We start from the raw sequence: 72,089 nt of genomic DNA on the forward strand, positions 1-72,089 counted from the left end.
TCAATTCCGATAGGGGAAAGGGCTAAGGACTGCGGAGAGAATGTAGGAGAATAGGAGGAAGACAAATCAGCCATGATTCAATTGGTCAAATGGCCGAATTCAGCTCCAATATCTTATGCTCTTAAATTTTGGCCCATTGGCTCTGTTTCAAACCCAATACTCCTATCAAACTTATTTTCTCAGACAGTGTTGTTACTTAGTGATATGAAATCTACATCCTGTTTTCCCTCAGCATGCTTTATTCCTGCCTTGAACCCGCTCTTTCTCCGCTCACTTGCAACCACTATATCTATGATACTCTCCACCAGTTTGAGAGTTTGCATTCTCCTAGTCCATCGATGTACCATAGACAGCAAGCTATCAGGCTGCATTGTGGCTTGAATCTCAAGATCGTATATGGTAACATAAACGTACAAAGATAAATAATTTACTTTGAGCTTTGGTATGGCATCTGCTCAGCCTGTCACTAGAAGAAACTGCAAAGAGTGCTGGATACAGCTCGATAATCATGGAAACCACCCTTCTCTCCACAGATTCTGTGTACACCTCCAAAGAAGCCAGCCTTATCAAATGTCACACTTTGAACATTCTTTCTTCTCTCCCCTTCCATTGGGCAGAAGATTAAAAAAAACCCTAAAGTGTTCACCATCAGTACATGCCTCTGTCCTGCCATTATAAGATTATTGAACAGTTCCTTGGTACAATAAGGTGGACTCTTAGCATCACGATCTACCTTATTATGATCTTGCACCTTATTGCGTGCATTTTCTCTGTAGCTGCTACCCTTTAGTCTGTATTCAATGCACTGTTGCAGTGAATTGATCTGTATGGATGATATGCAAGACAAGTTCTTCACTGTAACCATCAGGTGTATTTATGGAAATAATTTGATAATAATAAACCATTTTATCAATTTTAGCTATCTTATCTTCACCACAGACACCCAATCCCTGTGAATTTCAGTCCTATCTAAGATAGCTCGGATAGCTCCAGAGCCCTTTATTTCTTCCTTGAACTGAAGCCCAAACTATCTGCTCCACCACCAGACTCTTCATCTGGTTGAACTGTCTTCACGTAGAACAACTTTTCCTTTGACTCCACCCACTGCCTTCTAATCAAAGGGTTTAGAAATGAAAACGTACATGGGCCCTACCGCTGTCAGTCTCTTTACGGATCACATAGAACACATGCTAATGGAAGGTGATTACGGTGAACTGTTAATAAAGTATCCTTTGTCTAAGTATCAGATTAGTCACCTAATTCTAGGTAACAAAGCATTATTAATGGTGTCTGGAGAACATAAAGTTATATTCAGAGTATTACAGCACAGAGGCAGACCTTTTGTCCCATCTCCTCCATTCCAAACTATTATTCCCATCGACCTGCTTTCAGATGATGGCTCTCCATACCTCTCCCATCCATGTACAAACGTACTTAAACAAACTTCTCTTAAGTGTTGAAACCAAACTCACAATCACCATTCCTGCTGGCAGCACATTTCACACTCCCATACCCTTTGAGTGATGAAGTTCCCTTTCATCTACCACTTAAGCATTTCACCTTTCACCCATGACCTCTAGCTCTGGTCTCACCCAGTCTCAGCGGAAAAAGCCTGCTTGCATTTACCCTACCGATATCCGTCATAAAATTTAGAATTAAGAGTTTGCATCAATTGCTATACACCAAACAATTGCCAATATTGAAATTAATTTTCACACATAACTATTGTCTCTAATTTTCCACCAAATGATAGTCAATCGTTCATTTTATTATGCCCAGCTAATGAATGCTTCTTTGATTTCAGCTTTCTCAATGCCGACCCAGATCAGAGGCGAGAGCCGGTTTCGCTCACTCTTCACGAAGTTCACTCGTCTCTTCAGGGCACCGGAGTCTTTTGCTGTTCTGTTGTTTGGTCAATTTAAATGCCGGCCCAGATAGACTGAAAAGTCAGGGTTTCAAGATCCAGGGCGAGAGCCCATTTGGCTCATTCTCCATGATGGTCACTCCTCTCTCTTTGGCGCTGAGGCTATGTAGACTACCCCTACAGCTGTGCTCTGTAGCCACTAATATGATGAACTGATAAATGAAGCTTATGGCTGCTCCAGGGTTCAAATCTGAGGACTCAATTTTGGTTCAGAATGTTATTGTTCGCTTCAATTGTTTGCAAGACTTGTGGGGTTTTTTTCTGTTGCATATTAGATGTGGTCTTTTATTTTTTTAATTGGGTTCTTTCAGGTTTCTTGCTTTGTGGCTACCTATAAGCAAACAAATCTCAAGGTTGTATAATTTATACACTCCCTGATAATAAATGTGCTTTGAAACTTTCCTTTCACTTTAACAACCTTTTGTGTTCTGCCACACCTCTGTTGTTCATTATTCTGTGTTCTCTGCTCAGATGTCTCGGAGCAGTAGTCCTTTAATGCATCAAATCCAGAGAACACTATCATACTACAATGAAACAGACTCTTTAATCTGTCCCATTTCGATGTGAAAATTCAATTCCCAGCTTTTGAGCATAGTAGAATGTCCACTTGAAGCTCAAATATTTTCCCTTGCAAGTGTTCACTACTCTTTAATCAAGTTTCATTCATGTTGAGAGACGCCTAAGCTTCTGCTAAGTTAGATTTTAAGTGACTTACGGTATGAAGGCAAGGCACATGAGAGCTTAGACAGCTGAACACATGCCCTGAAGGAAGCATTGGAGGAATTACAGAGCAGTAGAGACTAGAATTAGAGCAAAAGGCACATAAGGGGCAACTGTTTCACATAGGCCTTGACGCATACATGGAATAGGTTACCAGAGGAAGTAGTAGAGGGAGCTACAATTATGACATTTAAAGGATATTTGGACAGGTGCACAGGTAGGTAAGATTTAAAGGGATATGCGTCATATGCAGGTAAATAAGACCAGCACTGCTCAGCAACTTGATTGACATGAACAAGTTGGCTCAAGGAGTTGTTTCCGTTCTTCATAGTTCTACAACTCTATGATTCTGATACAAGTTTCTCAGAGGGCTGAAGTGCAAGGGATGATAGAGAATCAGGGAGGGACAAGGCAGAGGACTGCTTTTAAATAAGGATAATTTTCAGTATGATTCATTGCAAGACTAAGAACCAATGAAGGGAATATTTCAAATCACAATATGAATTTCACTTAATGTGAAATAAATTTCACTTCTAAGCAAGAATTTCACATAAAATGGGAAGTGAGTTTAGAGCAAATTAATTGACTGTTTATTGGGATCCAAGCATTGCTCACAAGACGACCATTTCCACTCTTGAGACCCTGATGATGAGCTGCTTTCTTTGAAGCACGGCAGTTCTGGTGTAGCTACTGTTTCCTGGTCGCAGTGCAATGGTTATAGTACAGCTCAGCAGCTGGCTTAGCCTTCTCCAAATTGATCATATTACTGTGTCTGGAGACGATGTGTAGGCCAGACCAACTGCAAACATTATTAAACCGGACAGGATTTTAAAACAATCCAGTAAATTTAGAGCCACTTTTAACAAGTCTATTTATTGTCTATTTTTCCCAAATTCCAGTTCATTAACTGGATTTAATTCCACAGTAGTGGGTTGTGAGCTCCAGTCTCAATATTGCGAGACCAGGTCTCAGGATCACAAGATTAGCAAACTGCCTATTGCCATACTATCCAAAACGTTACACCCAACTTACAACCATTGAGTTGAATGCATCAGGTTAAACATCATTGTACAATAAATGTCTGGCTATCTCTAATGCTAAGATTACTTCCGAAAACTGATTGTTTAAGTTCCTCAATTTAAAGTTTTAATCTGCTTTGGCCAACCGAGAATGTTTCTGGTTGAGAGTGTAGTGTGTAACAGAATCTTTCTGTTCCTTGATTGTTGATCTGCTGGCTGTCCCTCCCCGCTTTGATTACCAAGTTCAAAGGGTTTGCTGCAGTGAAAGCAGCTCCGGTTCAACACACAGAAAACATTAGCACTAGCTGTGTGGGAAGCAAGTTTGACAATACGTGCAGTTAGCTGGTTTGCAGAGGTTGTGCTCAGCCCACAGCTGAGTGAAGAAGTGTACATTGAGGGATTTCTGTGCCAAAGGTGCCACAGAAGAGCCAACGGCTAAAGTCAATGCATCCACAGCCAATGGCCTGGGGGCCCAGAAACAGGCAAAGGGCAACAGAAAGCTGGAGAACCAAGTGACTAGGCTGTCTGCTAACTCTCACCAGACTGAAGAAGCGGAGTGTGCAATTAAGCTTGAGCTTCATCCAAATATATTACGAAAGTTCATCAATCAAACCATTAAGGACACCCCTTTTATGATGGCTTCCTTACTGTTTGATGATATGTGAATCATTAAAACATAGTGTGCATAGAAAATACTTGCAAATGCTCAAGTTTTCCACCTATAATTGGCTTAAATAACTGTTGAGAAGGAAAAGAAACATTAATCACAAGCCATCAACTCATACACCCCCATTTAATTCTCTGATGTATTTTCTGAATCTACCCGCCAACAAACAGCACTGGTAGAAATCGTCCAAAAACATTGTTCACATGTTGAGCATTTTATTTCAGCTGCTGTGCTGTTTCCTCAGACAGCTCATTAATATGACTTAAGATATTATCTGAAAATAACAAATATCCAAGCGTTTATGTTATCAGCCATGCATTTCTTATGCTTATCTTTAAAGTGCTCTTGTAAAACTGCAATACAAGGTGCGAGAGCTAGAACAAAGTCCAAAACTACAAAACTGAGTGGGAAGTAACTGTGAAAACAATTCAATCGGTTACCATCATAGTGACATTGATCCATCAGATTAGAAAGTCTAGTAACATCTGTCGCCAAAAGAAACGTTACATTTTGCAACCAGCAGATCCACACAACAAACACAAATTCAGTATCAATCCAAAGTGATGAGCCAGAAAGGAGGAACTTCCATTATTTGGAAACTCATTCATATGGTGAGAAGCTGAGATTGCACGGTGTCTATTTCACTACCAGTATTGCAGCAAATGGCATGATATTCTAAAAAAGCTAACCATCAGGAACCATTGATTAGACATACAAATTGGTACTGATAACCTTGATGAAAAATGCCATTAAACTAAACACCTATTTTCATGATTTTGTACATAGACTCTCAGACAAGTGAAGTGAACAGTTCAACTCCCGAAGCTAGTTGATCAAGAGATATTTCACTGAAAATGGTGATGAACCAGATCTGCATTGTGATGAAGATATGTCTGTCTTAAGAGTCAGCGCAGATTTCAGTAAGTGAGACAGAAAACCCAAGCAAGCATGACAAAGAAACTAAACCTTCGAGTTCAAATCCAGAACCAAACATTCCAAAAATGCATTTAAATCCACAACATCACAAAATAAAGATTTTGAAAAACACTTACTAGATTGGATTTATGAGTATTGTTCATTTAATGAAAATGCCCACCATAACTAAGTAACTCTGAAGTATTGTATATAGACAAAAATGGTTCACATCTAAAAAATATAGTGGGTACTCTAATGTCTTTACATTAATTTACATATTAAAGTCTGTTTTTGTCTGTATAGCCTATGATTCTGTTGGACAGGAGAATCATGTGACATACATGCTATTTACATTAACATTAGAAGGAGATGAGCATATTATATTAAGAAATGGCAGACAAACTGAATAAGTATTTTGCATTGGTCTCCACTGTGGAAGTCACCAGCAGTGTGACAGAAATTCATATGTGTCAGAGGGAAGAAGTGAGTGTTGTTGCTATTACCAAGAAGAAGGTGCTTGGGAAGCTGGAAGATTTGTTGGAATCTTTTGAGAAAATAACAGACAGGAGAGTCAGTGGATGTTGTTTACTTGGATTTTCAGAAAGCCTTTGACAATATGTCATACATGGGGGTTGAAAGAGGAGTCCATGATATTACAAGAAAAACACAAGCATGAACAAAATTGGCTAGTTTTCAGAAGGCAGATACTGTAATGGGAATAAAGGGAGCCTTTCCAGTTTATTCTAGTTGATGCTGCTTACTGATGTCTTTCACAGGGTTTGGTGTTGGGTGTTGGGTCTACTGCTTTTCATGCTAATTATCTGAATTGATGGTGACAGCAGGGAGTCTGAAGAAGGAATTGGACAGGTTAGGAGAATGGGCAGAGGTGGAATGTAAAGGGAAGTCTGTGGTCATAGGCTTCGGTAGAAGGAATAAAGGCTTAGACCAGTTTCTAAATGGGGGTCAAATTCAGAAATAGGAAGTGCGAAGGGACTTGGGAATCCTTCTGCAGTATTCCCTAAAGGTAAACTTGTAGGTTGAGTCGATAGAAGGAAAGCAAATGCAATATTATCATTCATGGCCTAAGGTAGAAGGAGATGAGTTATACAGCTCTTGTTACATGCACGTGCAGTTCAACTCTTTGAGTGAAAATGCAGAAAGTCTGAAGTTAATAACTCATCTCCTCCTACCTTAGGCCATGACCACTTTCTGGAAGTCCAAGACGCCGAGTTCTACAAAGAAGGGATCCGTATGCTCCACGACCGCTGGACTAAGTGTGTAAATGTAGGAGGGGACTATGTTGAAACATAAATGTGCTAGGTTTTCTAGAATTGACTCTTTCTACCTTAGGCCATGAATTTATCAATCACCCCTCGTATTTGTGCTTTACTGCATGCAAAGACATAACTGGCAAAAATCACACAAGACACCTTGTTAGGCAGTATTCATTTCAAAGTTCAAATTTCAAAATAAGTTTATTATCCAATAACATATATGTCACCATATACAACCCTGAGATTCATTTACTTGCAGGGACACGCAATAAATCCATAACGGAATAAGAACCACAATAGAATAAAGGAAAGACCAACTTGGGCGATCAAACAGTGTGCAAAAACAAATTGTGCAAATATAAAAGAAAGAGGCTCCATATGTTGTGGGAACATTTCAGTGATGGGGCAAGTGAAGTTCAGTGAAGTTATCCTCTTTGGTTCAAGAGCTTGATACTTAGTGGTAATAATTGTTCCTGAACTTGGTGGTGTGAGTCCTGAGGCTCCAGGACCTTCTTCCTGATGACAGTGGAGAGGAGAGCATGACCTGGGTGGTGGCATCTCTGATAATGGATGCTGCTTTCCTGTGACAATACTTTGTACAGATGTGCTCAATGGTGGGGAGGGCTTTACCTGTGATGGACTGGGCCCCATTCACTACTTTTTGTAAGATTTTCTATTCAAGAGCATTAGTGTTCCCACACCAGGCCTTGACGTAGCCAGTCAATATAATCACCACCACACACCTCTAGAAGTTTGTCAAAGTTTTAGACATCATGCGGAATCTTTGCAAACTCCTAAGGAAGTGGAGGCTTTTCTTCCACTTTTAATTTTCTTCCTATTCAGTCACCATTCCCCAGGTAACCATTGCAAAAGTTTACTCCGTTAATCAACAACAAAAGAACACATGAAATTGGCAAATAGGCATTTAATGAAACTCTGAATATAGAATCCTTCGCGGTAAACAGGTTTCAGTTCCCAGTCATATCATTATTTTCCCCCCCTCCCCGTTTTCCTTCTCCCTGGGCCTCCTGTCCCATGATCCTCTCATATCCTTTTGCCAATCACCTGTCCAGCTCTTGGCTCCATTCCTCCCCCGCCTGTCTTCTCTTATCATTTCAGATCTCCACATCCCCCTCCCACTTTCAAATCTCTTACTCGCTCTTCTTTCAGTTAGTCCTGATGAAGGGTCTCGGCCCGAAACGTCGACTGTACTTCTTCCTAGAGATGCTGCCTGGCCTGCTGCGTTCACCAGCATTTTTTGTGTGTGTTGCTTGAATTTCCAGCATCTGCAGATTTCCTCATGTTTGCAGTATTGTTTATATACAGTTTAAACTACGTAGATGTGAAGATCAACAAAATCTGATCTCTCAGATGCAGTGCAGTCTATACTATGTGTGACATCACACCATGGAAATCTAACACAAGCAGCAAAGAGAAAGGGAAGTCAGTGCAGGGTCTCTCCACAGAAGAAACAACAAAAAAAATTGTATGCCACAATCAGAAGCAATTTAACCGCTTGTCAAAGTAAAAAAAATCACCTCAACCTTGAAACTGCAACAAGTCAAAATCTAATTCTTGACTTGGCAGAACACAGGAAATTCCCTTGTAAGTACAACAATGGAGGAGAACGCTGTTTTTCAAGATACACAACCTGCTGCTGATGCTGAATCTGGACCAATAAGTAATTTGTTGGAGGATTCTCAGTGAGCCATGCAACACTGGTGGAAGCAAGGGGATTGTGTCAATATTTTGAGTTTAGAACCTACATCGCAACTGATGCTGGGTCTCGACCTATAATAATAGTTTATTTATATTTTGGTTTATTAGTCAAGGTGTCCACACTTCACAGCCTGGGACCGCTCATTGCAGGCTGGGTAGATTTCATGTGTTAGGGAGTATTCTGGAGTTATATGAATTTAGAACATATTAATTCAAATAAAAACTAGGCTTCAGTTCTGTAACTGTAAATAAGTTCAAGAAGCTTGCAATTAGCCTTTAGAATTTTTGTAAATTGCAAGCAGTAAACTATAATTAAAAGGACAGGCTGCTCCATTGACTACTAAGAGATTGTATCTGCGAGAGCCAAATGTAGGGGCAATAGGAGTTGAATTCAAAGGATTGCATCAAACCAGGCTGAGTTATTCGCACCATTGTGACTGGAGTGTAAGCTGACAGACCAGATGAATGTTGCGACTTAGGATATCAAATGTGGTCACAGGTATAGGCTAACAAGTTTTTGTGTACTTACCATATTTGGGTACTGAGACAACACTGACAATAAAATTTTGGTTACATTACCGTCTGGTATGGAGTCTCCAAAGCACAGGCTCTCAAGAGGCTCAGCCACCTCCATCATGGGCAGTCCCCTCCCCACCATCAAGGACATCTTCAAGAGTTGGTGCTTCAAGTTGGCAGCATTTATCATTAAGGACATTCGCAATCTGGGGCATGCCCACTTTTTACTACGACCATCAGGGAGGAGGTACAGGGGCCCGAAGACCATTCTCAACAATTGAGCTTCTTCTCCTACATTAAGAATTCTGAACTGCCCATAAACCTATGAACACTACCTCATTAATCGCAGGAAAATGTACAATGACCAATTAACCTACTAACCAGTACATCTTTGGACTGCGGGAGGAAACTGGAATACCTAGAGGAACACCCACACAGTCCCAGAGAGAACATACGAAATCCTTACATTAATTTGATTCCAATTCTGATTCTGATTTTGCTTCAGAAGGACTGCTGAAGTTACGGAAAGCAGTCAGCCTTAACTTCTCAAGGGCAGTTAATGATGCAATAAACACTGGTCTTGTCCAAAATATGAAGAATCAATAAATGAAATTTTAAAAATCTACTAACAGGAGGTAAATTTCAAGCTGTTGTTCAGCATCAAGTCAGAAACAGTTGCATTTCCAAATGTTCTGACAAGTTTGGGCCATCCTGAGCCAATGTTTAGCTTTTGGTTATGAACTCAGATGCACTGATATATTTTTATGAGTTTAATTAACACCACTGCTTTGGCTTTTAGCTTCAGATTTGTTAAATGCCACTCACCTACATTTAAAGGGATTGGTATCTTAAGACTTTGATTGATAACCTGAGTTTCTTGGTAGGAGGATGAAACTTATTTTATTCCAATTAATTTGGAATTGGCTTTTGATCTTGATTTTCATTTCCAGTTGTCCAGAGCCCACTCGTTATTGGAACCCAGAGCAAATTCCCAGTCCCCCACCATGCTGCTCTGCCCAAGCAGTCTTCAATTCATTATGCATCAATTATAATTGTTGCCAGATAGCAGACGTTGTTGTGACAGATGTTTGCATCTGGGCATTGAAAACTTTCCAGCTATAGACATGACAGCTTATAGCAAAAGTGCCAACACAAAAGGTATGGCAATTTCCCTCAAATGAATCAGATCATTGTCCTTTTTTGTCTAGAATTGTGCTGTTGTATTTGATTATTGTATTTCGGAGATATGAACTTGGCCAGAACAGTAAAAGCACTGCTAGATTCGTATAGGATAGATCAGCAGGACTTGCGTTATTATATAAATTACAGCACAGAAGGAACTACTTTGAAACAACAAATCAGAAATAATGTTAACTCTTCAGATGGATCAATCATGCTGTTTTTGTGTATTTCTGTGATTTTAATACCTTCCTGAAAACCACAACGTTCCAACAACTTTATCAAATTTTTGCACAAGTTCAATATCACCGGATTGCCCAACACATGACTGAAAGGAGGACGAAGGGAATAGTAACAAATGAATGAAAACATGGAAACACCAAGGTTTCTGCTGTAATTCATCACTTCAGTATGTTACGTACCTCGTAACTGGGTTGCCAAACCAGCAGAAATGGACCACTCAGTTGGAGTCTGGAGTACTAGAACTAAGAAAGTTTTATTAAAGAAACAAGCAACACAGTAATCGAAAGGATAATAAATGCAACAATTCAACAATGATAACCACACATGTGCACAGAATTAAGATAACAGCATCAATCAAGCTCTATCGTTGTCTAGGGGTAAATGACCAATTTCAAAATGACTCAAAGTTCAGTCCAGTTAGTAGTTCAGTTCGCAGTAATCGTTGCCATGGCGATGGACAAGGTGGGGGAAGAGAGACAGAGAACAGGAACAACTGATCATTCAGAACGGCTTCACTCACAGACCGGCGGGATGGCTCACAAGCAACTTTTGGGCGGGTCCTTGGTGATGTCACCTGAGGTCACTGACTGTGACCCCTCCTCCAGATGCGGTCGATCCTCTGCAGTGAACCCGGCACCCAGGCAAGGGCGGACACACACCGGGTTCCCGCTGATCGTACCTTTCCACCCTTGTCGTTGTCTGATGCTTCTCACCCACTCGTGAGAGGCGCACCGCTTCCAGGGTCTCATTACCTCGGGTGGCGTGTGTGTCCCGTCTTAGCGAACCTGTCCCTTTTTATCCCCCTGCTGGGGTATCGCCTGTCCATCACTTCAAACAGTTCAGGGCTCAAAAGGGGGGGGAGCCGCTCCAGACAGCTCTCTCTCCCACATCCCTTCATTACACATCTCCAGACGCTGCTCCATTGTTCCTTATCTCTCCTTCCCCTGAGGGCAGGTGGCAGACCAACTGCTGATGCCACTGATGCTAGCCCAGGCCAGCAAACATCTTAATTTTATGTGTATTCTCGTAACAAGTACTAGACATTTCTTGGAGACCACCCTAGTGAGGAAATTTTCACTAACTCTTCTAAGTTTGTCCTTTGGAATTGAGGATGACTTGCTTCCACTCATTTTTTGAAGAATGGAAGATGCCTGTGCTGAAATGCATTTAATGTGAGATGGATATTGCACACCAACTATCACACAGAATCTAGAGCAAGTACTTGGTCTAATGACAAGGAGGGGCAAGGTAACCAAAGACCGTATTCTGCTGCAGAGACCCGCATCAGCATCCACACTCAAGCAGATATACATACACAAACACATGAATACTGTGCACCAGCGCCTTTACTTCCTGAGAAAACTAAAGAAATTTGGCCTGTCCCCTAAAGCCCTCACTAATTTTTATAGATGCGTCGTAGAAGGCATTCTTCTAGGGTGCATCACAACCTGGTATGGAAGTTGTCCTGTCCAAGACCAGAAGAAGCTGCAGAAAATCGTGAACACAGTGCAGCACATCACACAAACCAATCTTCCGTCCTTGGACTCACTTTACACCGCATGCTGTCGGAGCAGTGCTGCCAGGATAATCAAGGACACAACCCACCCAGCCAACACACCTTTAGTCCCTCTTCTCTCTGGGAGAAGGCTCAGGAGCTTGAAGACTCATACGGCCAGATTTGAGAACAGCTTCTTTCCCACTGTGATAAGACTACTGAACGGATCCTGACCCAGATCTGGGCCGTACCCTCCAAATATCCGGACCTGCCTCTCGGTTTTTTTGCACTACCTTACTTTCCATTTTTCTATTTTCTATTTATGATTTATAATTTAAATTTTTAATATTTACTACGATTTGTAATCCAGGGAGCGGGAAGCGCAGAATCGAATATCGCTGTGATGATTGTACATTCTAGTATCAATTGTTTGGTGACAATAAAGTAGAAAGTATAAAGCATACAAATGCTCTCAGATCATGATCCTATAAACATCACAGTCTTGCTGAAACACTCTTCTTCATTCTTCTTATACCATTCCTTCCCAGCATCAACCACCATTCTTCAGTCATCCTAACCCTGACCACCTCCTTCACCCTCCTCTAAAAAATTCCATAAAACGCCACACATCTTTTTTAGATCTCCCCCTTAACTAAACAATATGAAAAAGAACTGCGGAATCCAAGATTAACTTAGATATTTGAAAACATTCTTAGGTAAAATATTACTGTACATTAAAAATATACACTTAACTTTAGAAAGATGTTTTAATAAATGTTAATAAGTTGGCTCTTTGGCGCTGAGGCTATGTAGACTACCCCTACAGCTGTGCTCTGTAGCCACTAATATGATGAACTGATAAATGAAGCTTATGGCTGCTCCAGGGTTCAAATCTGAGGACTCAATTTTGGTTCAGAATGTTATTGTTCGCTTCAATTGTTTGCAAGACTTGTGGGGTTTTTTTCTGTTGCATATTAGATGTGGTCTTTTATTTTTTTAATTGGGTTCTTTCAGGTTTCTTGCTTTGTGGCTACCTATAAGCAAACAAATCTCAAGGTTGTATAATTTATACACTCCCTGATAATAAATGTGCTTTGAAACTTTCCTTTCACTTTAACAACCTTTTGTGTTCTGCCACACCTCTTGTTGTTCATTATTCTGTGTTCTCTGCTCAGATGTCTCCGAGCAGTAGTCCTTTAATGCATCAAATCCAGAGAACACTATCATACTACAATGAAACAGACTCTTTAATCTGTCCCATTTCGATGTGAAAATTCAATTCCCAGCTTTTGAGCATAGTAGAATGTCCACTTGAAGCTCAAATATTTTCCCTTGCAAGTGTTCACTACTCTTTAATCAAGTTTCATTCATGTTGAGAGACGCCTAAGCTTCTGCTAAGTTAGATTTTAAGTGACTTACGGTATGAAGGCAAGGCACATGAGAGCTTAGACAGCTGAACACATGCCCTGAAGGAAGCATTGGAGGAATTACAGAGCAGTAGAGACTAGAATTAGAGCAAAAGGCACATAAGGGGCAACTGTTTCACATAGGCCTTGACGCATACATGGAATAGGTTACCAGAGGAAGTAGTAGAGGGAGCTACAATTATGACATTTAAAGGATATTTGGACAGGTGCACAGGTAGGTAAGATTTAAAGGGATATGCGTCATATGCAGGTAAATAAGACCAGCACTGCTCAGCAACTTGATTGACATGAACAAGTTGGCTCAAGGAGTTGTTTCCGTTCTTCATAGTTCTACAACTCTATGATTCTGATACAAGTTTCTCAGAGGGCTGAAGTGCAAGGGATGATAGAGAATCAGGGAGGGACAAGGCAGAGGACTGCTTTTAAATAAGGATAATTTTCAGTATGATTCATTGCAAGACTAAGAACCAATGAAGGGAATATTTCAAATCACAATATGAATTTCACTTAATGTGAAATAAATTTCACTTCTAAGCAAGAATTTCACATAAAATGGGAAGTGAGTTTAGAGCAAATTAATTGACTGTTTATTGGGATCCAAGCATTGCTCACAAGACGACCATTTCCACTCTTGAGACCCTGATGATGAGCTGCTTTCTTTGAAGCACGGCAGTTCTGGTGTAGCTACTGTTTCCTGGTCGCAGTGCAATGGTTATAGTACAGCTCAGCAGCTGGCTTAGCCTTCTCCAAATTGATCATATTACTGTGTCTGGAGACGATGTGTAGGCCAGACCAACTGCAAACATTATTAAACCGGACAGGATTTTAAAACAATCCAGTAAATTTAGAGCCACTTTTAACAAGTCTATTTATTGTCTATTTTTCCCAAATTCCAGTTCATTAACTGGATTTAATTCCACAGTAGTGGGTTGTGAGCTCCAGTCTCAATATTGCGAGACCAGGTCTCAGGATCACAAGATTAGCAAACTGCCTATTGCCATACTATCCAAAACGTTACACCCAACTTACAACCATTGAGTTGAATGCATCAGGTTAAACATCATTGTACAATAAATGTCTGGCTATCTCTAATGCTAAGATTACTTCCGAAAACTGATTGTTTAAGTTCCTCAATTTAAAGTTTTAATCTGCTTTGGCCAACCGAGAATGTTTCTGGTTGAGAGTGTAGTGTGTAACAGAATCTTTCTGTTCCTTGATTGTTGATCTGCTGGCTGTCCCTCCCCGCTTTGATTACCAAGTTCAAAGGGTTTGCTGCAGTGAAAGCAGCTCCGGTTCAACACACAGAAAACATTAGCACTAGCTGTGTGGGAAGCAAGTTTGACAATACGTGCAGTTAGCTGGTTTGCAGAGGTTGTGCTCAGCCCACAGCTGAGTGAAGAAGTGTACATTGAGGGATTTCTGTGCCAAAGGTGCCACAGAAGAGCCAACGGCTAAAGTCAATGCATCCACAGCCAATGGCCTGGGGGCCCAGAAACAGGCAAAGGGCAACAGAAAGCTGGAGAACCAAGTGACTAGGCTGTCTGCTAACTCTCACCAGACTGAAGAAGCGGAGTGTGCAATTAAGCTTGAGCTTCATCCAAATATATTACGAAAGTTCATCAATCAAACCATTAAGGACACCCCTTTTATGATGGCTTCCTTACTGTTTGATGATATGTGAATCATTAAAACATAGTGTGCATAGAAAATACTTGCAAATGCTCAAGTTTTCCACCTATAATTGGCTTAAATAACTGTTGAGAAGGAAAAGAAACATTAATCACAAGCCATCAACTCATACACCCCCATTTAATTCTCTGATGTATTTTCTGAATCTACCCGCCAACAAACAGCACTGGTAGAAATCGTCCAAAAACATTGTTCACATGTTGAGCATTTTATTTCAGCTGCTGTGCTGTTTCCTCAGACAGCTCATTAATATGACTTAAGATATTATCTGAAAATAACAAATATCCAAGCGTTTATGTTATCAGCCATGCATTTCTTATGCTTATCTTTAAAGTGCTCTTGTAAAACTGCAATACAAGGTGCGAGAGCTAGAACAAAGTCCAAAACTACAAAACTGAGTGGGAAGTAACTGTGAAAACAATTCAATCGGTTACCATCATAGTGACATTGATCCATCAGATTAGAAAGTCTAGTAACATCTGTCGCCAAAAGAAACGTTACATTTTGCAACCAGCAGATCCACACAACAAACACAAATTCAGTATCAATCCAAAGTGATGAGCCAGAAAGGAGGAACTTCCATTATTTGGAAACTCATTCATATGGTGAGAAGCTGAGATTGCACGGTGTCTATTTCACTACCAGTATTGCAGCAAATGGCATGATATTCTAAAAAAGCTAACCATCAGGAACCATTGATTAGACATACAAATTGGTACTGATAACCTTGATGAAAAATGCCATTAAACTAAACACCTATTTTCATGATTTTGTACATAGACTCTCAGACAAGTGAAGTGAACAGTTCAACTCCCGAAGCTAGTTGATCAAGAGATATTTCACTGAAAATGGTGATGAACCAGATCTGCATTGTGATGAAGATATGTCTGTCTTAAGAGTCAGCGCAGATTTCAGTAAGTGAGACAGAAAACCCAAGCAAGCATGACAAAGAAACTAAACCTTCGAGTTCAAATCCAGAACCAAACATTCCAAAAATGCATTTAAATCCACAACATCACAAAATAAAGATTTTGAAAAACACTTACTAGATTGGATTTATGAGTATTGTTCATTTAATGAAAATGCCCACCATAACTAAGTAACTCTGAAGTATTGTATATAGACAAAAATGGTTCACATCTAAAAAATATAGTGGGTACTCTAATGTCTTTACATTAATTTACATATTAAAGTCTGTTTTTGTCTGTATAGCCTATGATTCTGTTGGACAGGAGAATCATGTGACATACATGCTATTTACATTAACATTAGAAGGAGATGAGCATATTATATTAAGAAATGGCAGACAAACTGAATAAGTATTTTGCATTGGTCTCCACTGTGGAAGTCACCAGCAGTGTGACAGAAATTCATATGTGTCAGAGGGAAGAAGTGAGTGTTGTTGCTATTACCAAGAAGAAGGTGCTTGGGAAGCTGGAAGATTTGTTGGAATCTTTTGAGAAAATAACAGACAGGAGAGTCAGTGGATGTTGTTTACTTGGATTTTCAGAAAGCCTTTGACAATATGTCATACATGGGGGTTGAAAGAGGAGTCCATGATATTACAAGAAAAACACAAGCATGAACAAAATTGGCTAGTTTTCAGAAGGCAGATACTGTAATGGGAATAAAGGGAGCCTTTCCAGTTTATTCTAGTTGATGCTGCTTACTGATGTCTTTCACAGGGTTTGGTGTTGGGTGTTGGGTCTACTGCTTTTCATGCTAATTATCTGAATTGATGGTGACAGCAGGGAGTCTGAAGAAGGAATTGGACAGGTTAGGAGAATGGGCAGAGGTGGAATGTAAAGGGAAGTCTGTGGTCATAGGCTTCGGTAGAAGGAATAAAGGCTTAGACCAGTTTCTAAATGGGGGTCAAATTCAGAAATAGGAAGTGCGAAGGGACTTGGGAATCCTTCTGCAGTATTCCCTAAAGGTAAACTTGTAGGTTGAGTCGATAGAAGGAAAGCAAATGCAATATTATCATTCATGGCCTAAGGTAGAAGGAGATGAGTTATACAGCTCTTGTTACATGCACGTGCAGTTCAACTCTTTGAGTGAAAATGCAGAAAGTCTGAAGTTAATAACTCATCTCCTCCTACCTTAGGCCATGACCACTTTCTGGAAGTCCAAGACGCCGAGTTCTACAAAGAAGGGATCCGTATGCTCCACGACCGCTGGACTAAGTGTGTAAATGTAGGAGGGGACTATGTTGAAACATAAATGTGCTAGGTTTTCTAGAATTGACTCTTTCTACCTTAGGCCATGAATTTATCAATCACCCCTCGTATTTGTGCTTTACTGCATGCAAAGACATAACTGGCAAAAATCACACAAGACACCTTGTTAGGCAGTATTCATTTCAAAGTTCAAATTTCAAAATAAGTTTATTATCCAATAACATATATGTCACCATATACAACCCTGAGATTCATTTACTTGCAGGGACACGCAATAAATCCATAACGGAATAAGAACCACAATAGAATAAAGGAAAGACCAACTTGGGCGATCAAACAGTGTGCAAAAACAAATTGTGCAAATATAAAAGAAAGAGGCTCCATATGTTGTGGGAACATTTCAGTGATGGGGCAAGTGAAGTTCAGTGAAGTTATCCTCTTTGGTTCAAGAGCTTGATACTTAGTGGTAATAATTGTTCCTGAACTTGGTGGTGTGAGTCCTGAGGCTCCAGGACCTTCTTCCTGATGACAGTGGAGAGGAGAGCATGACCTGGGTGGTGGCATCTCTGATAATGGATGCTGCTTTCCTGTGACAATACTTTGTACAGATGTGCTCAATGGTGGGGAGGGCTTTACCTGTGATGGACTGGGCCCCATTCACTACTTTTTGTAAGATTTTCTATTCAAGAGCATTAGTGTTCCCACACCAGGCCTTGACGTAGCCAGTCAATATAATCACCACCACACACCTCTAGAAGTTTGTCAAAGTTTTAGACATCATGCGGAATCTTTGCAAACTCCTAAGGAAGTGGAGGCTTTTCTTCCACTTTTAATTTTCTTCCTATTCAGTCACCATTCCCCAGGTAACCATTGCAAAAGTTTACTCCGTTAATCAACAACAAAAGAACACATGAAATTGGCAAATAGGCATTTAATGAAACTCTGAATATAGAATCCTTCGCGGTAAACAGGTTTCAGTTCCCAGTCATATCATTATTTTCCCCCCCCTCCCCGTTTTCCTTCTCCCTGGGCCTCCTGTCCCATGATCCTCTCATATCTTTTTGCCAATCACCTGTCCAGCTCTTGGCTCCATTCCTCCCCCGCCTGTCTTCTCTTATCATTTCAGATCTCCACATCCCCCTCCCACTTTCAAATCTCTTACTCGCTCTTCTTTCAGTTAGTCCTGATGAAGGGTCTCGGCCCGAAACGTCGACTGTACTTCTTCCTAGAGATGCTGCCTGGCCTGCTGCGTTCACCAGCATTTTTTGTGTGTGTTGCTTGAATTTCCAGCATCTGCAGATTTCCTCATGTTTGCAGTATTGTTTATATACAGTTTAAACTACGTAGATGTGAAGATCAACAAAATCTGATCTCTCAGATGCAGTGCAGTCTATACTATGTGTGACATCACACCATGGAAATCTAACACAAGCAGCAAAGAGAAAGGGAAGTCAGTGCAGGGTCTCTCCACAGAAGAAACAACAAAAAAAATTGTATGCCACAATCAGAAGCAATTTAACCGCTTGTCAAAGTAAAAAAAATCACCTCAACCTTGAAACTGCAACAAGTCAAAATCTAATTCTTGACTTGGCAGAACACAGGAAATTCCCTTGTAAGTACAACAATGGAGGAGAACGCTGTTTTTCAAGATACACAACCTGCTGCTGATGCTGAATCTGGACCAATAAGTAATTTGTTGGAGGATTCTCAGTGAGCCATGCAACACTGGTGGAAGCAAGGGGATTGTGTCAATATTTTGAGTTTAGAACCTACATCGCAACTGATGCTGGGTCTCGACCTATAATAATAGTTTATTTATATTTTGGTTTATTAGTCAAGGTGTCCACACTTCACAGCCTGGGACCGCTCATTGCAGGCTGGGTAGATTTCATGTGTTAGGGAGTATTCTGGAGTTATATGAATTTAGAACATATTAATTCAAATAAAAACTAGGCTTCAGTTCTGTAACTGTAAATAAGTTCAAGAAGCTTGCAATTAGCCTTTAGAATTTTTGTAAATTGCAAGCAGTAAACTATAATTAAAAGGACAGGCTGCTCCATTGACTACTAAGAGATTGTATCTGCGAGAGCCAAATGTAGGGGCAATAGGAGTTGAATTCAAAGGATTGCATCAAACCAGGCTGAGTTATTCGCACCATTGTGACTGGAGTGTAAGCTGACAGACCAGATGAATGTTGCGACTTAGGATATCAAATGTGGTCACAGGTATAGGCTAACAAGTTTTTGTGTACTTACCATATTTGGGTACTGAGACAACACTGACAATAAAATTTTGGTTACATTACCGTCTGGTATGGAGTCTCCAAAGCACAGGCTCTCAAGAGGCTCAGCCACCTCCATCATGGGCAGTCCCCTCCCCACCATCAAGGACATCTTCAAGAGTTGGTGCTTCAAGTTGGCAGCATTTATCATTAAGGACATTCGCAATCTGGGGCATGCCCACTTTTTACTACGACCATCAGGGAGGAGGTACAGGGGCCCGAAGACCATTCTCAACAATTGAGCTTCTTCTCCTACATTAAGAATTCTGAACTGCCCATAAACCTATGAACACTACCTCATTAATCGCAGGAAAATGTACAATGACCAATTAACCTACTAACCAGTACATCTTTGGACTGCGGGAGGAAACTGGAATACCTAGAGGAACACCCACACAGTCCCAGAGAGAACATACGAAATCCTTACATTAATTTGATTCCAATTCTGATTCTGATTTTGCTTCAGAAGGACTGCTGAAGTTACGGAAAGCAGTCAGCCTTAACTTCTCAAGGGCAGTTAATGATGCAATAAACACTGGTCTTGTCCAAAATATGAAGAATCAATAAATGAAATTTTAAAAATCTACTAACAGGAGGTAAATTTCAAGCTGTTGTTCAGCATCAAGTCAGAAACAGTTGCATTTCCAAATGTTCTGACAAGTTTGGGCCATCCTGAGCCAATGTTTAGCTTTTGGTTATGAACTCAGATGCACTGATATATTTTTATGAGTTTAATTAACACCACTGCTTTGGCTTTTAGCTTCAGATTTGTTAAATGCCACTCACCTACATTTAAAGGGATTGGTATCTTAAGACTTTGATTGATAACCTGAGTTTCTTGGTAGGAGGATGAAACTTATTTTATTCCAATTAATTTGGAATTGGCTTTTGATCTTGATTTTCATTTCCAGTTGTCCAGAGCCCACTCGTTATTGGAACCCAGAGCAAATTCCCAGTCCCCCACCATGCTGCTCTGCCCAAGCAGTCTTCAATTCATTATGCATCAATTATAATTGTTGCCAGATAGCAGACGTTGTTGTGACAGATGTTTGCATCTGGGCATTGAAAACTTTCCAGCTATAGACATGACAGCTTATAGCAAAAGTGCCAACACAAAAGGTATGGCAATTTCCCTCAAATGAATCAGATCATTGTCCTTTTTTGTCTAGAATTGTGCTGTTGTATTTGATTATTGTATTTCGGAGATATGAACTTGGCCAGAACAGTAAAAGCACTGCTAGATTCGTATAGGATAGATCAGCAGGACTTGCGTTATTATATAAATTACAGCACAGAAGGAACTACTTTGAAACAACAAATCAGAAATAATGTTAACTCTTCAGATGGATCAATCATGCTGTTTTTGTGTATTTCTGTGATTTTAATACCTTCCTGAAAACCACAACGTTCCAACAACTTTATCAAATTTTTGCACAAGTTCAATATCACCGGATTGCCCAACACATGACTGAAAGGAGGACGAAGGGAATAGTAACAAATGAATGAAAACATGGAAACACCAAGGTTTCTGCTGTAATTCATCACTTCAGTATGTTACGTACCTCGTAACTGGGTTGCCAAACCAGCAGAAATGGACCACTCAGTTGGAGTCTGGAGTACTAGAACTAAGAAAGTTTTATTAAAGAAACAAGCAACACAGTAATCGAAAGGATAATAAATGCAACAATTCAACAATGATAACCACACATGTGCACAGAATTAAGATAACAGCATCAATCAAGCTCTATCGTTGTCTAGGGGTAAATGACCAATTTCAAAATGACTCAAAGTTCAGTCCAGTTAGTAGTTCAGTTCGCAGTAATCGTTGCCATGGCGATGGACAAGGTGGGGGAAGAGAGACAGAGAACAGGAACAACTGATCATTCAGAACGGCTTCACTCACAGACCGGCGGGATGGCTCACAAGCAACTTTTGGGCGGGTCCTTGGTGATGTCACCTGAGGTCACTGACTGTGACCCCTCCTCCAGATGCGGTCGATCCTCTGCAGTGAACCCGGCACCCAGGCAAGGGCGGACACACACCGGGTTCCCGCTGATCGTACCTTTCCACCCTTGTCGTTGTCTGATGCTTCTCACCCACTCGTGAGAGGCGCACCGCTTCCAGGGTCTCATTACCTCGGGTGGCGTGTGTGTCCCGTCTTAGCGAACCTGTCCCTTTTTATCCCCCTGCTGGGGTATCGCCTGTCCATCACTTCAAACAGTTCAGGGCTCAAAAGGGGGGGGAGCCGCTCCAGACAGCTCTCTCTCCCACATCCCTTCATTACACATCTCCAGACGCTGCTCCATTGTTCCTTATCTCTCCTTCCCCTGAGGGCAGGTGGCAGACCAACTGCTGATGCCACTGATGCTAGCCCAGGCCAGCAAACATCTTAATTTTATGTGTATTCTCGTAACAAGTACTAGACATTTCTTGGAGACCACCCTAGTGAGGAAATTTTCACTAACTCTTCTAAGTTTGTCCTTTGGAATTGAGGATGACTTGCTTCCACTCATTTTTTGAAGAATGGAAGATGCCTGTGCTGAAATGCATTTAATGTGAGATGGATATTGCACACCAACTATCACACAGAATCTAGAGCAAGTACTTGGTCTAATGACAAGGAGGGGCAAGGTAACCAAAGACCGTATTCTGCTGCAGAGACCCGCATCAGCATCCACACTCAAGCAGATATACATACACAAACACATGAATACTGTGCACCAGCGCCTTTACTTCCTGAGAAAACTAAAGAAATTTGGCCTGTCCCCTAAAGCCCTCACTAATTTTTATAGATGCGTCGTAGAAGGCATTCTTCTAGGGTGCATCACAACCTGGTATGGAAGTTGTCCTGTCCAAGACCAGAAGAAGCTGCAGAAAATCGTGAACACAGTGCAGCACATCACACAAACCAATCTTCCGTCCTTGGACTCACTTTACACCGCACGCTGTCGGAGCAGTGCTGCCAGGATAATCAAGGACACAACCCACCCAGCCAACACACCTTTAGTCCCTCTTCTCTCTGGGAGAAGGCTCAGGAGCTTGAAGACTCATACGGCCAGATTTGAGAACAGCTTCTTTCCAACTGTGATAAGACTACTGAACGGATCCTGACCCAGATCTGGGCCGTACCCTCCAAATATCCGGACCTGCCTCTCGGTTTTTTTGCACTACCTTACTTTCCATTTTTCTATTTTCTATTTATGATTTATAATTTAAATTTTTAATATTTACTACGATTTGTAATCCAGGGAGCGGGAAGCGCAGAATCGAATATCGCTGTGATGATTGTACATTCTAGTATCAATTGTTTGGTGACAATAAAGTAGAAAGTATAAAGCATACAAATGCTCTCAGATCATGATCCTATAAACATCACAGTCTTGCTGAAACACTCTTCTTCATTCTTCTTATACCATTCCTTCCCAGCATCAACCACCATTCTTCAGTCATCCTAACCCTGACCACCTCCTTCACCCTCCTCTAAAAAATTCCATAAAACGCCACACATCTTTTTTAGATCTCCCCCTTAACTAAACAATATGAAAAAGAACTGCGGAATCCAAGATTAACTTAGATATTTGAAAACATTCTTAGGTAAAATATTACTGTACATTAAAAATATACACTTAACTTTAGAAAGATGTTTTAATAAATGTTAATAAGTTGGATTATTAATTAATTTTTTAAAAAGTATTTAAAATTATTTTCAGTTTCTGTGTTACAGTCTTTGCTTCTATTTCCAGCTTTTAATAAAAGTCTGTGAGTATTTTAGAACTATTTCATTTTTTTTGAAAGAATTTTAACATTTTCAGTTTGAAGTTTTGGGGCCTGTTTAAGCAGCTGTCAACTTTTCTTTCTCCACCTGTGTGTGGGATTTGCACTGGCAATGTTGCTAATGGCACCCTCTGGTCCTTCTGACGTATAGGGCTTTGCTGGAGTGAAACACCCCAGCAGAATCTGCAAGATCCCACTGGGAAGATCATCTCAGGTTCAAATTTTTTTATCCAAGGGTAGCAACAAGCAAACTATGCTCACTGTTGACAGCAAAATCGACTCCATTAGTTTCACAATTCACAGTCTCAAACTGGATCTATTCTTTCATATGCTTCATACACTAATGAATATAATGAATTAACTTATTTACTTAGAACCATACAAAAGTACAGCACAGAAAAGGGACCTTCAGCCTATCTAGTCCCTGCTGAACCACTTAAACTGCCTAGACCCATCGAACTGTACCAGGACCATAGCCGTCCCCTACTATTCAAACTGCCTATCCAAACTTCTCATAAAAATTGAAAATGAGCTTGCATGCACCACATGTGCTGGCAGCTCGTTCCACACTCTCACCACCCTCCGAGTGGAGAAAGACTACCATGACCATGAAGCCTTGCGCGTGCGTGATGTGCGCATATGTGTACATGCCGATTTTTTTCTACAAATCGGTTTTGGCTTAATCTTCCTGATTCTGATACACTGTACATACATTGTTTCTACTTTATATAGGCTATGTATTTATCATATAATTCCTGCTTTTACTATATGTTAGTGTTATTTTAGGTTTTATATGTTATTGGTATGATTTGGTAGGTTATTTTTTGGGTCTGGGAATGCTCAAAAATTTTTCCCATATAAATTAATGGTAATTGCTTCTGTGCTTTATGCCATTTCGGCTTATGAACAGTTTCATAGGAACCTTAGTGGGGGAAATACGGGACAAGGGTGGTCCCGTATGGGGCAAACCAAATTAGCCCAATATACGGGATGTCCCGGCTAATACGGGACAGTTGGCAACCCTAATGCCAACCATGGTCCCAACCAGCTCATCCAAGTTTCCTGTCTTCAATACATATCCCCCTCTGCCCTGCCCCTCCACGTACCTATTGGAGTGTTTCTTAAATGTTACTGTTGTACCGGTCTCAGCCACTTCCCCAGCAGCTCATTCTATACATATACCACCTTCTACCCACAAAAATTCCTGTGCAGGTCCCTTTTAAATCTTTTCCCTCTCATCCTAAACTCTTCCCCCGGTGTCAAACTCCCCTACCCTGTTACCATCCACTTTATGTACACCACTCATAATTTTAAACATTACTATGAGGTTGTCTCTCATCCTCCCCCATTCCAAGGAATAAAGATCTAGCCTGACCAACCTCTCCCTATGACTCAGTTCTTCTAGTCTTAGCGATAGGATTTAATCTCTTTATTGGAGATTAGTTTACAAAGTGCACTCATTATCAAACAATGTAGAACTTATACAACCTTTATCCTCTGTTTTTGCAGATTCGTGGATCGTTGCATAGAAAAAGAATTTCAGGATGTATATTGTATACATTTCTCTGACATTAAATGTACCTTTGAAACTTTTGAAACCTTAAGATTTGTTTACTGGACAGGCAGCCGCAATGCAAGGGACCTGGAAGAACCCAATTTAAAAAAATAAGACCAACCACACCCCACCCCCAGTGCCCACTGAGAAAGAGAGAAAAAAACACAAAACAAATCATATAAGCAATAGAACTGAGCAACAACAACAGCATTCTGAGCCAAACACCCAGAGTAGAGCAGAGTAGGCCCAAAGCCTAGGTGTTCAGTTTGCCACATAGTTCACAGACACGAAACAGCGCAGCCAGGGGCAGTCTCACAGCCTTAGTGTCGCAGAGAGACTATCCATGCCTACATTTAAATTGACCAAACCTCACACTGGGACCAGGCCCAGCCGCCAGCGAATCGCTCCAGGCCTAGATTTCACTGGCGAAGGAACCATTCTCGACCTTTCAATTAGGTTCAGCGTCCAGAGTGATCCATTCTCATCCAACTCTCGACACCCTGCCTTTCCAGTCTCTAGATTGTCTCATTCCAGTCTCATTTAGATTGTCCCAGCAGCAGATTGTACCTTGCATTTGGACCCAGGCCTTGAAAACATTGATTCGCTTTATACCTGGATCGCTGCTAAAGAAGCTGCCCTCGACTTCTCCAATTTGGCTCAGTGTTCAGAGCGATCGACCTTTGTACCCAGGTTAGTTGGTCAGGCATCCGAACTCCTTTGTCCCGAATCATCCACTCCAATCAGCACGGCTCCAACTCCAAGCATGTTGATCTTACAGCACAACAGCAAGGCACATTCTGTGAATTCACTTACTTCTTCATTGCTTGTGGTGATAGTTTACCACAATTTACTTCAAAAGAAGTGTTATCAATAATGGTTTAAATCAAATTCCTTTGCTTTCAAACTACCAGTGAGATGCCACATGTCTTCAGTAGTGCCATCTTAAACCAGAACACCTATTATCCCTTTAGCATAATTATTACCAGTTAACATCAAATAATTTTGATAGAAGATGCTTATGGAAACAATCTTTCATTAGAGACCATTATATATTCCCCAGGAGACCGCAAATGTCACTCCAGTATTGAAGGGAAGTTGCAGATCTAAAGATTTAACAGTTTAACAGGTATGAGGCAGTGAGTGGAACTTATCATCAGGCAGAGAACACTTAAGTAGGAATTGATTGAAGAGAATCAGCAGAGATATGTAAAGGACTGGTTTTGTCTAACGAAACTAGTTGATAACACTTAAAGCGGTGGAAGAACTCAAATAGATCAATGGAAGGAAATGGAATCAACATTTTGGGCTGAGACACTTCATCTGAACATTCCAACGTCTACAGTCTCTTGTGTCTCCATTAACCTAGTTGATGCCCTGGTCATTGTGAACGTTGTACATTTTGGCATCTGTTACTATTTGATAAGGTTCCCACAAGAGGTTGCAGGCAAGTACAAAGCATATGGCTTTGGAGATATGGCCTTGTGAGAATGGGTTGGTTACTGGTTGTAGAAAGTGTGCAAATGTTGTACAATGTTATTAAAAGTGCAATGTATGCTCATTGTGCAATCATGGATCTGCAAACTACAACATAATCAGAATACAGAGTCATGAACTCCATAATGCTCTCTATGACCAAGGCCTGTCTTGGCCCAGGACCCCTGGGGCTCAGTGAGATCAAAGAATCATAAAGCAGAGGCCCAACTCAGTGGGTTGTGATGGAAGACATTGGAGAAATTAGCCTGAGGATGCTTACAGCCATAAAAGTCTGTTGGAGTGTTTAACCCTTGAGTGATCAGAAGGCCAGGCCCAGAGGACAATGGGGCAATGAAAGTTGAGAGTGATACACATGGTCATCAGTAACCTGTGGTTGAGATGAAAGCATCCTGAAAGATAGAAGGTAAATACTGTACTGGGACTTAGCCCAACTGCATTGCTGTTTCATCAAGCTAGCTTCCTCAGGAGTGACCAACAAAGTTATGATGAACTGCATGAGATACATAAACAGAACTGCAGATGCAGGAGACTACAGGTGCTGGGAGTAACACACAAAATCCTGGAGGAACTCCACAGCTCAGGCCACATTTCCCACCTGGAAAATGGTGCCTCACACACAGAACGCTGTTTATCACTTCAGTTCGATAGTTAATATGATCACTCCTCAGAAGCTTCTCTTGTTGGGTCTCAACACCCACCTCTGCAACTGGATCTTGGACTTCTTGACACAAAGACCGCAGACAGTCCATGTTGGCGGCAGCATCTTTAGCTCAATCATGGTGAGCACCATCCCACTGACAAACACCACTGAGAACGTCCTGACCAGCTGCATCACCGTCTGGTATGGGAATGCAAGGCATCTGACCACATGACCCTACAAAGGATTGCGAGGACAGCTGAGAGGATCATTGGGGTCTCTCTTCCACCCAGCCAAGATATTTATCAGGAGCGCTGTGCATACAGGGCCCTTACCTTTGCCAATAATCCTTCACATCCGTCCTACAATCCCTTTGACCTCCTACCATCAGGCAGGAGGTACAATAGCATTAGGACAGGGACTGTTAGGATGGGAAACAGTTTCTTTCCCCAGGTCATGAGATTACTGAACTTCTTTGCCACCACCCAGGTCTCCTCACTTATGCAGAGCCTGTAGCATTGTACTGTTTACTTTTTGACTTGTGTTGTAAATGCAGCTGACGCTAATTGTCAATCCATTTGTTCATTGGTGGTAATATTACTTTATGTATTGTGTACGAGTTATATGTACTTATTGTGCACCTTGGTCTGGAGGAATGTTGTTTGGATTGGTAGTATACACGTACACAGTAGAACAGCAATAAAATTGAACTTGAACTTGATCTGTGGAGAGGAATAAACAGTTGACTGCCCTGATGTCCTGATAAAAAAGTCTCAGTCTGAAACGCTGACTGTTTATACCTCTCCATAGATGCCCCATGACACACTGAGTTCCTCTAGCATTTTGTGTGTTTCTCCAGAGTCCAGATGAAAGGTCTTGACCTGAAACATTGACTGTCCATTTCCCTCCACAGATGCTGCCTGATCTGTTAAGTTCTCTCAGCATTTTGTGTGTTATGCACAAGGGATTCATGCTTGGCCAAATTTCCAATCCAAAGCCAAGCGACGTGCATTAAAACGCTTCCCTCCAGAAAAAGCGCATGGTCAACTGTACAGCACTGAAATCTACAAAGCCAATGCATTTTGTTGACAGGATGTGAAAAATAATGTTCTGCATGGAATCTGTGATTGCATATCAGCCTTTCAGTGACTTGGATAACGATATAGAAAATGCAGTGTATCCAGATTTGCTGAAGAATTTAGTTGTGAAAGACACGACATTGTGTAATAGGAACCTGGTGTTTGATTATGTTAAATCATAACAGATGGAGTTTGGTGTGCGAACATGTGAGATCATCTACTCTGGATAGAGAGAAGTAAAATTATAGTTACCTTCGTGGAAGAAAATCTGAATCTGTGAAAGACCATAGAGATTTACAGTCAAAGAATCATGGGAAGGTAATGAATCAGAATGAGGGCATAGGGTCCAAGATGTCAATGTCAATCAGAAATGAACTACAATCTCACTTTCCAGCACTGGTCAATAGCCCTTCAGGTCACAGTTCTTCAAGCACAGATCCAAGTGCTGTGTAATTGAATGAGAGTTTCACTTCAGGCAGTGAGTTTCAGACAACAATTCTCCTGACCGAAACACACTTTCTCACTTCCCTTCTACTTCTTCTGTGAATAATATCAGAGTTATGCCCTTTGGTTTTAGACCCCTCTGCCGAGGGAAGCCCGTCCTTATCAAGTGTTGTCCATGCCCCTTCTAACTTTGCGATCTTCAACTGTTCCAAAGGCTATAACTAGAGGCTATCTAATCTTTTTCACTGTTGGAGTTTTCCTCATCCTTGTGAACCTCTTCTCCACTTTCTGTGTGTCACACTTTGCTATCAGGTGTGGGTAGGCATGCCTGAGGAGCGTGATCCGTTGAAAAAAATAACATGATAAGCCATAATAGCAAAGGGCTTTTATTTAGTGCCAGGTGAAAAAAGTGCAAAAGCTGCACAAAAGTTGTGAAAAAAAAGTATTTACAAATAGATAAATGAAAACGTACAAAAATTTACAAATATACGGAGGTTTTCTCCACAACACGCTTTGTCATTAACTTTCCAATATAACTATTCAGCAACCATCAAATGCTGCCTCCACACCCCTCAGCAAAGTCAGACTGAGGGTTTAAATCTGCCTTCGCCTGGCTGAGATGGACCAGGAAGTTCTACTGTTGGTCTTGGGGGTGGGGGCGGGGGGGGGTGATAATCACATGACCAGACCATAATAATTATTTCAGATGTAGAATTAGAACATTTTAAACAGGGATTCTAACATTATACAGTTTTATTCCACAGCAAATATGCCTTAGTTAAACTGCTAGATCAGCGTCCACATGCTCAGATGAATATAAAATACTCTCCCCACCAAGAGCGTTGCCTGTCCAAGGTGTAATGTGCCTGCTCCCACTAACCCAGGCATTATTTTAGGACGCCCAAGCTGTCCCTCGGGTCTTTTGGGGCCGTTCCGCTGTCTACAAACCAATGTAATGGTGTGAGTGAAAATAAATGAAACTGTTTGGAATGCCTGTGTCTAGAATCCTTATTTTTATGAGTTATAAACCAGTAGAGCACATTAACTGGAGGGATTGTTTTAATTAGCCAAGCTAGCGATTGTTTTACTGTTGGGAATGGTTAACTCCCAAGAACTGCAGAACAGGAAAGTAAAGTGTGTGAACTACTGGGGAAACTAGACCAGGGACAGAACAACGAGGTGTGACTAACCGGGCAAAGGGGCAAGGTTAGCGGGAGAATTAGCATTGCCAACCTGTTCTGTCACACTGTGCAATTACTTCATTTCTGTGGCGTGGGGACCACCTAAGCTATGACCTAACCTATTTTGAATACAATTTTAGTTTAAACTTAACTGCTCTTACATTCTCTGACTTATATAGCAACTATTGCATGTGCTCTTATTTAACTCAGTATTGGCTATGATGGATATTTGTTCAAGGTCATAAAGGAATACAGCACAGAAACAAGCCCTTCAGCTCATTATCCCCCGTTAATCAACCACTGATTTAAAATATTGTTCGTCCATTGTCGTCGTTGATGAAGACCTCGACACCATTGATGGTGTTGAGACTAGCGCATGATTTGGATTTAAGTGAGGGAGAGTTGCGCAGCGTCAACCTCACTCTCTCTTCCCAATTCCCATCTGGATCCAGTGGCAAGACAGAGTCGAGACGGCTAGAGATGGGACTAGGTGCAGTAGATGATCAGGACGTCTTCTGTGTCTCGTCGTGCTCTACACGTTCCACAACGCTTGCGGAGACCGCCTTCTTGACTGTTGGACCTTCCATTGGTCTCGTCCTCTCATTCCGCCGGAGTCTGCCTTCACATTCTGGGATAGACAACTCCCTATCTCACCGAGGGTTTGAGACCCGTCGGATACCCTCACTTGGTTTAGCCGGCTTGTTGAAGCCGTTGCCCGGGGTGTGGCCGCTGTCGCATGCAAACAGCTACGGGGAGCCGCAGGTGAGAGCTGAGTGCTAGGTAGGGTCCAAAAGTGGACTAACCACCTCGAAAAGGACACGACATGTTCTCCCACCAGTGGTGCTACCCCTCCCTGACACCCCATACACCCTTATGATTTAAAATAACCCTAATTTAATCGAATTTCTTTTATTCTCCTCAGATTTTCATCAGCTCCCACCCCCCACCTATAGTTTATCACTTATTTAAGCATTAAAGACAACCTGCAATGTCCAATAATCCCGCGACACAAACATTTCTGCAGATGCTTGAACTGTTGAAAAACACTCACAAAATGCTGGAGGAACCCAGCAGGTCAGGCAGCATCTATGGAGGGAGATGAACAGTTGACATTTTAGGCCAAGAACCTTCAGCGGTCCAGATGAAGAGTTTTGGCCTGAAATGTATACTCTTCACTTCCTTCCATAGATGCTGCCTGATCCTCTGAGTTCTTCTAGCATTTTATGTGTGGTATCCATTTATTCTACCCACCGGCACACCTTGGGATGTGGGAGAAAGGGGGAGCACCCAGAGCAAACCCACATGGCCACAGGCAGAAAGTGCAAGGGCAGCAGAACAGTACCTGAGATATAAGCAGACACTGTGAGGCTGCAACTCTGCTAGCTCTTCTGCTTATCCCCCTGACCCTCCATGCCATGCAATATCTTTCCCACTTATTGTATTTTATCTGCTTTATTGCCCTCCTCCAAATACATTGCTTCACATACCCTTTACATTTCATTTCTCCCTTTTCTGCCCTGCTGATCATACTACCCACATCTTTCTGCAGTCTAAACTTCCCTTCTTGCTCTCAACCACATGGCCATTTTTGAATATCCAAATCCACTGGAAACTACTATACAAGGAGAATAGTTAGACCAGTGCAATAGGCTTGATGGAGCATTGGGCTTTATCCTAACATGGCTGGAACGACAAGAAGAGGAAATGATTCATGGCTGAATAAAGTCTTGGCTCGCTTCAGGAAATATTTATTGATCCTGGTGTCTAGGTTCAATATAATGATACTGCCACTCAAAAGGATAAATTATGAGTTTTCCTTTGGAATTTGAAGGTTGTAAAAGAATCCAAATGAAGTAACTGGGATGATGAATGGATTCAGTAAGTTCATTACAGATAAATGCTTTTCTTCGGAGGAGTAATCCAGAACAAGAGTGCGAAAGTTACAGCTAGCTCACTCACAATGTGTGGGACAAAAGTAAAGCTCTTTCCCAGCCCAGGCTGTCGTTGAATCAATTGAGATTTTTAAGGCTGCATTCGGAAGCAATATGAAGACATGATCCAGTCATCTAGAAATACCACTATAAATCCCACTGTGACTTCTGGGTTACTTAAATTCAGTTACCAGTAATCAAAAATAAAAACCCCATATGAGTAATGGGAACCATGAAACCACCAGATTGCTATAAAATACAATGTGGTTCATTAAAATCCTTCAGGAAAAAACTCCCTGAACTTGACTCAATTTATTTTAATATGTTGGTAGCTACACAGCAATGTGATTGACTCCTCATTGTTCTCTGAAATGGGAAAACATGTCACTACAAGAAAACATAATCAGAAGGAAACAATCAGAATTATGATGATTATAAATAAAACAAGGAACAGTGCTACAGTGGTGCTATAAAGTTTGTGAACCCTGTAGAATTTTCTCTATTTCTTTATAAACATGACCTAAAATCTGATCAGATCTTCAAGTTAAGTCCTAAAACTAGATAAAGAGAGCACAATTAAATAAATAACACAAGAACATTATACTTGTTCATTTATTTATTGAGAAAAATGATAAAAATATTACATGTAATTGTTGGAAAAAGTATGTGAATCTTTGCTTTCAGTAACTGGTGTGACGCTCTTATACAGCAATCACTTCAACCAAACATTTCCATTCTCAGTCCTGCACATTGGCTTGGAGGAATTTTAGGCCATTCCTCCTTACAAAACTGCTTCAGCTCTGGGATGTTGGTGGGCTTCGTTGCATGAACTGCTTGCTTCAGGTCTTTCCACAACATTGCTATAGGATTAAGGTCAAAACTTTGACTCAGCCATTCCAAAACACAAACTTTCTTCTTTTTAAACCACTCCGTTGTTGATTTACTTTCATCTTTCATATCATTGTCTTGTTGCACTTCCAATTTCTATTAAACTTCAGGCGACAGACTACTAGCCTGACATTCTTCTGTAAAATGTCTTAATACAATTTTGAAAGCATTCGTCCCTCAACAATGGCAAGCTGTCCAGGCCCTGAGGCAGCAAAGCAGCCCCAAACCATGATGCTCCTTCCACCATGCTTCACAGTTGGGATGAGGTCTTGGTGTTGGTGTGCAGTGCCCTTTGCCCTCCAAATATAGCAAACTGCATTTCTGCCAAAAAGTTCAACTTTTTTCTCATCTGTCCACAGAATATTGTCCCAGATGCATTGTAGAACATCCAGGTGGCCTTTTGCAAACTTAAGATGTGCAGCAATATTTCTTGGAGAGCACTCGTTTCCTTCATGGTGTCCTTTCATGAACACCATTCCTGTTCAGTGTTTTTCTTATAGTGGGCACATGAACAGAGACTTTAGCAAGTTCTAGAGATTTCTGCAAGTTTTTTGCTGTGACCCTTGGGTTCTTTTTCATCTCCTTCAGCATTGCACGTTGTGCTCTTGGTGTGGTTTTTGCAAGATGTCCACTCCTAGCAAAAGTGGTAACAGTACTGAGTTTCCTCCATTTGAAGACAATTTCTCTTACTGTGGACTGATAAACACTCAGGTCTTTAGAAATATTTTTATAGACTTATCCAGCTTTATGCATCTCTATAATTCTTCTTTTAAGATTCTCTAAAATTTATTTTGATTGGGGCATGGTGCATATAAGCAGATCTTTCTAGAGGAGAGCGGTCTCTGTCAGTAACCTGACTTTGTGCCTCTTTTTTATAGGGCAGGACACCTCTACAATCCACACCTCCAATCTCATCTCATTGATTGGAACACCCAACTCCAAATAGCTTTTGTAGAAAGCATTACTGTAGAGGTTCACATACTTTTTCCAACAAATACATGTAATATTGGATTATTTTTCTCAAAAAATAAATGAACAAGTAAAATGTATTTTGTGTTATTTATTTAATTGGGTTCTCTTTATCAAGCTTTAGGATTTGTGTGAAGATCTGATCAGATTTTAGGTCATATTTATGCAGAAATAGAGAAACTCCTACAGGGTTGACAAACTTTCTGACACCACTATATATCAAGGAAGGGTGTGCACAGACTTGACCAAAATTTGATATGCCATCAGGAAGGAGAAACAGTTACATTTCAGGTTAAAGAATCTTTAGCAGAGGGGTGACAAAGTGTTTGCTAAATTCCAGTTAGAATAATAACCACTCACCATCAGCCCCTGATTTTTCTTTTCAGGAACATTGCAACCCTCAGCCACTGCCCACCTAATCCCAGGGTCATCAAGTTTTCTAGATTCCATTATGTGTTATTTTATCAAAAACCTGAAAATCCAAATATGCTGCATTAACTTTGTTCTCAAGAACTTAAAGGAAGTTAGTCCAGCATGAGCTGACTTTGTCAAATTTCTACTGGTTCAATTTTCTGCTGGAGGACATTCTCAGAAGTGTATCCAACCTTGATGTTAGATGTACTATCCCTCCCTTGTTTTTTTATAAACAGGATGTAAGTACTTGAATTTCCAAATATACTTCTGTGATATCTACAAACGTAAAAGGACCAGAAAAGCTTCCATAAGTTTTGCCCTAGATCATTTTCCCTCACAATTCCAGAGAGGATTGTGTTAAGAATCTGTTTCTCTAGGGCTTTTTATGGAAAAGATTCGATCTGTGGTCTGCAGATCCCAATACAGCAAAAAGTTCAAGTGTGATTGAGAACAAATCCCCAACAGGTTTTTGCGATCTATGTCAGGAGACTGAAACAGTAGAGCATATCCTTATTTCATGCCGGAAATTTGCACAGGAAAGGCAACAAATGTTACAACAATTACTCAAAATAGGGCTGGTAGAGAACAGTGTTAAACGTTTATTGGAATGTGGGGAGAGTGATCAGGGGACGAAACGGTTGTTTAGTTTTTTAAGGGCGACGGGACTAGAAAGACGACTTTAAAGTGAATTGACAATGAAAGACAATATATCCTGAAGATGGCAGTAATGCAACAATGTGGATGCCAACTGCCCTAAAAACTCAAACAAGAAGAGGAAGAAGAAGAGAACAAATCAAAGGAATAAATAAGGCGTCAGTAGAAATGGTTCCACCAGGTTTAGGAGCTAAGTCACACGTGAAGGCCAAGACCTAGACTTGGTTGTCAGAAGCTATTTGAGGTGAACGCCACTGGGTGCATTTAATAGGCTTGTCCTCATTACCACCCCCAGCTATAACAACCTCATGAGCAATTAATAAAACGACTATTAGTCTATAGCCTAGAGACCTCCTTGTCATTGGCAGTTTTGCAATGATTTGTGTAGCCTAGGGAAAATTACACACGCAAGACCACAAACACTTTTTCAGGTCTTTAATTCCTTTATCAGTTTTACATGTTTTAATGCAGAAAGAGGGAACCAAAATGAAAACGTTGAAATGAATTTTAAAAAATACAGTTCCCACTGTTACAATCTCAGTTTAATTTCGGACACACCCTTGTTACATATGAGTATAAAAATAACTAAAACAAAACCAATCAGGCAGTGGCAATTCTGAAAAAAGAACAATACAAACATGAGAATCCCATCAACCCTATGCCTTATACACAACATGAAAATACTAATAAATACACCTCATTTTGACTAACAGACATACTCACATTGGCACACATATGCTTAACTTCCAAACACATACAGGCTGGACCCTGAAACGAGTTCTCCTGGCTCACGCTACGTGAACAGAGATCAACACATTGATGTTACTGTTACACTCGCATTCAGTCATGAAACAATAAAGAAAGACAAAAGTAAACTTTTACAAGAACTTTTACAATATACTGCCTTGTAGTTGAATTACTAAAAAGACTAACCTATTAGGCTAATAAGGAACATCACTCAATCACGCAATCCAGCGCTGATAAATTTTACTCACAAAAACCTAAAGCAGCCAATGTAAAACATGTCAAATTACCGGTATTCTAGACTTACAAGTAAGTATCAACAAATTTACATGGATAATAGTAAATATTATTCACCTTTCCTCACAAAACCTGGGAAAAGCATTCGAACGTCGTTCTCTCTAGAACATGGTAATCCTTTATTCTTCCACACGTGCAAAACGACATCACCGTTTTCTCTTAAAGGCACAGGCAACTCTTTTAGCATTACCAAGATGAATACATCAGTGCACTTCAACGCTGAAAAATGATATTCAACATCACCTGGTTACATTTGCATAGACTGAATAAAGTTCCATTTTAATAATAGGAATCTGTGGAGCTGAAATATTTAAGGGGAACTTTTTCACTGAGAGGACAGTGAGAGGGTGGAACAAGCTGCCAGCAGAAATTTGATCGTGGGTTCAATTTCAACATATAAGACAAAATTCAAATAAGTACGTTGATGGGAGTGGTGTGGATTGATGGAACTAAACAGAATAGTAGTCAGGCACATACTGGGCTGGCCAAAGGGCTGTTGTACTCTATCAGTCTCTGATGTTGGAATTGCTCTAGGTAACTGAAGGCCAGGTCCACATGGTAGTGACAATTCCCATGAAGAGTAATTTCTAAGTAACTGAAGGCCTGGTCTATATGGCGGTGGTTTAGACCAGGCCTTCAGTTACTTAGAAATGACTCTTAATTAGATTAGATTACGAGGACACGCAGTCCTCTTTTATTGTCACTTAGTAATGCATGCATTAAGAAATGACACAATGTTTTTCCAGAATGATATCACGAAAACACATGACAAACCGACTTAAAAACTAACAAAAACCACATATAGTTACAACAGTGCAAAGCAATACCGTAATTTGATAAGAACAGACCATGGCACAGTAAAAGTCTCAAAGTCTCTCGAAAGTCCCATCATCTCACGCAGACGGTAAACCTCCAGCGCCGCCAACCTGCCGATGCAGCATCCTGGAAGCATCCGACCACAGTCCGACTCTGAGTCCGTCCGAAAACTCCGAGCCTCCGACCCCCTCTTTGACACCGAGCACCGAGCACCATCTCTGCCGAGCGCTTCGACCCCAGCCCCGGCAACAGGCAATAGGCAAAGCTGAGGATTTGGGGCCTTCCCCTCCGGAGATTCTCGATCGAATAGTAGCAGCGGCAGCGAAGCAGGCATTTCAGAAGTTACTCCAGCTGTTCCTCCGTACTGTCACGGCTGTCTCCATCAAATCCGGATTGTGCACAGCCCCGCTAGTTACACATACGATACTCATTCGGAACGGCCGCGCACACTGCGCCATCTTCTCCTCCCTCCTATGGAGAGGTTAATATTGATATACTGAAAAGCATTGTTAGATTAAATTACCTAGACAGTAATGGAATGGTCTGAGGGACAGCACTCTGTGGGTCGTGGGACATGGTCATGCAGGGGAAGGAAGGACCTTTGGGGTTTGTAAACTGCTTCAGCATTGATGCTTCTTGTATACAATTATCAGACCATAGAATGGTTACAGAAAATTGTGGCTATTCAGTCTATCATGTCTCCTTATCTTTCAGACTATCACAAGTTCCATTCCTAGCCCCTTCTCCATGTCCTTACAATCTTTTCCCTTGTGCAATATCCTTCACCATTTACTTATCCACTGCTGTTTGAAGGCCATGATGGAACCCATCTCTGCATCTGAGAACCATTTGATTTTTTTCCCAGCAAAGAAAATGTGATTGTGTACCTTCTCTCTGAGTTTGCTTTCAAGATCCACATTTCCCAAAATACAGTAACTTACTAAACAATGATGACAACATGAAATGTTTGAACAAAATATCTCCATTTATTATATTAAACCTTGGCAATGTTAGATTGTCAACAGCATTCAAATTCTTCAGAGTAAGCTCACTTTTCCGTACATTTTTCTAATTAATATTTTGCCCTCTTCTTCAAGACTGGAGCCACTCATTTAAAAATGTGGTCCATTAGAATTACTTCTCATAGAGGGCAGTGAACTTCCACCTCTGAGGGTCAGTCAGGGAAGGTAGAGAGGAGTCTGAGATATCATTGAAAGGTCAGGAAATTGAGGGTTGTGGGGAACTGACACAGTAAAAGAGGAGAGGACTGGTCAGCCAAGATCATAGAACCATAGGACCATAGAACATCACAGCACAGAAACAGGCCTTTTGGTTCTTCTTGGCTGTGCCGAACCATTTTTCTGCCTAGTCCCACTGACCTGCACCTGGACCATATCCCTCCATACACCTCTCATCCATGTACCTGCCCAAGTTTTTCTTAAATGTTAAAAGTGAGCCCACATTTACCACTTCATCAGGTAGCTCATTCCACACTCCCACCGCTCTCTGTATGAAGAAGCCCCCCCCCCAATGTTCCCTTTAAACTTTTCCCCCTTCACTCTTAACCCATGTCCTCTGGTTTTTTTCTCCCCCAGCCTCAGTGGAAAAAGCTTGCTTGCATTCACTCTATCTATACCCATCATAATTTTATATACCTCTATCAAATCTCCCCTCATTCTTCTATGCTCCAGGAAATAAAGTCCTAACCTATTCAACCTTTCTCTGTAACTCAGTTTCTCAAGTCCCGGCAACATCCTTGTAAACCTTCTCTGCACTCTTTCAACCTTATTAAAATCCTTCCTGTAATTTGGTGTCCAAAACTTTACACAATACTCCAAATTCGGCCTCACCAATGCCTTATACAATCTCACCATAACATTCCAACTCTTAAACTCAATACTTTGATTTATAAAGGCCAATGTACCAAAAGCCCTCTTTACGACCCTATCTACCTGTGATACTACTTTTAGGGAATTTTGTATCTGTGTTCCCAGATCCCTCCGTTCTGCTGCACTCCTCAGTGCCTTTCCATTTACCTTGTATGTTCTACCTTGGTTTGTCCTTCCAAAGTGCAATACCTCACACTTGTTTGTATTAAACTCCATCTGCCATTTTTCAGCCCATTTTTCCAGCTGGTCCAAATCCCTCTGCAAGATTTCAAAACCTTCCTCATTGTCCACCACACCTCCAATCTTTGTATCACCAGCAAATTTGCTGATCCAATTTACCACATTATCATCCAGATCATTGATATAGATGACAATTAACAATGGACCCAGCACTGATCCCTGAGGCACAGCACTAGTCCACTCAGAGAAGCAATCCTCCACTACCACTCTCTGGCTTCTTCCACTGAGCCAATGTCTAATCCAATTTACTACCTCTCCACGTATATCTAGCAACTGAATCTTCCTAACTAACCTCCCATGCGGGACCTTGTCAAAGGCCTTACTGAAGTCCATGTAGACAACATCCACTGCCTTCCCTTCATCCATTTTCCTGGTAACCTCCTCGAAAAACTCTAATAGATTGGTTAAACATGACATACCACGCACAAAGCCATGTTGACTCTCCCTAATAAGTCCGTCTATCCAAATACTTGTAGATCCTATCTCTTAGTATCCCTTCCAATAATTTACCTACTACCGATGTCAAACTTACCGTCCTATAATTTCCCGGATTACTTTTAGATCCTTTTTTAAATAAAGGAACAACATGAGCTATCCTCCAATCCTCCGGCACCTCACCCGTAGATACCGACATTTTAAATATATCTGCCAGGGCCCGTGCAATTTCAACACTAGTCTCCTTCAAAGTCCGAGGGAATGCCCTGTCAGTGTCCTGGGAACTTATCTACTCTGATTTGCCTCAAGATAGCAAGCACTTCCTCCTCCTCAATCTGTATAGGTTCCATAACCTCACTACTTGTTTGCCTTATTTCCATTGACTCCATGCCAGTTTCCTTAGTAATTACAGATGCAAAAAAACCATTTAAGATCTCCTCCATTTCTTTTGGTTCCATACATAGCTGACAACTCTGATCTTCAAGAGGACCAATTTTATCCCTTACTATCTTTTTGCTCTTAATATACCTGTAGAAGCTCTTTGGATTATCCTTCACCTTGACTGCCAAAGCAAACTCATGTCTTCTTTTAGCCCTCCTGATTTCTTCCTTAAGTTTTTTTTGCACTTTTTAATACTCCCCAAGCACCTTATTTGCTCCCTGTTTCCTACACATGTCATACATCTCTCTCTTCTTCTTTATCAGAGTTCCAATATCCCTTGAGAACCAAGGTTCCTTATTCTTATTCACTTTGCCTTTAATCCTGACAGGAACATACAAACTCTGCACTCTCAAAATTTCTCCTCTGAAGGCCTCCCACTTACCAATCACATCCTTGCCAGAGAACAACCTGTCCCAATCCACGCTTTTTAGATCCTTTCTCATTTCTTCAAATTTGGCCTTTTTCCAGTTTAGAACCTCAACCTGAGGACTAGATCTATTTTTATCCATGATCAAGTTGAAACTAATGGTGTTATGATCACTGGAACCAAAGTGTTCCCCTACACGCACTTCCATCACCTATCCTAACTCGTTTCCTAATAGGAGATCTAATATTGCATCCTCTCTAGTTGATACCTCTATATATTGATTTAGAAAACTTTCCTGAACACATTTTACAAACTCTAACCCGTCTAGACCTTTAACAGTATGGGAATCCCAATCAATATGTGGAAAATTAAAATCCCCTACTATCGCAACTTTATGTTTCCTGCAGTTGTCTGCTATCTCTCTACAGATTTGCTCCTCCAATTCTCGCTGACTATTGGGTGGTCTATAATACAACCCCATTAATGTGGTCATACCTTTCCTGTTTCTCAGCTCCGCCCATATGGCCTTGGTAGACAAGCCCTCTAACCTGTCCTGCCTGAGCACTGCTGTAACACTTTCCCTGACTAGCAATGCCACCCCCCACCACCCTTCATTCCTCTGCCTCTATCACACCTGAAACACCAGAACCCTGGAACATTAAGCTGCCAGTCCTGCCCCTCCTGCAGCCAAGTTTCACTAATGGCTATAATATCGTAATTCCATGTGTCAATCAACGTCCTCAGCTCATCAGCCTTCCCCACAATACTCCTTGCATTGAAATAGACACACCTCAGAAGACTATTACCACCACACACAACCTTTCTATTTGTGACTTTGCATGAACTTTTAACATCATTTACTTTCACCCCCGCTCCACTATCTGCTCTGGCACTTTGGTTCCCATCCCCCTGCAAATCTAGTTGAAAGGTGGAACAAGACTGCAACAAAGTAGGGGAACAACAGGAATTCTGCAGATGCTGGAAATTCAAGCAACACACATCAAAGTTGCTGGTGAACGCAGCAGGCCAGGCAGCATCTCTAGGAAGAGGTGCAGTCGACATTTCAGGCCGAGACCCTTCGTCAGGACTAACAAAGTAGGGGCCTGTGTTCTGCAGGAGCAGAATGATAGCTCCCAGTTTTCAGAAACACAATATGTATGGCTATTTGCAGGGTTTTTCCAAAGGTTTGTATTGAAATACCCCAGACTCTCAAGTGACAGTTTAGTATATAAATATTTGTTCCCGAACAGTAACCCCAGGATTAGCCTTTTCCATGAAGCCCTAGATCATATTCTCCAGGCTTTTCTAACATAGCAGTCAACACTCACAGCTTCAGTCTAAATTTCCTTCCATTTTACAGTCACTCAAATTACTTCAGTTTTTTTCCATGACGTTGCTATAAGACTATTAAATGGTTGCTAGTATAAAAAGATGGACTTGTGACCTCATAGTCTGCTTCGTTATGATCTTGCACCTTACTGTTTACCTGCAAAGCATTTTTCATTGCTGTACACTTTATTTTCCATTTTTATTTGTTTTGCAGTGCACCGTGTAATTGTCTGATCCATATGAACTCTCCTTCACATGTTCTATCAGTCTGTTGTCGTCAGTACAATCTTCTATGCAGTGGTGTGCTGGGGCAATGGCATCAACACGGGTGATGCCAATACATAGGCTCAATAAACTGATTAGAAAGGCTGGCCCTGTTATCGGAGTCAAACTGGACACACTGGAGGCTGTGGTCAAACAAAGGACCCCATGGAAAATCCTGGCAATTCTGGACAATATTTCTTACCCTCTGCATGCCACCTTGGTTGAACAGAGGAACACTTTTAGTAATAGACTAAGACAACTGCGCTGCTCAAAAGAGCATTCTTACTCTCGGCCATTAGGCGCTATAATGAGTCAACCTATAGCTGGGGAAGTGATGAGCTCCTCCTGTTAGATTGTTTGTGGTAACTTATAGTTTATTCTTTCTACTTCACTTCTGATATTTTTATTTGTGCACTTCTAACACTACTGTGACACTGTAATTTCCTTTGGGATCAATAAAGTATCTATCTATCTATCTATCTATGAACAGTACACAAGACAAGCTTTTCACTGTATCTCAGTACTTATGGCAGTAATAAACCAATTCCAATTCCCTTTAATGATACCACATTACGAGATTAATGCCTACAACTTTACAAACTTTACAAAGTATTTTAAATTCTATTTTCAGCTTTTGTCTTTCTGAGGGTTCATGCCTTAATGCAGAAATGACCTAATATTAGAAGTGAATGGAAGAATCTAATATTGTATCAGAGTGGTATCACATTAGGCCAACTCAAAGATCTTTCTGAGCTGTATTAGAAAGAAGAGAGATTTATCACATCAGAAGCATATTAAGCAGAGCCCTCGATAACAAGCATAGACATTTTCCCTATTTTTGTGAGCAGATGCCTGCATTTAAGGTGCTTATCCAAAGGGACAAGTATGGTTGGAGGAGTAACATGCTGGGTTCAGATGAGCTGGTCTCAGCAACAATCCCAGCGGAATTAATGAACACTTTACAGTATTTGGGCTCATTCCAATATGGAACCAGTTATACTATGGTCATCAAAGCAAGGTGAGCCCAGGGAGAACTCCCTTTGGAAAAAAGTCTTGCTCTGCTCCCCAAAGGGAAACAAACCAATGCCAGAGTAGGAAAAGATGTGATTCTCTGTCGAGAGGTGATCAGCAAGGAAGGAGTAGGAAAGGTTGACTCAAATGAGGTTCTTCTCCTGACAAAATGATTGGACATGCCCTTAACATGATTAATACCTGTTTGGTTAGGCGGACGAATACCAGACGTATGGTAACACCCCCAGTCCAAGCAGTGGCCCCTGTTAGAATGAAGCAAGGAACGGAAAGATGTTCACAGTTCACCCACCTCAAAGAGTCACCGATGACCGCTGGACTAATCCACATTATTAATGATCTGGCACCAAAACACCACCATCAATAAAACCATTAATAAATCAGGTAGATCAATGCTGAAGTCCTTAAGGGCTACACAAAGGCAGCTCTTCTTAGACAGCAACACAGGGGCTGTGAAGTGTCTGCAGCTGACTTCTACCAAGTTAACTTGTGCGAAGAAGCCCTTTATTTCTTCAAGAAGAAGCAGCAGTGTTTTGATGAGAACGACTGGGAATCAAGGAATGAAATGCAATTGCTGAATTTAATTGTCTTTAATAATTGTCTTTATTCAAAGGAAAAGAAGAAACTCTCCCAGCAACTGAGAGCATACATCCAATAGAAAAAGTGGGGCTAAAGAAGAGATTCTGGATGGGAAGAAATACAACAACTTACTGACAGACATGAGAGGAGTGGTTTTTTCTACATTTTTAAATGGAATCATATGGGCTTAACATCTTAGGCCCCATCCCTCTGAGAGCCAAGAATTCTGGAAGGAACATTTTGAAGACCTGAAATGCTACTCTGATCTTGCTGTTTGGGCCTTAGAATTCATCTTTTCAGGAAAGGCACTCATAGCCAACAAGAAGTCCCAATATAAAATTTTCAGTAGTGTAAATTGCCAGTCACAACTTAAAAATCTCAGCACTTAGATCAGAGTTTCAGGGGTGTTGCAATCAAGGTTATCTTCAAGAAGGAAGACATGTACAACTGTGGTAACTACACAGTGGGGCTCTCCTTGTCATGGGCTCCTTGGCCATTTCCACAACCACCACCCACCCTCCACATCGCCAAGTTGTAGTGTGCACTCTGCCCATCTAAGACACTGTGGACACATCTTCACTAGATAACAATTCTATGAAAAATGCAAGGACCAGCATGGAAGTTAAATATGGCATATTTTGACTTCACTAGTGAGGTCCCCACTCCGGACCATCAGAAAACTGTCTCGGACACTATCACTGACCTCACCAACTCTGGAGAACCCCCATCCACAGCCACCAAACTCATTGTTCCCTCACTCTGCACTTCTCACTTCCACCCCCATCCAAGATCCACAAACCTAACTGTCCAGTAGACCCATTATCTTTGCTTGCTCTTGCTCTACTGAACACACGTCCTCGTACCTCAACTCCATTCTATCCCCCGCCTTGGTTCAGACTCTTCCCACCTACATCTATGGCAACTCTCATGCTCTCCATCTCCTCAACAACTTTCAATGCTCTGGCCCTGACCACCTCATTTTCACCATGGATGACTGGTCTTTTTACACTTCTATCCCCTATCAGGAAAGTCTTAAAGCTTCAAAGGCATCTTTTTCAATAAACAAATGGACCAGTTCACCTCCACCACCACCCTCCTCCATCTGGTAGAACTGGGCTTCACCCTCAACATTTTCTCTTTTGGCTCCTCCCACTTGCTCCATACTCCAGGTCAGGCCACGGGCACCCACATGGGCCCCAGCTATGCCTGCCTTTTCATGAACTAGGTCAAATGATCCATGTTCCAAACTTTCTCCATTAATGCTCCCCAACTCTTTTGCTGCTACATTGAAGACTGCATTGGTGCTGCTTCATGCACCCATGCTGAGATTGTCAATTGCATCAACTTTACCTCCAACCTTCACCCTGCTCTTAAATTCAATTTGTCTATTTCTGCCACCCATGCCGCCCCCCTCCCTCCCTCGTGCTCTCAAACTGTTGACTAACATCTTTTATAATGGCTTTCTTTTCTATACCTCCTCCCACCCTGTCTCATGCAAATTAATTTCCCTTTTCTCAGTTCCATCCTCTCCACTGCATTTTGTTCCCAGGATGAGTCTTTTCTTTCCAGGTAATCAGAGATGCCCTCCTTCTTCAAAGAACGGGGTTTCCCTTCCTCCACCATTGATGTTGCCTTCACCCGCATCTCCTCCATTTCACGAACATCCGCGCACACCCATTTTCCCACCATCTTAACAGTGATAGAGTTCCTCTTGTCCTTACCTGCCACCCCATGAACCTCCACATCCAACACATTATCCTCCACAACTTCCACCATCTCCAAAGGGATCCTACCACCAAACATATCTTTACCTCCTCCCCACTCTCTGCTTTCCACAGGAATCCCTCCCTTTGTGATTCCCTTATCCATTCATCACTTCCCACTAAACTGCCTTCTGGAATTTATCCCCGCAATCAGCCAAAGTGCTATACCTGCCCATTCTCCTCCTCCCTCACCGCCATTCAGGGCCCCAAGCAGTCCTTTCAGACAAGGCAACACTTCACCTGTGAATCTGCTGGTGTCGTCTATTGTGTCCATCCTCTACATTGGTGAGACCCATTGCAATCTGGGGGAACGCTCTGCTCCATCTGCCAAAAGTAGAACTTCCTTGTGGTCCAGGATTTTAATTCTGATTCTCATTCCTGGTCCAATATGTTGGTCCATGGCCCTCAAGGTGGAGGAGACAGACCTGGTTAGCCTCTAACCTGATGGCATGAGTATTCATTTCTCCTCTGGTTAAAAAAAAATCCTGCCCCCCACCACCTTTTCTTCTGTCCCCACTCTGGCCTCTTACCTCTTCTCACCTGCCTATCTCCTCCCCCTAGATCCCCTCATCCTTCCCTTTCTCCTCAGGTCCACTCTCTTGTCTCTCCAGCCCTTTACCTTTCCCACCCACCTGGCTTCACCCATTACATTCTATCCTCCTTCCCCTCCACCCACCATTTTATTCTGAAATCTTACCCCTTCTTTTCCAGTCCTGAAGAAGAGTTTTGGACTGAAACATTGACTGTTTGTCATTTCTGTAGATACCGCCTGACGTACTGAGTTCTTCTAGCATTCAGTGTGGGCTAGCTTGGACTAGTTTAGTTTAGCTTTCTATACACCATGGTGCAATGAAATTCTGGGCTCACATGAAGCTCACAGAATAAACTTTATACATGGTAGTAATAAATACAACATTATGTTCAGTGACGTGTGCAACGCAATGGAAATGGTATTGAAGTGCAGACTGGAGAAATGCAAAGAAAAATGCTAAACTGTCAATAAAATAAGGTATAGAATTAAGTGTTTGGGAACCTGGAAGACCTACAGGGAAGGGGTGTGAAAGAGGTGATTATTTCCAAAATCTCATAGTAGTGGGGAAGAAACTGTCCTTCAGTTCATAAACTGTTCTTAAACCTCTTAAATAAGTCATTTGGAAGGGATTGTGGACATTCGGGTCCCACAGAAATTCTTCTTATCCTACATTTGGTCATCAAAAGTTTTCATTTAGCTTACAAAGTATGCAACATGTTCACAGCAGGGTGCCAGTCAATAGAATGGACAGAAAGCTTAAGTAAGTTAAATGGAATTTAATTTTCTTTTGAGTCCTTCAAGTTAGGACCAGTTGAACCACATCCAAAACCAAACAGGGATTCTCTAGCACCAGTTCTGTCCACCCACCTCAGTATTACAGGCTTCATCCATACACCCTTCCCCAGTAGTATCAATCTGCATAGCCCAAGGCTCTATATATCTCCACTCTCTGGCCCTCTCTGACATGAATCTTGACATTTCAAAATTCAAAATACAAAGTAAATTTATTATCTAAGTACATAATAAAGGCAGCAAGTAGTGGACAGGGGTTAAAATGATGTAGGCCTCATTGAACAGCCTCATACCCCCTGCATCCCAAGTGAATCTCATGTATTCCTGACACTAATACAGCGAGACTGGCCACATTGAAATGTTCTCTGCTAATTAGGGTTTTAAAGGAGTCCAAAGCTCTGTATCAACAACATTTAAAAAGATCAAATGATAAACATGAAGTGCAGACTTGTGCGGGTTTCAAAACCAGAGTAACAAAGCTTGGGGTTAGTAAATGACCCATTGGCTGTAGTATGCAACTCTGGCTCAATAATATCAGCAAATTGTACCACAGAAATGTGGCATGTTACTGTTGACTGTTAACAGAAAAACATGCAATATTTAATGCTCTACCAACTTTAATGGATAATCCAAATAAGTAACTATGATGAAACTAAAACAGAAAATCTAAAAAAAATCTAATCAGGTCAGACAGCGCCTTGAGAACAGAAACAAAAAGTTTCAGGTTTATCGCTTGTCTTCAGATCTTATCAATAACTTTATTTCTCTCTCCACAGATGGTGTCAAACCTCTTGACTATTCTGTCATCTTCTGTTTTTATTTCAGATTTCTAGCCTCAATGGAATGTTGTTTTCATAATAACATAACTGTCTACAGTAAAATGGAAAATTTCTAATAAAATGTATTAAAACTGCTATCACAACAAAGGACTTTTTTTGTTATTGCTCCCTCTGGACAAATAAATCTCTAAAGGATTTAGTTCCGACTCTTGATAATGTTTTGTTGCTTTGGAATATAAACAAAAAATAGAAAATATGTTGGAGGGAGAGAGCAAGAGAGAGTGAATAACAAATGTCTTCACATAAGTTTTGTGGCCAAACATGGTGATACAATTTAAACTAAATTCTCACGTTATTGAAGAATTCCAGTTAAGTCCAGAAGAAAACTGAGATATGGGACACTCCTTTGATAAAATTGATCATTTTTTAATTACAAAAATCATTAACTTTCTGTAACATGTGGAATGTTTAATCAGCAGAGATAAACTATTCTAGGGTGTGCTCAAAGCCTCTGTGAAGAAATGCAACATCTCCACTAAGTCCTGGGAATCCCTGGCCCATGGAGATGGGGCCTCTGAAATGCTTTTGGGAACCTTGAGTTTGTGCATCAGGAGCACCCACAGGCTCAGCACATATAGTGGAAAACATGGACCACCTCTCAAACCAGTCCACCCCATCCAGCCACTTCTTGCCATACCTGTGGAAGAGGCAGTGATTCCCACATCAGCCTCACCTCTCACCTCAGAACCCAAAGAAACTGAGTGGAAGCAAGAGCTAGTCAGCCTAAATCACAAGGTAGAAAGGGAGAATCAACAGAGTATCAGGGGACTTTTTGAAGTGGACAACTGCTTTAACAACCCAGACTATAAGATAGCCAAAACTTTTAGGGCTTCAAATCAGGCTGACGACATCTCTGTAAAACTGGAAGTACAGGATGTGCTGATGTAGTAAAAGCCTCATGATCATATATGGCAGAAACAACACTTTCATTGAAAAACTGTTTTGATGATGAATGAATTTTATTCTTAGAGTAGTTGATTACAATGATTATTTCTGAACTATCAAACTTGCAAACTGTGGTCTCAAATCCAGAAGCCTATGTCAGTATGAGCACAAACACTCCACGCTTTACAGGTGCTGCTTTATGATCCCTCACAGTTTATAACCAGCTAAAAAAAATTTGCCCTGAACCAATCATGAGTAAACAGGAAACCAGATGTTCCATCTTCCATCATTTTCACCACATACCAGTAGCTATATCTCATTAGGAACCTGAGGAGATCTGGTAGAAAGCAAATTTCTACAGATGTATCATGGAGAACATTCTGACCAGTGGAAGGGCCACTGCATATGGTCAGAAAAAAACTACAGGAGGCTGTAAGCTCTATCATGAGTACTAGCCTGCCCACCATCAAGGACATCTTCAAAAGGTAATGCCTCAAAAAGGCAGTATCAATCATTAAGGACCCCCACCACCCAGGACATGCCCTCTTCTCATTACTACTATCAGGCAGGAGGTACAGAAGCCTGAAGACACATATTCAATGTTTTAGGAACATTTTTTTCCTTTCTGTTATTAGATTTCTGAATGGAAAATGAGCCCATGAACACTACCTCACTATTTTTGCTTTCTTTTTGCACAACTTGTATATCTTATATATATATATATATATATTTCTTACTATAAATTATAATATATTTGAAGAAGGTTACTGGGGAGACTTTAAACTAGAATGGTTGGAGGGGTGAGAATCAAATTGAAGAGACTAGGAGAAAGGAGGTTAGTTCACAAATAGAGAAAGCTAGTAGACAGTGTGTGAGGGAGGATAGGCAGGGGACAGAGAATGGGAGCACTCAGACTGAAGATGTAGGGGAGAAGGAAGAAAAAGATAACAAAGTTGTTTGCACCATTAGGGATAAACAGAGAGTAAGAGGAGGAGAGTTTCTTAAATGCATCTATTTTAATGCTAGGAGCATTGTAAGAAAGGTGGATGAGCTTAGAGCATGGATTGATACCTGGAAATATGATGTTGTAGATATTAGTGAAACATGGTTGCAGGAGGGGTGTGATTGGCAACTAAATATTCCTGGATTTCATTGCTTCAGGTGTGATAGAATCAGAGGGGCAAGAGGGGGAGATGTTGCATTGCTTGTCAGAGACAATATTACAGCAGTGCTTTGGCAGGATAGATTAGAGGACTCATCTAGGGAGGCTACTTGGGTGGAATTGAGGAATGGGAAAGGTGTAGTAACGCTTATAGGGGTGTATTATAGACCACCTAATGGGGACCGAGAATTGGAGGAGCAAATTTGTAAGGAGATAGCAGATATTTGTAGTAAGCGCAAGGTTGTGATCGTGGGAGATTTTAATTTTCCACACATAGACTGGAAAACCCATTCCGTAAAAGGGCTGGATGGTTTGGAGTTTGTAAAATACGTGCAAGATGGTTTTTTTGCAGCAATGCATAGAGGTACCAACTAGAGAAGGGGCAGTGTTGGATCTCCTGTTAGGGAATGAGATAGGGCAGGTGATGGAGGTATGTGTTGGGGAGCACTTCGGGTCCAGTGATCATAATGCCATTAGTTTCAATATAATTATGGAGAAAGATGGGAATGGACCCAGGGTTGAGATTTTTGATTGGAGAAAGGCTAACTTTAAGGAGATGCGAAAGGATTTAGGAGTGGATTGGGACAATTTGTTTTATGGGAAGGATGTAATAGAGAAATGGAGGTCAATTAAAGGTGAAATTTTGAGGGTACAGAATCTTTATGTTCCTGTTAGGTTGAAAGGAAAGGTTAAAAGTTTGAGAGAGCCATGGTTTTCAAGGATATTGGAAACTTGGTTTGGAAAAAGAGAGAGATCTACAATAGGTATAGGCAGCTTGGAGTAAATGAGGTGCTCGAGGAATATAAAGAATGTAAAAAGAATCTTAAGAAAGAAATTAGAAAGTCTAAAAGGCGATATGAGGTTGCTTTGACAAATAAGGTGAAAATAAATCCAAACGGTTTCTACAGTTATATTAATAGCAAAAGGATAGTGAGGGATCAAATTGGTCCCTAAGAGAACCAGAGTGGATGGCTAAATGCGGAGCCAAAAGAGATGGGGGAGATTTTGAACAATTTCTTTTCTTCGGTATTCACTAAGGAGAAGGGCATTGAATTGTGTAAGGTAAGGGAAACAAGTAAGGTAGTTATGGAAACTATGATGATTAAAGAAGAGGAAGTACTGGCGCCTTTAAGGAATATAAAAGTGGATAAGTCTCTGGGTCCTGACAGGATATTCCCTAGGACCTTGAGGGAAGTTAGTATGGAAATAGCAGGGGCTCTGACAGAAATATTTCAAATGTTATTAGAAACGGGGATGGTGCCGGAGGATTGGCGTATTGCTCATGTTGTTCCATTGTTTAAAAAGGGTCCTAAGAGTAAACCTAGCAATTATCGGCCTGTGAGTTTGATGTCAGTGGTGGGTAAATTGATGGAAAGTATTCTTAGAGATGGTATATATAATTATCTGGATAGACAGGGTCTGATTAGGAACAGTCAACATGGATTTTGTGCGTGGGAGGTCACGTTTGAATTTTTTGAAGAGGTTACTAGGAAAGTTGACGAGAGTAAAGTGGTGGATGTGGTCTATATGGACTTCAGTAAGGCCTTTGACAAGGTTCCACACGAAAAGTTAATTAGGAAGGTTCAGTCATTAGGTATTAATATTGAAGTAGTAAAATGGATTCAGCAGTGGCTGGCTGGGAGACGCCAGAGAGTAGTAGTGGTAACTGTGTGTCAGATTGGAGGACAGTGTGTAGCGGTGTGCCTCAGGGATCTGTACTGGGTCCAATGTTGTTGTCATATATATTAATGATCTGGATGATGGGGTGGTAAATTGGATTAGTAAGTATGCAGATGATACTAAGATAGGTGGAGTTGTGGATAATGAAGTAGGTTTTCAAAGCTTGCAGAGAGATTTAGGCCAGTTAGAAGAGTGGGCTGAAAGATGGCAGATGGAGTTTTATGCTAAATGTGAGGTGCTACATTTTGGTAGGACTAATCAAAATAGGACATACATGGTAAATGGTAGGGCATTGAAGAATGCAGTAGAACAAGAGGGATCTAGGAATAATGGTGCATAGTTCCCTGAAGGTGGAATCTCATGTGGATAGGGTGGTGAAGGAAGCTTTTGGCATGCTGGCCTTTATAAATCAGAGCATTGAGTACAAGAGTTGAGATGTAATGTTGAAATTGTACAAGGCATTGGTAAAGCCAAATTTGGAGTATTGTGTGCAGTTCTGGTCACCGAATTATAGGAAAGATGTCAACAAAATTGAGAGAGTACAGAGAAGATTTACTAGAATGTTACCAGGGCTTCATCTCCTAAGTTACAGAGAAAGGTTGAACAAGTTGGGTCTTTATTCTTTGGAGCATAGAAGGTTGAGGGGGGACTTGATAGAGGTATTTAAAATTATGAGGGGGATAGATGGAGTTGACATGGATAGGCTTTTTCCATTGAGAGTGGGGGAGATTCAAACATGAGGACATGAGTTGAGAGTTAAAGGGCAAAAGTTTAGGGGTAACATGAGGGGGAACTTCTTTACTCAGAGAGTGGTAGCTGTGTGGAACAATCTTCCAGCAGAAGTGGTTGAGGCAGGTTCGATGTTGTTGTTTAAGGTTAAATTGGATAGATATATGGACAGGAAAGGAATGGACGGTTATGGGCTGAGTGCAGGTCGGTGGGACTAGGTGAGAGTAAGAGTTCGGCACGGACTAGAAGGGCCGAGATGGGCTGTTTCCGTGCTGTAACTGTTATATGGTTATATATGGTTAATTACACTATATGCTGCCACAAAACAACAAATTTCACAATATATGTTAATGATAATAAATCTGATTCTGACTAATGCTCCTCCACGAATAAATCAGGATTCTGTAGGCTGGTAAAGGGGTGCGGTAGTTAGTGTGGCTTCATTACAGCTCCAGTGATACATGGTTCAGGATTGACCATCATTCCAGCTTCTCCCCCTGCCCTTAGGCAGGAGATATAAAAGCCTGAGAGCGTTTATCACCAGACTCTGCTGCACGAAGACTCTTGAATGACCTGCTCTTCACTGAAAGATTAATCTTTGATCTCCAGTCAATCTCATAACGGCCCCTGCACTTTATTTGTCAGCATTCTCTGCAGATCTAACTCTTTATTCCACATTCTGTTTTCCTTTTTGTCCTATGTATGGAATAATGTGTCTGGATGCCAAGCAAACAAAAGCTTTTCATTGTAACTCAGCACATCAAAGTACTTCAAAGTTAAAGTAAAGTTTATTATCAGAGTATATACTGTACACGTCACCACACACAACCCTGTGATTCTTCTTCTGCGGGCATACTTAGTAAATTATAGAACAGGATCGATGGACAACAAGCTGTGCGAATGCAAATAGAAATACATAGCAATAAGCAACGAACATGAAATAACAAGATAAAAGAGTCCTTAAGCGAGTGTGCAGTAGTTATCCCCTTTTGTTCAACAGCCTGATAGTTGAGGGGTAGTAACTGTTCTTGAACATGGTGGTGCCAGCCCTGGGGCACCTGTCCCTTCTACCTGATAGCAGCAGTGAGAAAAGAGCATGGCCTGGGTGGTGAGGATCTTTGATAATGGAGGTTGCTTTCCTATGGCAACGTTTCATGTAGATGTTCTCAGTGGTTGGGAGGGTTTTACCCATGATGTACTGGGCTGAATCCACTATCTTTTGTAGGATTTTCTGCTCAAAGCCATTGGTGTTCTCATACCTGCCAGTAATGCAGCCAGTCAGCACACTTACCACCTCACATCTATAGAAGCTGGCCAAGGTTTTTGATGACATGCTGAATCTCCACACACTCCTAAGGAAGTAGAAGTGCTGTCGTACTTTCTTCGCAATTGTATTTATAAGATGGGTCCAGCAGAAGGTCTTCCGAGATATTGACACCCAGGAATTTAAAACTATTGACCTTCTCCACTTCTGATCCTCCAATGATTACTGGCTCATGGTCCTCTGGTTTCCCCCTCCTGAAGTCCACAATTAGTTCCTTGATCTTATTGGCATTGAGTGAGAGGTTGTTGTTATTACACCACTCAGCCAAATTTTTATTTTCCCTCCTGTATGCTGATGCAGCACCAGCTTTGATACAGCCCACAACAGTGGCATTATCAGCAAATTTATATATGGTGTTGGAGCTGTATTTAGCCACACAGTCATAGGTGTAAAACAAGTAGAGCAGGGAGCTAAGCACACATCCGTGTAGTTCTCCTGTGCTGGTGGAGATCGTGGAGGAGATGTTTTTTGCCAATCTGGACTGACTGGGGTCTACAAGTGAGGAACTCCAAGATCCAATTGCACAAGGATGCACTGAGGCCCAACTTGAAGTTTACTGGTTAATTCTGAGGGGATGGTGGTGTTAAATGTTGATGTACGCATCCTGAAATGTGAATCTTTCCTGTCCAGATATTCTTGGGTTGTGTGAAGAGCCAATGGGATAGCATCTACTGTAGACCTGTTGCTTTGGTAGGCAAATTGGAGTAGATCCAAGATGCCACTCAGACTGAAGCTGATATGCTTCAACACCAGCCTCTCAAAACACTTCATTGCTGTGGATGTAAGTGCCATTGGGTGATAGTCATTTAGACACGTTGCCATGCTGTTCTTGGGCACTGCTGCGACTGAAGCCAGCTGGAAGCAGGTGGGTACCACACACTGCTGTAGTGAGAGGTTAAAGATATCTGTGAATAAACCAGCCAGTTGGTCAGCACATGTGACAGTAGTAAGCCACACCAATCTTGGGTGCAAAGCTTACATGTTTTCACTCTGACCATGCTGGAACTAGGTGTTCTCATTTCTTCCCACAGTCCTAAAATATGCTGCAAGGTTAATTGGTGGCAGTAAATTGTTCCTTACGTACACAGACTGGGCCACTTTATTTGGTACCTCCTGATGATCATTCCACGGTCAAAGTCACATTTCTTCCCCATTCTGATGTTTGGTCTGAACAACAACTGAACCTCTTGAGCATGCCTGCGTGGTTTAATGCACTGAAGTACTGCCACATGATTGGCTGATTAGATATTTGCATTAACAAGCAGATATATTGGTGTAGCTAATGAAGTGACCATTAAGTGTGCGTGGCAAAAAGGTTCAAGGTAGAGTTAATGTGTGTATGTGAGACAAAATATTGAGGGGCTACAGGAAACAACAGAGAGAAAAACTGGGACTGATGGGCTTGGTCTATTGAGAGTTGGCATGGACTCAAAGGGCTGAATGGTCTCCATTTGTGTCAAAATAATAAATATATGGAACTTCTGCAAAAGGACTGTTGGACCAAATAATTCCAGCACATCCCCTTCTAATACTCTCAGCTGGGCTATGATGTGGTAGATGGAGTTCAACCCAGAAAAGTGTGAAATAATTCATTTTGGCAGGTTGGATTTGAAGGTGGAGTACAGGGTTAATGGCAGGAGTCTTGGCAATAGGGTCCATAGACCCCTCAAAGTTGTCATGCAAGTTGATAGTGTGGTTAAGAAGGCATACGATGTGTTGGCCTTTCTTAGTTGGGAGACTGATTCAAGTGCTTCAAGGTAATGTTGCAGGTATATAAAACTCTGTTTAGACCATACTGGAGTCCACTGTTCAGTTCTGGTCACTTCATTATAGGAAGGATGTGGAAGCTTTAGAGAGGGGTGATATACCAGATGCTGCATGGACTAGATGAGGATGGTTTGAGCGAGACAGGGCTTTCCTTGTTGGAGCTAAGGAGGATGAGAGGTGACTGGATAGTGGTATACAAGATAAGAGGCATAGATCAAGGAGATAGCCAGAAACCTTTATCCAGGGCAGAAATGGCTAATACAAGGGTGCACAATATAAAGTGATAGGAAAAAAATATATGGGGTATGTTAAAGGCAAATTCCTTACACAGACAATGGTTGGTACGTGGAATGCCCTGCAAGGTGGTAGAGGCAGGTACATTAGGGGTACTTGAACAGAAATTTCCAGCATTGTGGACTTGTAATTGAACTAAAGCCTCATAGTCAAGGTTGAACATTTTTTTTTTAACGGATGAGCGAACTCACAGATGATGCAGGAACTTAGCGTATCTAAAACTTCTCAACATCATGACGACAACTCTCTTAAGAAATCAAACTTGGCTTTTCCCTTTTCAATTTTGATTAAGTTGACAGGTCAGTCCTTTGCACCAGCCTCCAACCATCAAGAGAGCACAGTGACCCAAACTGGCAGCAGGCACACACACACACACACACACACACACACACACACACACTCACACAGAAGGTGAAACTCATTACCATTCCACTAGCAAACTAAACTGAGTCAAGGATAAAGTGATACATAAAATTATCAAGAACCGAAATGTTGTAGTATAGTTCCATGGAAAGTTTACCATTATATTTTAAACACAAGAGAGTCTGTTGTTGTGGGCAGTCCAGAGTAACACACACAAAATGCTGAAGGAACCCAGCAGGTTAGGCAGCATCAGTGGAGAGGAATAAATAGTCAAAATTTTGGCTGAGTCCCAAAAGTATTCCCATCTCGTCAGTATACCCATTGACTGTTCATTCCTCTCCAAAGATGCTACCTGATCTGCTGAGTTCCTCCAGTATTCTGTGTGTGCTACTAGTGTGTCAGCTCATTCTCATCACCCTATATTGAGAAAGTTGCAGTCCAACTGCATGGAAACAAGCCCTTCAGACCACTGATTCCATAGTGACCTTCAAACGCCATTCAAATTAATCCAACGTAATTCTCCCCACATTCTCATCAACTACCCCAAGATGCAACCACTCATAAATGCCTTAGGGAGGAGTTACAATGGCCAAATAATCTACCAACCGACTTGGGGTGTGGGAGGAAACAGGAGCACCTGGAGGAAACTCCTGCCCTCACAGGATGGATCTTCAGACTCCACATAGACAGCACCCAGGGTTGGGACCGAACCCAGTCTGGTGTAGTGGTGAGGCAGCAGCTGTACTAACTGTGCCATTATGCCATCTTAGATATTATCTTTCACTAGTTTGCGGTGCACAGATGAACTTCTATCACAACTGTCCACACAGTTTGAAGGTACTTCATTGGCTGCAGAGCTCTGCAGAAACTAAGCAAAATATAGTATTGCATTTATTTAACGTCCTCAAATTAAAACAAGAATACGCTGCTGTTCTGACTGCATCTACGGGAAGAGAAACAGAGCTATTGTTTCAGGATGAAGGCCCTTCATCAGAACTGTGAAATAGTTAAATTAGTACAAGTCTTTGGTTTGGTAATAGTGTGGAGACTTCCCCCCACCCCACCCCCAAATTGGCTTAATTTTCTTTTTTGGTTCAATCAGAAGATGGTGTCAAATGAGAAGACTAAGTCACAAGGGAACTGTCATTTAAAACCACGATGCGTAGGGCATCCTTCCCACAGAGGGTGGCTGACCTCAGGAACTCTCTCCCAAGGCTTAGGTATATAAAAAGGTCAATTTTTTTTTAAATATTGAGGAATAGGGACTAAACAGGAGTTGAGGCCTTGTACATATCAACCTTGGACATAATGAATGGCAGGGCAGGCTGGAGGGGCCTCCACACTTATTCCTGCTCCTATTCTTCTTGTGTTCCTGTGTTCTTGACAGGCTTGTGAATCAGAGCATTCAAAGACTACAATGGGCCGAAGTGAGACCATGATAATATAAGGCAGGCTTTCTGGTTTAGCTGGTGTCTTCCTGTCTTCTCATTTCAAATTGCAGATTAATTCTTTCTCTCCACTGCATTAGGAGGACCACATACACAGATGTACACTTCAATTCTATTTTGGCACCAATATTGACAGCAACATAAACAGGAAGGAATATTCCATCAAAGTTTTACAATTTTACTCCTCACTTTATCCCAAAATTTAAATCCCGAGGATTTAATTTGGTCATGAGGACCAGTGCAGTGAAAGGCAGAGAAAAACAACAGCGATGTTTGCCTTATAAATGGTGGCGAATCAGAATTGAGAGATTTTCCAGCTGCAGTTTGACGCCACATCTGGATTTCTCTCAGCTGTATCAGCGGCAGCTGGAAGAATTAGCTTGGACAATATGAGCTGGTGACAGGGGGCAACGGGATACCCCAAGGTAAAAACAAATGGAATTGTGACTTTGGCCCCCTTGCCATAACCCCTTGTGTGAATGGCAGCACAGGCTAAAGGGAAGAGCTGGTCCTGTTCCTGGCTTCTTGTGAATCAGAATCAGGGTTATTGTCACTGACGTGTCATGAAATTCGTTGTTTTGCAGCGGCTGTACAGTGTAATTTTTTTTTTAAATGACCAGGAGTTAAACTAAGAAATTTAAAAATAAAAAGTGCAAAATAAAGAGCAAAAAAATCAGGGGGTGTTCGTGGGTTCGTGGTCCGTTCGTAAATCTGGTGGTGGAGGGGAAGAAGCCATTCCCTCCTAAAACGTTTGATTGAGTGTCTTCAAGCTCCTGTATCTCTGCTGATGAGTTCAAGTTTGTTCAAGTTTATATTTATTCAGCTGTACACATGTAAATAAAACCACGTTCCTCAAGGACCAAGCTGCAAAACAGTATGTCTCACATACATCACATAAAATAATATTCACACGATAATATTCACAGCTACAAAATGTATTCTGTAGATGCACAAGATGATGTAAAGTACATAGTTAAATATACAAAAATGTTACTGCTACTGGTTCTCGGTAGTAGCTGGGTGCTCAGAAGCCTCACTGCCTGGGCAAAGAACCTGTTACCCAGCCTAACAGCCCTTGTTTTCATGCTGTTGTATCTTCTGCTTGGCAGTAGGGGGTCAAAATCTTAGCTGTATAAGATGATGAGAGGTATTGATCATGTGGATAGCCAGAGGCTATCCCTCTAACATGAGAGGGCATGGTTTTAAGGTGCTTGGAAGTAGGTACAAAAGGGACATCAGAAGCAAGTTTTTCCACACAGAGAGTGGTGAGTGCGTGGAATGCACTGCCAGTGACGGTGGTAAATGCAGATACGATAAGGTCTTTTCAGAGACTCTTAAATAGGTACATGGAGCTTAGAAAAATAGAGGGCTATGTGGTAGGGAAATTCTAGGCAGTTTCTAGAGTAGGTTACATGATCAGCACAACATTGTGGGCCGAAGGGCCAGTGATGTGCTGTAGATTTGTATGTTTCTGTTTCAAAGAGATTATGGGACAGGTGGGAAGGTCCCTGACAATGCTGAGGGATCTGTGAACAACGCTTCTGGTGTTTGTCTTGAATGGGGAAGGGGTGAGAAACCCCACTGATTCTCTCAGCAGTCCTTACAATCTGCTGCAGGGTCTTGCAGTCAGATACCTTGCAATGCCCATACCAGACAGTGATACAGCTGGTTAGGGCACTCTCGATGGGCTGGAGAGCCTCGCTCACATCATTCTCCTCAGGAAGTGGAGGTGCTCTTGACTACTGAGATGGTGTTGAGTGACCAGGTGAGATCATCTGTGATGTGCACTCCAAGAAACTTGGTGTGCCTGATTCTTTCCATGGAGTAGCAGTTAATGTGCAGAGTAGGGAGTGTTCAGCTTGCACCTTCCTGAAGTCCACAATCATCTCTTCAGTCTTGACCATGCACGGACCCAAGTTCATACCAGTCCACAAGCTGCTCTACCTCCTCCCTGTATGCTGACTCATCACTGTTGCTGATGAGGCCAACTACTGCTGCGTCATCAGCAAATTTAATGATAAGGTTAGAGCTGAGTCTAGCAGTGCAGGCATCTGTCTAAATAGCAGGGTGAATAGCAGCCAGCTGGGCCTGCAGCCCTGGAGGGTGCCGGTGCTCAGCGCGATGGAGCTAGGGATGTTGTTGCCAATGCAGACAGTCAGAGGTCTCTCCATCGAGAAGTGCAAGATCCAGTTACAGAGGGAGATGTCGACACTCATCTAAGAGAGTTTATCCACCAGTTTCTGAAAAACAAATGCATTGAATGCTAAACTGAAGTCAATGAACAGCAATCTGACAAAGAAAACACTATTCTGCAGGTAGGATGGGACTGAGAAGAGGGCAGACACTATAGAATCAGTGGTGGGCTCATTCAGAGGTCTAGTGTAGTGGGAAGACAGAAAAGGAGATGAGAGAGTGGGGATGATAAAAGGGCATGCCCTGAATGGAGAGGGCACTTAATGATGGATGCTGACTTCCTGAGGCATCATCTATTTAAGATGTCCTCAATGGTGGAACAGCTCATGCCTATGATGAAGCTGACTGGGTTTACAATACTCTGTGGCATTTTCCAGTCCTGTGCATTGGTACCTCCATACCAGATGGTGATACCAGAATACCAGCCAGAATTCTCTTCACAGTGCATCTGTAGACATTTGCTAATGTCTTTGGTGACACACCAAATCTCCTCAAACTGCTAATGGAGTTAAAAGCAAGATGGCATCAGCGACCAACGGCGATGTGTTGCAGACAGCTCACAAAACTGCTAAGTACTCTTCATATTCCAGATATACTTCTGAATTTTTTTTTAGATTATGAAGACACGCAGTCCTCTTTTATTGTCATTTAGTAATGCATGCATTAAGAAATGATACAATATTTCCTCCGGTGTGATATCACAAAACACAGGACAGACTAAGACTGAAAAAACTAACAAAACCACATAATTATAACATATAGTTACAACAGTGCAACAATACCGTAACTTGATGAAGAAGTCCATGAGCACAGTAAAACGTTCAAAGTCTCTCAAATGTCTCACATCTCACGCAGACGGGAGAAGGAAGAAAAACTCTTCCTGCCATGCCTGACCACAGTCCGACTCTGAGTCATCCAAAAACTTCGAGCCTCCGATCAGCTCTCCGACACCGAGTACTGAGCGCCATCTCTATCTGAACGATTTCAACTGCTGCAGTCCCCGGCCTGTCATTTCTTTTTAAGGATGTAATTTTGAGTCAATTAAACGGTCTGGCGCTTTTGCGATCTCCTGGGGGATTTTGCAAACGAGACTCTCGGGAGTGCACGTATGGCCAGGGCGGCCATCACTGGGCGTGGGCGCAGAGTTGCTACCTGATGGCAGAATACAAACCCGTCGTCAGCTCCGTTACTCTGTGCTGATTAAAGCATCGAGCAAGATTAAAATTGTTGAAGATGAGAGCGGAAAATGAACAGGTGTTCTCCACTGTCTGCCTGCATTTGACCCGTCTCCATCTCTTCCGGCTACCACCATCAAGCTGGGGTCTTGGATCCCACGCCACCAGTTTCAGGAACAGTTATTGCCCTGCAGCCATCAGGCTCCCGGATGGACTTCTCTTGCTCCAACGGTGACCAGGCTCTGTAGTTGTGGGGCCTGCAATCATTGGCAGTCCCCACAGCGCTGAACTGACTCCATGACTTTCGGGGTCTCAGCAGTTAATGCTCTGTATGTTGCTTGTTTACTTTTTTTGGTGTTTGAATGATTTGGTCTATTTTTTCCACACATTGGGTGTTCAATGGTCTTTGTTCCATAATTTTTTGACGGGGTTTTATTGTGTTTCTTCGTTTTGAGGCTGCCTGCAAGAAGATGAATCTCAAGGCTCTATATAGTATACCAAGATAATAAATTTACTTTGAATTTCAAACTTGAAATATAGCCACTAGCATAGCTTCTTCATAATTGCATCAATCTGTCAGGCCTGGGATAAATCTTCAGAGAGGTAGACACCCTGGAGATTGAAGCTACTCACCCTTTCCACTGCTGACACCCCAGTGGACCACTGTGTGTTCCCTTGACTTCCCCTTCCCGATGTCCACAATCAATTCCTTGGTCTTCCTGATGTTGATGATTTGGACCACCTAGAAATTAGAGGGATTTGGTGAGCCCTCATCCAGAATACAGACTTGATCAAGAATGGAAAAAAAAATCTGCTGATGCTGGAAATCTGAAATAGAAACAGAAAATGCTGGAAACACTCAGCTGGTCTGTCAGCATCTGTGGAAAGAAAAACAGTGTTAACTTTCAAGTGGAAGACCCCTCAGCAGAATTGGGAAAGAGAAACAAATGAAAGTAGTTTTAAATTGAAGAGAATTCATTGGGAAGAAGTAATGAACCTATTTGTCTGTGTTCCAGTCTGTGTTACCTCCTTTTGTTGGAAAAGCGGTATTTATCTTACAGACAGTAGAAAAGAGACTTGCTGAATTACCTCCAGGATGTGAGGGACACCCTAAAGGGAAAGAGCCAGTAGAATGGTTTTCTCTTCTCTAGGGGTTTAGAGTGATCTCACTGAAACATAATAATATGCCGGGGTGATATTGGGAGATTATATCCTCTGATGGGAGAATCTAGAATAAGGGAATATAGTACTCTGAGAATTTAGTCACAGAGTTCAGTCAGACATTTGGGGATGAGATCAGGTAAGATGGAAGTTTCTTCATTAACAGCGCCGTGAATCTTTGGAAGTCTCTATCATATTGGGACACTGCTCATCAATCTTCAAGCGTATGCAGAGACAATATTGATACCCTAGGAGCCAGAGAGGATGGAAATTTGTCCAAAAATTGACTGGGTCATGATTTGATGAATGGTTTCAAAGGATCAAAGAGCCATGTGGCTCCTACTGTGAATTCTTACATTCTCATCTTTGCCATCATTATTTTAAAAATAGTCTTAACTGTCTGTACCTTAAACAAATAGAAGCAGAATGGTAAGTTTTACGAATAAGTTGTTTCAGAAGAAGCAAAGAGAAAGAGAGCAGAAACTCCTTTGTAAGTGGAGGAGAAGACTTAGCATAGATGCTCTTCCAGTGAAATCTACTTCACACCTAACATGTATAATAAAGGGATGTTTAAACAGAAATTTACTTCTCAAATCCAAACTTGTTTCTTCTGTTCTCACCTTGATGAAAATTACAGGGATGCCACAGGCCAAAATGTCAACTATTTATTCCTTTCCATAAAATGCTGCCTGACTTGCTGAATTCTTCCAGCATTTTGTGTGTCTTGTCCAGGGATGCAATATGCTTCAATCTTGACTAAAAAAAACTTGCCTTTTTGTCTGCAAGTACTTTTCATTCCAAATGTACTTCTAAGATGCTAGGAGGTGTGATTTGCCCTCCTTTCAATATATGAACGTGTTAAACTACCCAAGCGTTTTTTTTTTCCATTTCTTGAAATTCAATAGCATCTAATTAATAGTGTGTGGGCTGACTGCTATTTAGTTGCAAGAATTCAGTCTGAGTTCTTCAATACAGGATTTCAATTTTATTCAGATATAAAGAGATCAAACCGATATAAACACAATTGCTTCCAGTGACGTCATGTCAATTAAAGGCTTGTTCCATGGAACTAAAGCATTATTCAGTTAATGAATGGTTTCAACCCCTTTCTAAGTTGGTGCGAACCCATCTCCCACTTCCAGTGATGGAACAAAATTCATCTTAAAGAGAGAAAAATTTTGTATCTCCGCCCTTCATTGAAATCTGTTTTCTACTGGCATGGTTACATCAGTGAAGTGAAAAAAAAAAGCAATCTATTTAGATTACAAAGAAGTATACAGTCGATGGCCACTTTATCTAATGAAGTGGGCTCGGAATGTATGTTCATGGTCTTCTGCTGCTGTAGCCCATCCAATTCAAGGTGCAATGTGCTGTGCATTCAGAGATGCTCTTCTGCACACCACTGTTGTAATGTGTGGGTTGTTGAGTTACTGATGCCTTCCTGTCAGCTTGAACCAGTCTGGCCGTTCTCTTCTGATCTCTCATTAACAAGTTGTTTTTTTTTTACCTGCAGAACTGCCACATGCTGGATTTTTTTTTGGTTTTTCACACCATTCTCTGTGAACTCCAGAGACTGTTGTGTGTGAAAATCTCAGGAGATCTGCAGTTGCTGAGATATTCAAAGAACACATTCTGGCACCAACAATCATTCCACAGTCAAATTCACTTAGATCACAGTTGCTGTTTGATGTCTGTACGCTTTTAGGCGTTGAGTTCCTGCCACATGATTGGCTGATTAGATATTTGCAAGAGGACAGGTGTACCTAACAGGACACTGGGTGTAAGTGGCATTTTATAAACCAACCCAGAGGACTATAACCATTTCAGTTAGAGTTTAAAGCTTTCATTTTGATAGCCATGGTTCATCTTTCTCCTATCACCCATATCTATTTCATCCTTCTCCAAAGCATCAGTCATTCGTCTCCCTAATCAACAGTCAGCAAGTACCTGGCAGCAAATCAGCCAGAAAGATGACTTGTCACTCGTGCACATCTACACTCCGGCTGCTGTTATTGATTGGAGTATGTTGATGACTGCCTGCTGTTAAGTGCTCGATGAGTCATAAACATCTTCAGCAGAGCTGCTGTTATCTGTGTACCTGTGGACATCAGCCATCTGCTTCCCTCACTCTTCACGTCCTTAATTTGATGACGAGCAACCTCAGGCTCTCAGCTTGAACTAAGTGCTCTTATCCCATAGGCAGTCACACTCAGTTCAGATCCAGTTGTCAAATGTAACTGGAACAATCCAGTGAAATGTAATGTTTGCGTTAACAACCAACACAATCTAAAGATGTGGTGGGGGCAGAATGCAAGTGGCGCCACACATTCCGGTGCCAACATAGAATGCCAACAACTTTTGGCAGAATAACAGAAGCAACAAAATCAAAATGCAGCGACAGCAACAAAACAAATCAACAATAAAAATGCAAGCCCCTTCCCTCCCTCCCTCACACACACACACAGACACACACACACACACACCTCCAACTCCAGGACATGCCACCTACAGACCTACATGGAACTCCAACCACCAGCTGACCTGGGGGGTAGTAGCCATCGTTCCTCCTGCCCGTATGAACCCAATCCTGAGGCTTGCCGACTTGGGAGGGCTTACAGTCCCGGGGAATGATCAGCCCTTGTCCATGGGGCCTATCGACCTAAAGTTGTCCACAAGGATCACTGGCCTTGTACCACTCAGCACCGATCTCGACTCTGACTTCTGCTTCCGAATCTTCATTTACAGCCTCTGCCCTCTAACTCCCCTCAACCCTGTCCCTAAATCCTGACTTGTCCCCTAGCTCCCCATCCTACCCATTTTGGCTACCTTACCATTTTCTTCTTGCTTGTCTTTGAATAGATCTTCAAGTTCTTTTCAATTCATTATTTAAACTTTCCTCCATGTTCCTTATAAACTACAAAGTGTGCTCATAAGTGTTCAATTCTCCACCATCTGGAGAAGCTTCTACATGAGCAGCACACTGTAAAGACAATCTATTAACAATTAGATTTATATGACGTAACATAAAAACAGCAAATTTTGGAAACAGTTTTGACAGCTAATGCAAAGATAATGCAGTTAATATCAGAAACAGTAATTCTGTTTCTCTCTAGAGAAGTTGCCTGATTGTTAAACACATCCAGTATTCTCTGCTTTCTTTAGATGCTTAATATTTAGATTCAATAGACTTGAAGTTTTTCCTGGTTTTCCATAATTTGGAACTATCAAGTCTGCCACATCGAACTTGAATTCTGTTTTCCATTTTAATTAAATGCAGTTGGCAGAAGTAGTAGTAGTGAGTTGCCTTTAGTGACCCCACTCCCTTAAGGGAGGATATCTTTCCCCAACACCTCACTGACTCTTTTTTTTGGAGTCAAACCTTGCTCATTGCAACCAAGAATTCCATACAGAGCGGCCGGTTAAGAGTTGTTCAATCTCCAGGACTCTCTGAAATTCACTGAAATATAGAAGCCCTGAAGAGCTCTGCTCTACTCCTGAACTCTGGAGAAGTCCAGCAGCTGACGACTGGGACGATCAAGACACACAGACACAGAGGGTGAAGGTGAAGAGGGAGAATGTTCAAAGGGGCTTTGAGTGGTAAGTTGTTCACACAAATTGTACTTGGCATCTGGAATGAGCTGTGAGAAAAGGCACGCAAGAGTTGTGCACCTCATTTTATTGTGGTTGTAGATATACCAAGGGTATTATCATGTCCCATAATATGGTGTGCACCTCACTTCAGGGTTGCAGAAAGGCAGGAGTATTCCCAGACAGCAGGAATTTAAATAAAAACAGAAGTGAAGACAAGCTGCAGAGGAACTTAATGGGTCAGCCAGCATTGAGGAATGGATCCCTTACTCACTCTTCCTTCAGTTAGTCCTGACGAAGGGTCTCGGCCTGAAACGTCGACTGCGCCTCTTCCTATAGATGCTGCTTGGCCTGCTGCGTTCACCAGCAACTTTGATGTATGTTGCTTGAATTTCCAGCATCTGCAGAATTCCTGTTGTTTGAGGAATGGACAGTTGGAATTGCAGGTCATGACCCTCCAGTTGAACTCATGACCATTTGTCCATCTCCTTTCACAAATTCTGCCAGGCCCACTGAATTCCTCCAGCAGTTTGTTTTTTTTTTACTTCAAATTCCGGTACCCTCAGTCTCTTATGTCTCAATGTAAAACAACCTCTCTAACAATGTAACAATGGAAATTCTGAGGAGTGAGCAAACGGATTCTGAGAAAGGATGGACAACCAGCACTGGGTTCCGTTCTACACACTCTGGGATACAGAAACAGAGCGAGCATGGAGAGAACTGTAATCTGTTCACATCGACTCCCTATGTACGGCACCATTTAAAAAAAAGAGAGACAATTCCAAAAATAGGTGTTAGCTTCACTTCTAAACATGCGTGGCTCCCAATGCAGTGCTGTCCCCCAACCCCTAAACGTTCTCAAAGTTGCACTGTATCACTGGCATGTCTATTAAATTATTTTCTTAATCAACAAATTCCCCTGTTGCAAAATTAAACTGACTGATTGTTGCCCAACTGAGGTTCACTACACTCTTAGTTCTTCTCCAAGCCTGAGCCAGCTAAGCCGTTATTTACTTCTTAGAATGAGGCCTTTCAACCCTCTGGGTCCATACAGCAAACCACTCTGCCCCTTCCCACCATGCTTTATTTCCTGTGGCCTTGCAACTTATTCTTTCTCAAATCCCCATCAACTTACCTTTGCCGATCCCCTAGTGTTAACCTGATAGAAAACCCCACTCGGATAATACCCGATGTCAGGACTGAACTAGATCCCTGATGCTGTGAGGCAGCAGCATCAACTGCTGTGCCACTGCACTGCCTGTGGCGATGAATGAGACTCAGCAATTGATAGTGGAGGATTGCCATGAGCCCTTGGGGCCTGTGCGGGCAGCCGTAGAGCATTGGGCTCTAAGGTTGCTAGAGCACCAGGATTTGTTAATCGTTGTCATTGCAAGAGTCATTAAACCCTTCTTCTTTCTGCTTAACCTTGTTACGTTTATTTTGACTGGCACAGGTTTTCCACGTTCTGTGATTATTCAAGTGGACTCCCGATCAGTGCTTATCGCTGGGTCCTAGTTTTGAGAATGTTACGCTTTGCAGTGCCCCCCTGCCTAGCCACCGAGGTTTTGTTGGAACACTTATGGTCGCCATCACGACACGAGAGTCTGCCTTTCCCCCACCCCTGGGTTCAGTCTTTGCCAGCATACATCATGACAGAGGATATTTACTAGGTACTAGAGGAGAAACACACATATGCAAATTGCTCAAGCACCTAACCGGAACAGGTAGCTTAGCTGTTAGTGTAATGCTATTACAGTATCAATGACCCAGGTTCAATTCCCGCTGCCGTTTGTAAGGAGTTTGTACATTCTCCCTGTGACCGACTGGATTTCCTCCAGGTGCTCTGGTTTCCTCCCACAGTCCAAAGGTTAGTATGTTAATTGATCACATGGGTGTAATTGTGTTGCAGAGGCTCATTGGGCCAGAAGGCCTGTTACCATGCTGTATCCCTAAATAAAATACATGTATAAATTGTATTCCACAACACTGAAGATGTTGTGGAACAGACAAAGTTTGTTTCTAATCTACATAGAACGGTACAGTGCAGGACAGGACTTCTGATCCACAACATCTGTGCTGACCGCAGTATCAATTTAAACCAATTCCTTCTTCCAGCCAGCAGTGCACATAGTTCTTTACGTGTGCAAACACTCTTGGAGGTGAAAGAAAATTTCACATAGATTTTCATTGATATAACATTTTTGCATATTAGAGTGTAAAGTTGATTTCTAAACACGTGAAGAAAGGAGCCCTTTTGTTGTCGAGCAGAAAGGTGGGGGAACAATAGTAATGAAAAGCTGGGACAGAGTGAACGAGCTGCAGGACTGGAGGAGTATGCAGAAATAAAGTGACAGATAACTTGTGGATTTAAAGGAACAGGAAGAAAGCCTTGTTTGAGTAATGTTGCTCCCTGGAGGGTGAAACATTACATTCAAGCTTTCTATTGCAGTAAATGATGGAAAAAATGCTGTTACACAAATCCTCAAAGGACAGAATCACTATTTATTATGAAGATGATTTAGTGGATGTATCATAATCTGTGAGCAGTGCTTTCACTGAATTATCCTGACAAATGGTGTGTTATAAACATTGTTTCCTGTTCCAAAGCACTATCAGTTGTAGCTCAATGAGCAAAGGTCTTCCAATGTGTTTTAAGGTTGCAGGTTATGAAAATAACCAAGGCTGATGTTCATACATAGCACTGAGGGTGTGCTGCATTGTTGGAAGGGTCATGCTCTCAAGTGTACGAATAAAACAAGGATCTAATGAAATATAAACAGAATTGGAAAAATACAGAGAATATTTACAAGGATATTGTCAGGACTTGAGGACACAAGATTATAGGGAAAGGTTGAATAGGATGAATCTGGAAAAGACAAATCTCAGAGCTGTATATGGATACATACTTTGATATTAAATGAACCATTGAAACTCTGAACTTGTGAATAGGTTAGGACTTTATTTACTGGAGTGTAGGAGAGTGAGAGGACATTTGATAGAGGTAGACAAAATTATGATTGGGGGTAAAGGCAAGCAGGCTTTTTTTCACTAGGATTTGGTGAGACTAGAACCAGAGGTCGTACATTAAGTGTGAAAGGTGAAATATTTAAGGGGAACTTAACAGGGAACCTCTCCACTCAGAGGGTGGTAAGAGTGTAGAACAAGTTGCCAGTGGAAGTGGTGAATGCGATTTCAATTTCAACATTTAAGAGAAATGTGGACAGGTAAGATCATAAAACCATAAGACATAGGAGCAGAATCAGGCCATTCAGCCCACTGAGTCTGCTGCACCATTCCATCATGACTGATCCTGGATCCCTCTCAATCCCATACACCTGCCTTCTCACCATATCCTTTGAGGCCATGACCAAACTGGAAACTATCAAATTCTGCCTTAAATATACCCATAGACCTGACCTCCACTGCAGTCTGTGGCAGAGCATTCCACAGATTCACTACTCTCTTGCTAAAAATATTACTCCTTACCTCTGTTCTAAAAGGTCACCCCTCAATTTTGAGGCAGTGCCCTCCAGTTCTGGATGCCCCCACCATAGGAAACATCCTCTCCACATCCAGCGTAATAGTCCTTTCAACATTCAGTAGGATTCAATGAGATCCCCACGCATTCTTCTAAATTCCAGTGAGTACAGGCTCAAAGCTGCCAAACACTCCTCATATGTTAATACCTTCATTCCCGAATCATTTTTGTTAACCTCCTCTGGACTCTCAAATGACAACACATCCTTTCTGAGATATGGAGCCCAAAACTGCTGACAATACTTCAAGCACAGCCTTATAGTGTCTTATAAAGCCACAGCATTGTCTTCTTGCTTTTATATTCCATTCCCTTTGAAATGAGTGCCAACATTACATTCACCTCCTTTACCACAGACTCAACCTGTAAATAAACCCTCTGCAAGTCTTGCACAAGGACTCCAAAGTCCCTCCGCATCTCTGAAATTTGAAACTTCTCCCCATTCAGATAATAGTCTACATTATTGTTCTTTTTAGCAAAATGTATGATCATACATTCCCAACACTGTATTCCGCCTGCCACTCTTTGCCCATTCTTCCAAATTGTCTAACTCGCATTGTTTCCTCAACACTACCTATCCCTCCACTTATCTTCATATCATCCGCAAACTTTGCCACAAAGCTATCAATTCCATAATCTAAATCATTGACAAATAATGTGAAAAGTAGCAGTCCCAATACTGACCACTGAGGAAGGCCACTAGTCACTGGCAACCAACCAGAAAAGACCCCCCTTATTCCCACTTGCTGCCTCCTGCCTGTCAGCCATTCTTCTATCCATGCCAGTATCTTTCCTATAATGCCATAGGATTGTATCTTGTTTAGCAGACTCATGTGTGGCACCTTATCAAATGCCTTCTGAAGATCGCAGTAGGTGACATCCACTGCCTCCTCTTTGTCCATCCTGCTTGCTACTTCCTCAAAGAACTCTAACAGATTTGTCAGGCAAGATTTCCCTTCCCAGAAACCATGCTGAATTTGACTTATTTTATCATTAGTCTCCAAGCACCCCGAAATCTCATCCTTAGACTCCAACACTCTCCCAATCACTGAGGTTAGGCTAACTGGCCTATAATTTCCTTCCCTTTACCTTCCCCTCTTAAAAAGTGAAGTGACATTTGCAATCTTCCATCCTCCAGGACCATGCCAGAATCAAGTGATTCTTGAAAGATCATGACCAATGTATCCGTTATCTCTTCAGCAACCTCTCTCAGGACTCTAGGATGTAGTCCATATGGTCCAGGTGACTTATCTAGCTTAAGATCCTTGAGTTTTCCTCTCATTTTTTCCTTTGTAATAGCAATGGCATTCACTTCTTTTCCCTGACACTCATGGACCTCTGGCATGCTGCTGATGTCTTCCACAGTGAAGGATGATGCAAAGTACCTATTATGTTCACCTGCTATTGTTACAATGGGCAACTGGAGCGGACCCAAGTGCAGGACACCGGACACGTAGGTAACATTAACAGACGTGTGTTTATTAATAGCTGCAAGGAGGGCCAGAGAGCAAGGCTTAGATGTTTATGTGGCCGTGAACGTTGGACAACAAACCGGAGGAGCCTGGACCCGGGGCTTGGACACAGAGCCTGGACTTGGACATGGACACGGAGCCAACAAAACCAAACAATGACAGTCAATTCGTATCTTGACTCAGAGTAGTGGCAAAGGGCCAGCAATCCTCAGCTGGACACGAGACAACAAAACCAAGCAATGACAGACAATTCGTATCTTGACTCGGAGTAGCGGCAAATGGCCAGCAGTCCTCAGCTGGACACGAGACAACAAAACCAAACAATGACGGACAATTCGTATCTTGACTCAGAGTAGTGGCAAACGGCCAGCAATTCTCAGATGACCACGAAAATGACAGAATTCCCAAAGCACCCCCAGGCACCAAAGCAACTTAGAGTCCACTATTTTCAGCGGCCTGGAACGTGCATTGCAGCACTGGCTCAGGTGACAGTCCAGACCCGAGTAGATGTAAGCCAGAGTTTTTATGCTGCTGGTTCGGATGAGAATCAGGTGCCTTAATCAAGGAGCCCGGTAGAACACAGGGAAAAGGAAATTAAAAGAAATGAGGAGTCAATGGACCAGACAGTGACAGTATCACCCCCCTCAATGGGAGCCCCCAGGTGAACCAACAAGCAGTTTCTTAACTCCATCCGCAAATATTCAACATTCTCTGACCCTATGTCGCCTGTTTCTAAAGACGTAATTCTATCTCTTACCAACAGAGCCACGCCACCGCCTATGTCTTCCTGCCTGTTCTTTCAATACAAAGTATATCCTTTGATGTTAAGCTCCCAACTGTGGCCTTCTTTCAGCTATGATGCAGTGACACCTATAACGTCATACCGACCCATCTCTAATTGCGCAACGAGTTCATCCATTCTATTCTGAATACTATGCGCATTTAAATACAGCACCTTCAGTCCTGCATCCTTTGCCTTTTTGAATTTTGCCTCTTTGGTACAATTTAACTCTTTGCTCTGCCTGCACTGGTACCCAATCATTGGCTTGTCCTTCCTTACATTCATGTTACATCCATAATCTACTGGTAAACCTGCTGGCTCATCCTCAGCTCCCATCCCCCTGCCATATTAGTTTAAACCACTCCTAACAGCTCTAGTAAACCTGCCTGCAAGAATATTGGTACCCCTTGGATTCAAGTGCAACAGTCCCTTTTGTACAGGTCACACCTGCCCTAGGTGAGGTCCCAATTATGCAGAAATTGGAATGCCTGCCCCTGCTCCAATTTTTCGGCCATGCATTTATCTGCCACCTCATTCTATTCTATTCCCATCCTTATTGTCACATGGCACAGGCAATAATCCAGAGATTACTACCCTTGAGAGGTAACTGTAGAGTCCCCTATTACTGCTGCTATCCTCTTCGGTTTCTGCCCATCTGAGCTACAAGGCCAGACTCAGTGCCAGAGATGCGACTGCTGTTACTTCCCCCATGTAGGTCATCCTCCCCCCAACAATATTCAAAATGGATACTTATTGTTGAAGGGACAGCGACGGGGTGCTCTCCACTATCTGACAATCTCCCTTCCCTCTCCTGACAGTCACCCATTGATCTATCTCCTGTAGCCTTAAGGCTAATTTATATTTGTGCGTCAAGCTTGCGCCATAGCCTACACAAGTGGCCAAGGTCGCTTTGAGCATTTATACTTGTGCGTTGGTGAGTCTGCGTCGCTCTGCAATTCATACACGTCGCGCATGTGCACACACCTGCCCGTACAAGGCTTCATGGTCATGGTAGTCTTTCTCGGGGTAAAAAAGTTTAAAGCCAGTGTCTTTTTTCGTAAAAGCGAAATGTGTCCTCCATAATTTCGGAGGTCTGTAAAGTTTTATGGAAAGCATTGCAGCCAGAGTTCCTTCCCTGCCCTTCAGCCGCCCAATGAGAAGCTATTGTAGCATAGGAGGAAATGCAATGCTACCAGACGGACCAATCACAGTTGTTGCGGTTTGCGTTGCCGTGAGGCGCAGTTACATTTTGGGAGGGGTGCACGTCAGGCTACGGCGTAGGGATCTGTGTAGGCTCTGCGTAGGGTTTGCAGCTACGTCGTACCTACGGTGTTGATTTGACACAGAAGTATAAATCAGCCTTTAGGGTGACTACTTTCCTGTAGCTCCTGTCTATCACCTCTTCACTTTCCCTAACAAGCCAAAGGACATCAAGCTGCAGCTCCAGTCCTTTAACATCCTCTCTAAGGAGCTGCATCTCAAGGCACCTGGTGCAGATATGGCCATCAGGGAAGCTGGTAGACTCCTAGAGATCCCACATCTGACACACAGAACAGAACACTGGTCCTGTAGACATACCCCCATTCTCTCAAGAGTGAAATAAGAGAAAAAGGAAATGGGAAATAAGGAATGAATTTACCCACTTGCCTGTTTTTGCTGAAGCCCTGTTGAGCCAAAGGCTTCCCACTCTGACGCAGACTATTCTAACAATGACCATTCCCACGATAGGCACTCTGCTAGACAGTACCCTCTTTTATGGAGACTGGCTTTTTAAAGCTCTTTGCTGGACCTGCATGGGAAAGCTTCTCCTGCGTCTGCATAGTACTCCAATCAATGACCCCCGCTGAATAAACTTCCTGCTTTTTAAAGTTCTTTGCCAGACTTGCGTGGTAACACTTCTCCTGCATCTAC

The sequence above is a fragment of the Mobula hypostoma genome, chromosome 20, assembly GCF_963921235.1.
Source record: "Mobula hypostoma chromosome 20, sMobHyp1.1, whole genome shotgun sequence".
NCBI lineage: Eukaryota > Metazoa > Chordata > Chondrichthyes > Myliobatiformes > Myliobatidae > Mobula > Mobula hypostoma.